Genomic DNA, 54,329 nt, shown 5'->3' with positions numbered 1-54,329 from the left:
GTTTGGGGATGTGAGAGGCTCAGGACAGAGGGTTCCAGTGTATGATAGGCTCAAGTTTGGGGCCTGGGGGGTGCAGGAGTGTTATGATGCTGCGGCCAGATGGGGGCTTGGCCCCAACTGGGGATTTGTTGGCCAGGCTTCATTTTTAAATAAAATATTATGTCAAATACAACATGTTTCAGCATTGTCTTTATTTATGAGAGGGGCGGGGAACCTGTTTTGAGTTAGGAGTCACTGACCCATAGAAATAGTCAGGGCCACACAAGTGAGATGCAAAAAACAACCCCTCCAAAAAAAACCCAAGCCTCACTAATGTGTCCCTAACTGTGGTGGTGGGGGCAGGGGACAGAGTGCTGGGGCAAGGTGCTTGTGGGTGCTGGGGCAGGGGACAGGATGCTGGTGGGGGAGTCTGGCCAGGGGGAGGGGACATGGACCACTCGGCCAGTACCTGGGGATCCTGGGTCTCAGGAAGCGCACAAGCTCCTCCTCCTCTCTTCTCCCTTCTCCCATAAATGGCTGGTGCACTTCCTGAAACACCGGGTCTGTGGCTCTGCCAGGGATTTCCTTCCTCCTGCTGCCTGCCTGTGCAGGGTGTATGTGTGTGTAGGAGTCCTGGGACTGCATGCCAGCTCCAACTTCTCAGGAAGCATGTGTGTTCTTCCTCTGCACCCCATGACAGCCGTGTGCTTCCTGAGAAGTTGGAGCTGGCATGCAGTACCGGGATTCCTACTCCCCCCGCCCTGCTCTAACCCAATCCCCATCCCGCTCCCCTTCCGCAGAGCCAGGCCCCCCTCCCTTCCCTCACCCAATCCCCCTTCCCCCAACCTTATGCCTGGGTCCCAGCGCCAGAGCTGCTATTGCCACTGCTGCTGCCACCATGTGCATCTGAAGTACATGTGCTGAGGCGCTGGAGTACACGTGCTGAGCAGCTAGGTTTGAGCATGTGCTGGCCGGGACACCATGCACACCCCCCACCAACCCAATCCCCCTCGCCTCCCCTTCTCCAGAGCCAGACACCTCCCCTCCCCACTCTAACCCAATCCCCTTCCCTCCCCCCAACATTATGCCTTATGCCTGGGTCCTGGATCCAGAGCTACCACTGCTACTGCCACGTGCATCTCCCTATAGGTGCTGGGTGCGTGTGCTGAGCACCTGGCTTTGAGCATGTGCTGGCCAGGACTCTATGTTCACCCCCCCACCTGTCCCTCTCCCCTCCTCCAGAGCCAAGCATCTCTCCCCAACTCTAACCCAATTCCCCTCCCCCCTCTAACCTTATGCCCAGGTCCTGGAGCCAGAGCTGTCACCGCACCTGGAGTTGGAGCCACCACCGCCGCCACTGCCTGAGCTCAGCAGCTTGCTGCTAGCATATGCAGGCTGGGACGCTGAGTGCGACCAGGCCTGCACAAGCAGGATATGACGCAGTGTGCTGTGGGCCGTGAGTGGAATGGTGCGGCCCATGAGCACGCATGCAGCTCAGAGCAGCCCGGCCGTGAGAGTGGCTGACCTGAGCGGTTCCGGGTTCTGTCCCAGTTCCGTCAGGCGCCGCAATTTTTTGCTTTGTGAGCCGCATGCAGCTCGCGAGCTGCGGGTTGGCCATTGCTGGCCTAGTGCATTAGTCTGGGAGCTGACCTTGTCTGTGAGGACAGAGGCAAAGAAAGCATTGAGTACTTCACCTTTTCCCACGTCATCTGTCACTAGGTTACCTCCCTTATCCGGTAAGGGTCCCACACCTTCTCTGATCACCCTCTTATTGCTAACGTGCCTGTAGAAACCTTTCTTCTTACCCTTCACATTCCTTGCTAGCTGCAATTCCATTTCCACTTTCGTCTTCTTGATAACTGCCCTGCATTCTTGAGCAATATATAGATGACTCCTCCCTAGTCATTTGTCCACGTTTCAATTTCTTGTAAGCTTCCTTTTTGTGTTTAAGCTCACCAAGGATTTCCCTGGTAAGCCAGTCTGATTGACTACCATATTTGGTTTTCTTACTGCCCCTATCCTCCCGGTCTGCACAGCCCTGAATCCAGGAGGGCCAACTGGCCTGAGGACTAGGCCACAAGGCTGTATTTGCCCCCAGAGAGGGGACTTCTAAAGACTATGCCAAGAGGCTGTATTTACCCTAGGAGAGGGGAACTCTAAAGACTGTGCCAAGAGACCAGATTTACCACAGGAGAGGGGGACTTTAAAGACTGAGCCATTGGGCCAATATGGGAAAGATCCCAACCAAGGGGGGGGGGAACCCCTCGACACCCAGTAAGCCAGTCTGATTGCCTACCATATTTGATTTTCTTACTGCGCTTCGGGATGGTTTCTTCCTGTGCCTTCATTAAGGCTTCTTTAAAATTAGCCAATTAGCCCGTCATAAGACGGGATTTTCAGGTCTCTCCTCCACTTTGGTCTTCTCTCCTGGGCCTCCGGTCTCTCGCTCCATCTCTCTCTCTCTCTCTCTCTCTCTCTCCTCCTCCTCCTCCTGCCTCCCCCTCTCTCTGCTTCAGCTCTCCTCCGCCTCCTGCCTCTGTCTCTATCTCTCTCTTTCTCTTCTCCTCCCCCTTCTGCCTCTCACTCAGGCCATTTGGGCGCCGCACTCCCCGTGCTGCATGAGGGGTGTGGAGCCCAAACGGTCACTTGCGCCACTTGCTCCCACGCGGCAGCTCGGCTGAGCAGCGCAGACGTCAGCTGAGCGCCACGGTGGGAGGCAAAGGAGGGGCAAGGCGGTGACATTCACAGCCAGGGGGCAGGGCCTGGAGCCACTGTCACGCCACACGTCACTGCCCCGCCCCTCTTTGCCTCCCACTGTGGCACTCGGCTGACTTCTGCGCCACTCAGCCAGGCTGCCGTGGGGGAGAAAGCGGCACAAGTGGCCGTTTGAGCCCCGCACTCCCCATGCAGCATGGGCCGTCCAGAGGGAACACCCTCCCTCCTGGCCCCACACTGCATCTTCCCTTGCTCTTGCCCCCTTACCTCTGGCCAGATACCCTACTCCCAGCCTGCTCCTGCACCCCACCTCCCACCCAAACCTTTAATCCTCACCCCCATCTGCATCCCGGATCCTGCACCCCCAGGAATGGTACAGGTTTCCTCTCTCCCAGATCCTGCACCCCCATTCCTATTGCACCCACTGGCAGCCTTGTCCCACACATTGCACCCCTGGTTTTTCTCCCCACCCCAGAGCCTTGGGTGAGGGGTCTACAAAATCCACTAATCCTGAAACCCCAGAAAAGTAAATCTGGCCCATGGGAAGCCCTGAACTTCAGTCCTCCCTGTCCCTCCCTCTCCCCCCATGGGGTTGGAATGCCAGAGGAGTGAGGGGTCTCAGTTGGGGGCCACATCAGTGAGGGTTGGGAGTTTTTGGAGAGGTTTTTTTTTTTTTGCTTTTCACCTTTGTGGTCCCCAACTGATTTTTCTGTGGGTCAGTGGCCCCCTATTCCAAAACAATTCCCCACCACTGCCCCCAAATAAAAGAATACATTAAAACCATTCATGTTGGACATAAATTAATATTTTACTTTATTTAAAATGAAGTTTGATAAACGAACATGAGAAAATTAAAACACTTAATGGCTGTGTCCAGACTGGCATGATTTTGCAGAAATGCTTTTAACGGAAAAGTTTTTCTGCTAAAAGTATTTCCGCAAAAGAGCATCTAGATTGGCATGGATGCCTTTGCGCAAAAAATGCTTTTGCGCAAAAGCATCTGTGGCCAGTCTAGATGCGATTTTGCACAAGAAAGCCCCGATCGCCATTTTAGCCATCGGGGCTTCTTTGCGCAAAACAGTTCTTCCCTGTCTACACTGGCCCTCTTGCGCAAGTATTCTTGCGCAAGAGGGCTCTTTTCCAAGTGGGAGCGTGAAAGTATTTGCGCAAGAAGCACTGATTTTGTACATTACAAAGTCAGTGTTCTTGTGCAAATTCAAACGGCCAGTGCAGACAGCTGGCAAGTTTTTGCACAAAAGCATTTGCTTTTGCGCAAAATCTTGCCAGTCTAGATGCACCCAATCTGTTTAATAATTTAATGTTTCCTTTCTTGCTGGTTAAATTAAACCATTCTCTTGTGCTTCACCACTAGCAAAATGGCTACGGTGTAATTATGTAATTAATAGCGAGTTTCCATGAGTAACTGGTGGCCCATGGAAAGGTTTGCATTGAGCCAGGTGGGCCACTGACCAAAAAGTTTGAGAACCACTGCTGGAGTTCTGCAGCCCCATAAGAAAGATTGCAAGGGACCAGACTGAATCACACTCCAGTGCAGAGCTCCACTTCTTACATGCTACACATGCTCTTCAAGCTAAGATGTGATTTCCAGTTTAAGGAGACATACTAATGCTAGTTAAAATTATAATGCAGACAGGGGCAGGGTTCCTTCTAGTTTTTTAAGTTCCTCTGAGAAATGCATTTTGTTCTGTGCACCAATTTGGAGATGAGGCATGACACAGCACGTCCATATTGGTGAACATAGCAACATTTATCCCGCATCTGGATGGTACAGTGTGTTGGGGGTGGGGCTCGGGTTTGAAGTGTGGGAGTGGGCTCAGGGCTGGGGCAGAGGGCTGAGGTACAGAGCATGAGGGTTCTGGTTGGGGGTGAAGGCTCAGGGGTGGGGCCGGGGATGGAGGATTTGGTGTATAGGAGGGAGCTCAGGGATGGGGGCAGAGGGTTGGAGAGGGGGAAGGCCAGGGCTGTGGCTGGGGGTGGGTTGGGCCGGGCCAAGGGAGGGGTGTCTCTCCATGGCTACAATAGCTCAAGCAAAGCTGGGCCAAGGGAAGGTACCTCTTCATGGCCATGGCAGCTCTAGCGGGGCTGGGGTGGGCCAGGGGAGAGGCACCTCTCCCTGCTTGCACAGCCTTCAATAGCCAGCTCTGTGGCCACACAGCTTACTTTTCATCATGCTGTGCTAAGTTCCCTGTAACAGAGAGGTAGCCGTGTTAGTCTGATCTTGGTAAAACAAAAAAAGGGCTTTAAAAAAGTTAGTCTTTAAAGTGCTACATGACTGCTTTTTTTGTTTTAACACAGCAGTGAGAGCAAGGGGAAGGGCTAGCAGCCCCAAGTGTATACCCATCCAAGACCCTAAGCACAGTGAAAGTGGATGGGAACAAGATCCAGGGAATGGTTCCCTGCATAGATTATTGGAAGGGACTTTTGTGACCATCTAGTTTGACTGCTTGTCTAACCGGTAACAGCACTTCCCCGAATTAAATTCCTCTTTGAACTAGCGCAGACCTTTTAGAGAAATATCTAATCTTGATTTTAAAATTTCCAGTGACGCAAAATCTGCCACAATCCTTGCTAAATTGTTCACTGATAAAAATGTGAAATAGTGTAGGCCCAAGCACCAACACCTATGGGTTTGACAAGCAATGCCCCCATCCAGTGGTGATTTCTCATTAACAGTTATGTTCTGAGACCTAGCCATTAGCCAGTTTTTAATCCATTTATTGTGCTGTGTTGATTTTGAATTGGTCTAGTTTCTTAATCAAAATATCCGGCAGTACCAACTCAAATGCTTCATAGACAGTAAAGTATAATACATCTACCTATACCTTTATCAGCCACACTAGTAATCTTAACAAATATCAAGTGAATATGGCAAGATTGATTTCACATAAACCCATGTTGATTAATATTCATTATATTACATTTAATTCTTCACTAATTGAGTCTCATCTCTGCTGCTCCATTAATTTAGCTGGGATGAATGGCAGACTGGCAGGCCTATAATGTCCAAATCATTCCATTTACTTTTTTAAATTATTGGCTTAACATTAGGATTTCTTCCAGTCCTCTGAAACTTTTTCATGGTTCTAAGGCTTATTTAAATTCAACATTAATAGCCCACACATCTTCAACCATCTCATTTAAATTCCTGGACCAGCTAATTTAAAGATGTCTAACTTCTGTACCTACTGTCGAATATCCTTTTGAGTTCCTATTAGAAAGAGAATCTATCGTCTTCATCACACAATATGAATATAGCACCCTGCTGTTCCCTCCAGCCCCGGAAAAACAGAACAGAAATGATCATAGAACACATCTTCCATTTCTGTATTGCTGACAATTCTACCGTTTCTGTCTAGGAATAGTCCTGTACCATTCCTAGGACTCCTTTCACTATTGTAGCAAGGATTCCACAGGATTTCTGCACTGTTCTGAGGATCTGTGAAGAAGGCAGTGAGGGTCTGTGGAAGAGTGGCTGTGAGCGCGTGTAGAGGAAGGTATGTGAGCAAGGTGCAGAGTGGAGAAGGAGGTTTTCTTTTGTATCACTCTGCAGAATAAAATGTTTCTCTAACTATTGTTCTCAAAGTCCAGCGTGATTTTTCCTAGATATGGGTTTCCTGTTTGCCAGAAGTCACTCTCCCTCCCTTTCCTTCCCCTGAAAAACAACCTCACTTCCCAAACTGGCTTGCAGGATTGGTGGGGGTGGGATGCCTCTGCAAGACAGAAAGCACCTTCAGGTTTCCTTTGCTCCCTGGCCGAGAGAGTCTCACTCCACAGCCCTGCTGGGCATACTCCAGCTGAGGACAAGTATAAAGGCCAGTGGAACTGCTCCATCAGGGCTGACCACTGTGGAGGAAGGCGCTGCTGCCAGAGTGCTGCAGGAAGAGCTATGGAGGGACTGATCCGTGGAGGCCGGTCAGCAGGGAATACCCAGAGAAGCTCTCAGCCTGGAAGAAACTGGAGAAGAAGCTGTTGGCCATGAGTCAGGTAGGAAGTAGCCCGGGGTGGGGAGGTAAATCTCTGAGTGTATGTCTACACTACAGCGCTAATTCGAACTAACTTAGTGGCCAACACCAGGGAAACTCTATGCCCCCCTCCTGGCCCCGGACCCCTTAAAGGGGCACGGGCTGGCTACAGTGCCCGTGCCAGGTGCAAGCCTGCCAGCACCCAGCCAGCAGACCCTGCACCTGGCACGGCACAGAGCTACCCACCCGATGTCCCCCAGCCCACCCCCTCTTCCCGGGACCAGGCTGGCGGCTCCCGGGAGCTTACCCTGGATCGCAAGAGGCGGGCACCTTCCTGGGCTAGTGCGGACATCGTGGACCTCGTCCACGATCTCCGCACTAGGCACAGGAAAGTGGCCGTCTAGGGCAGGAGAGCTGCCAGCCTGGCAACCCAGGAGCAGGTGTGCATGAAAATCAAGGTGGTCCACTGAGACCCCCGACTCAGAGCCCTGAGCTTACAATGGCCGTCCTGGGTCAGACCAAAGGTCCATCTAGCCCAGTAGCCTGTCTGCCGACAGCGGCCAACCCTAGGGACTCTGGAGGGGATGAACCGAAGACAGTGACCAAGCCATTTGTCTCGTGCCATCCCTCTCCAGCCTTCCACAAACTTTGGGCAGGGACACCACTCTTACCCCCTGGCTAAGACTACTCCATGGACCCAACCTCCATGACTTGATCTCACTTCCCTTTCAACTCTGTTCTAGTTCCAGCCTTCACAGCCTCCTGCAGCAAGGAGTTCCGCAGGTTAACTATTTGCTTTGGGAAGAACAACAACTTTCTCTTACTAGTTTCAAGCCTGCTACCCATTCCTTTCCTTTGGTGTCCTCTAGTCCTTCTTTATGGGAACTCAGGAAGAACTTTTATGAATGCACCCTCTCCACCCAACCCCTGCTTTTAGAGACCTCTATCCTGTCCCCGCTCCGTCTCCTCGGGTGTGTCTAGACTACATGCCTCCTTCGACGGAGGCATGTAGATTAGCCAGATCGGAAGAGGGAAATGAAGCCGCGATTAAAATAATCGCGGCTTCATTTAAATTTAAATGGCTGCCCCGATCTGCCGATCAGCTGTTTGTCGGCAGATCGGGGCAGTCTGGACGCGACGCGCCGACAAAGAAGCCTTTCTTCATCGGCACAGGTAAACCTGGTTTCGCGAGGCTTACCTGTGCCGATGAAGAAAGGCTTCTTTGTCGGCGCGTCGCGTCCAGACTGCCCCGATCTGCCGACAAACAGCTGATCGGCAGATCGGGGCAGCCATTTAAATTTAAATGAAGCCGCGATTATTTTAATCGCGGCTTCATTTCCCTCTTCCGATCTGGCTAATCTACATGCCTCCGTCGAAGGAGGCATGTAGTCTAGACACACCCCTCTTTTCTAAGCTGAACAGTCCCAGTCTCTGTAGCCTCTCTTCATCTGGGACCTGTTCCCAACCCCTGATCATGTTAGTTGCCCTCCCCTCTCCCAGCCTTTCTCTTCCCCTCTCCCACCTCCTTTTCCCAGTCTCCCCCAGTTTTGTTCAATAAAGACAGAGTCAATGTTGGAAGAAACATTATCTTTATTTTGTACATCAATAAGAAGGAGGGCTAGGGAAGGGTAAGTGGAAGGAGGTGAGGGAGGAATGGGGCACGAGCCCCCGATGGGGAGGACTGGGCTGGCTCTGCGGGCTTCTGGGGGTGGAAGCTCTCCTGCAGCCCCCCGATTGGCCCCTCTCCCCAGATGGCAGCCTGCGGCAAGTGCAGCCGGGCTGATGGCCGAGTGGTGTGATGTGCCCAGTGTGGGTACTCCGGGCAATCCAAGCCAGGACTGCTTTGCAAGCGGGGCACCCCTTAGAACTGTCTGTCCGGGGTGGGGGTCGGGACCCTTTAAGTGCAGCCCTCAGCTAGCCTGAGACAGCATCTCCACGCTCTAAGTCCTCCTCTGATGCCCTGCCGGCACTGCTTCCGGCCATCCTTAAGCCCTGTTCAGGGTCCATTCAATGTGGACTTGCTAGTTCGAATTAGCAAAACGCTAATTCGAACTAGATTTTAGTTCTAGACACGTTAGTTCGAATTAGCTTAGTTCGAATTAACTAATTCAAACTAAGTTAGTTCGAATTAACGTTGTAGTGTAGACGTACCCTCACAGACTATATGAGCCAGCAAGTAACGCCACTGGAAAGAAAAATGAATGTATTAGTAGAAATGTTGCAAGCAAGACACAAGATATAATTCTTCCACTCTCCTCAGCACTGACAATGACTCAACTGGAAGACTGTGTCCAGTTCTGGGCACCACGCTACAGGGAAGATATGGAAAAACTGAGATGGTCCAGAGGAGGGCAACTAACACGAGTTAACATGAGCTGTGGGGAAAGAAGGAAAAAATGGGATTTGTTTCTTCTGGAGAAGAGCAGATTAAGGTCTGTGGTAGGGTGCCAATTGGGAAGTTCTTAATCAGCTCTTACCACTGCAGCTCCAATCAAAGGGGATGGATGGGGGTGGCTGAAAACCTATGACTACCTGGTAACTAGCAACCCCTGCCAGCCTCATTAGCTCAGAGTTATAAAGGCTGGGAGGAAGCCAGAGAAGAGGAGGAGGGGAAATAGAAAGGTCAGGCAATGCACGGCATGGGAGGGGAATTGAGCTAAACTGAGCTTCCTAGTCTATTGCTGGCCAGGCCTGTTGTAGACAAAGTAGATGTGAAGCCTGTACATAGCAGAGAACTGGTGGTGGGAAACTTCTAGAGAATAAAGAGCACAGGTTGCACTCAGAGCCATTCCAACCATTGGTTGGCTCGGAGCAGCCACTCCTGACCCTGCACCTTGGGGGCCCCACAATGCATCTCTTTAAAATTACACATGTAATCTGCATCCTGCCCATTGGTGCAAGCACAGTTCAGTCTATCTCCAATCAGATGATCCTTAGGTTATATACAAATTATGATGCATTTGAAAAATATGGTGGAAACACAAGTAGCCCTTGTTAAGGAGCACAATATATGGCTTTCTGGGAGGAATTTTTTTAAGGGCCCTGCAACTGAAAACCAATGATTGCAAGAATTTTTATAAAAGTGTTTTCTTCCACCCAAACTCCCCATGCTAAAAAAGGCTAAACAGATTTTGCTCAAACTTTCAAAAATGTAATTGACTTCAAGGCAAAGACCAAGCTTTGCAAATTTCAGCCCTCTAAGTGAAAGTTATAGAAGTAACTGAGAAAAGGGAGTTAAAGGTGCATAATAGCTTCCACTGTAAGGGTGCGTCTACACAGCAGGGCTTAACTCAAAATAAGCGACCCAAATTGAGCTATGTCAATTGCGTAGCTCAGAGGTTCTCAAACTTGTGATACCGTGACCCCCCTTTCAGTTGTTTGCGACCCCCTCCCTCCGGGGGTCGGGACCCACAGTTTGAGAAATGCTGGCGTAGCTTATTTCAAAATTGAGAGCATCTTTACAGAACTTATTTCAAAATAGAGCTCTCTTCCTCCAACATCCCTTATTCCTTGTACAATGAGGGTTACAGGAGTCGGGGTAAGAAGTCCTCCAGCTCGACAGAATTTCGCAGTAATTTAGTCCGCGTCTACACAGCAGGCAGTTATTTCTAAGTAAATGCTTGTTTTGAAATAATGTTTCTGTGTAGACATACCCTAACTCTGTCAGGATTTGATATATAAGCAATGTGATGGTGTCATCTGAGGCTGCAAAAGTTGGTTTTAAAAAAAGGAGGAAGTCAGCAACCAGAGAGTGAAGTTTGACCAAGCAATAACGTCATGGAAATGATCAGTCACCACGGGTCCCATTTCCTAAAAGTGGTAAGAGTTACAGAAAGCCATGGGATTTAACACAGTCAGGCGGAACTTTGATAATCTGATTTTTATGCTAGGGACTTTTAAATATTTTGGCCTGGAGAGGACCAGAAGGAAAGTGAAGTTGCACTCTTTGCACAGGAACAATACATTTCCCTTAGTGTTTCCAGGAGAAACCCTGGGTTCTCATCTGGTCCACTGGTAACATTCCCACCCCCCGCCCTCTTTGGACAGCAAGCAAGACATCAAATATATAGTAGCCCAGGGTATGTCTACACTGCATCCCTAGTTCGAACTAGGGATGCAAATGGAGACAACCGAAGTAATTAATGAAGCGGGGATTTAAATATCCCGCGCTCCATTAACATGATCTCGCCGGCGCGCTAGTTTGAATCACGGCTGATTCGAACCAGGAAGTGCGCGCCGGGACGCGTTAGTTCGGACTAAAGCCCTTAGTCCGAACTAATGTTACTCCTCAAAAAATGAGATCATGTTAATGGAGCGCGGGATATTTAAATCCCCGCTTCATTAACTACTTCGAACTAGGGATGCAGTGTAGACGTACCCCCGGTGTCTGTGCGTCTGTAATGCTGACGTCAGCGCCCCACCCCCTTCCCCTTCCCCTTCCTCCGTGGCAGTTCGGCCAGCCCCACGGCCCCCCGGAGACCCCCATCTTGCCAGCGCTGCTTCCCTCCCTCCTTCCTCCGGCCTCCCCTCCAGCCCCACAGCCCCACAGCCCCCTCCCCCGCAGATCTGCTTTCCACCCCCCTTCCGGCCAGCCCCCACCCCCTTCCCCTACCTGTGTTGCGGGGCCAGGATACTTCTCTGCTTCCCCACCCACACACCATGATTGGTCTGAGGGTGGGGGAGCACGTGAAGTTTTTGCCCCCTCCCCCCGAGGTTCCCTGTAGGCACCCATGCCCCTGGTGGTGGGAGGAGACTTCGCATGCTCCCCCTTTTGCCCCCAGGCCAATCAGGGTTTGGGGGTGAGGGACTGTGCTGCCAGGAGCCCGTGAGGCTTCTAAGCACCATGCACTCCTGGCAAGGCGGAGGAAACTTTGGGCGCTTCCCCAGGCCCTGATTGGTCTGGGGACAGGAGAGCAACAGGGCCTCCATGGGCTGGATCAACCCATTTGATGGGCTGAATCCGGCCTGCGGAGGCCCTTTCGCCCACCCCTGAGCTAGCCTGTAGTTGAGCACTGAGGGTATGTCTACACTACCCCCCTAGTTCGAACTAGGCGGGGTAATGTAGTCATACGGAGTTGCAAATGAAGCCCGGGATTTGAATTTCCCGGGCTTCATTTGCATGAAGCCGGCCAGCGCCATTTTTAAATGCCACGAGGCGTACAGCTAGTTCGGATAGGAAGCCTAATCCAAACTAGCTAGTTCGTGCCACGTGTAGCCGCCCGGCACGCAGTCCGAACTAGCCGGCATTTAAAAATGGCGCCAGCCGGCTTCATGCAAATGAAGCCCGGGAAATTCAAATCCCGGGCTTCATTTGCAACTCCGTATGACTACATTACTCCCCCTAGTTCAAACTAGGGGGGTAGTGTAGACATACCCTAAGATCTCAGGAAGGGATTGTCATGGGTTCCCCCTAGGATGCCACCTGGAACTGGGGTATGACTGAGTCCCCCAACCCACCAGCCGGGGCTCCCTCTCACACTGTGTTGCTGTGGCAAGGTGCCGTACAAACAGGCAGGGACACACTCAGCTGCAGTTACATGGGAGGCTATAACTAGGTAACTCCCAACTCCTCTGGTACACACTCCCTCTGGAGTATAAACCCAGAATTATATTGTCTTGTGCCTCACAGGGAACTGCACAGTGTAGGCTCAGAAAATTTGCCCCACCCTAAATGCGGAGGGGAATACGCAGCAGCCTTTTGCCCTAAGCATACACTTCACTCCAACACATTGGTTTAGATAAAACAGAACCACGTTTATTAACTACACAGAGTAGATTAAGTGATTACAAGAGATGGCAAACAGATCAAAGATTATCTAGCAAATAAACAAAAAGGACAAGTTAAGGTTAATGAACAAAATTGATTGGTTATGAATAGATTGGTTATGAGCAAGCCCAACCGATGATATAAGCGGGCTGCAGATTCTTAGGGGGAAGTTGCACTCGCTTTCCAGCTTGGAATCCCAGGTATTTCATTCCCAAGCTAGAAATCCCTTTAGCCTGGGTCCAGCACTTCCTTCAGTTCAGTCTTTGTTGTTTCCAGGAGTCTTCTTGGGTGGGGAGGGAAGAACCCCAGATGATGATGAGATTGGGTCCGGACCCCCTTGAGACTGTTACCTGATGTGCTGAGACCGCACTGAGCCTGTTTTCCCTTCCAGCTTGGGTCCCCAGGACTCTGTCTTGAGTCAGACACACTAGCCTGCTGCAGCATAGATGCAGGGTCTGGGCCACTTTGACATTTTAACTTGATCCTCAAAGTGATACATGTATGGCAGAATCATACCCAATATCTCATGTGATGTATTTTGCATAAAGCATATTCTAGTTATGTTATATTCATGAGCATATTTTCATAAAGTGCATGGAATGCCCCTTCCCAAGTGTCACTCCCTGCCTTAAACAACTTTTGTGTAAGGCGAGAGCTCTTTGTTTCAAAGCATGGTTTCCAGACCACTCTATAGAAAAATACTGACATCCCTAGATAGAGTGCAGCATCATGTGACTCGGTCACATGTTCTTGTAGCGTCATAGCAGCCATTAGGCAGAGTCTGTCTCTAGTGTTCTCGGGAAGGCTCCCCAGGTGGGAGATAATTTCTGCTAAGGCCTCTTGATTGTCCATAATAACCCATTTCCCTGAACAGGCCCTTCCTCGCCCACTTTCTGGACTGAAAGCATCTTTTCTAGTGGGTGTTACCCACGTGTAAATCCATTTAAAACACGGATCCATAATCCATATTTATAACTTCAGATACACAAATGCTACAAGCATACAAAGAGCATAACCATAGTCAGCAAAACATCACTTTTCCAATGCCACTTCACATGACTTACCTTGCATAAAATGAATCCTAATTGTGTCCTAACCAAATCATAATCCTATCCCAGGGAAGAATAGGGGGCACAGTGCCACAGAGATAACACAGAGCCTGCATCCTGGAAGATGCACCTAAGAACCTCGGGGAGTGCAGGTCCCTCCCTCGGCAAGAAGATGCCAAGAGCAATAAGGTACTTGAGCATCCCATCCCACCACATCTGTTAGGAGTGCCATTCTTGAGGAAAAGCCTTAAAACAGGAGACACCTAGCTCAGAAGGAACACAGACCTTTCCCCATTATTTCCCAGAAAGGAACATTGTGGTGGATGAAGCTAATAGAGTCCCTGCAAATAATGCAAAATAGTCCTGAGGATGCTGAGCCAGGCTTATCAGGTAACTCCTAAAAGGAAGAAGGCCAAGGACACACATGGACTTTTTCTGTTGCACTTTCCTTTGTAACTACCTGAGTACACCTGGGGTTCCCTCTAGCCCTGTGCCCCTAGCAGAGACTTTGCATGCTCCCCTGCACCCAGGCTTTGATTGGCCCAGGGGCGGACGGAGTGCGCGAAGTCTCCTCCTGCCGCCAGGGGCATGTGGCACCTAGATAGAACCGCCAGCTGTTTTGAACAAAGGAAAGCACAACACACAAGAGTTGTGAACAGCTGTGGTTCCCTCTAGGTGTCACAAGCCCCTGGCAGGGCAGGGGTGGGGGTAGTAAGTGACTTTGCACACTCCAAGGCCTTGATTGGCTTTGTGCCCTCCTGCTGCCAGCAGCAGGCACCCCCAGCCCTTTCTTGCAACCGTGCAATATTGCTTAAGCCCCCTTTTAGATAGGGTAGCATGAGTGTTCATGACATACAGCATGCATCTAGTCATGTAAACAGGAGTAATCTAATCACATCAGAACAGGAGTTTCCTTCTGCTTTCTGTTGCCTGTGAGGATATGTCTACATTTCACCTCTGATTAGCATATTTCCGCACTTCAGTTGCATAATTAATTAGGGGCCGTTTTTGTGCAAGAGGCTTTTATGCAAAAAGGAGCTGTGTAGACGGCTCCTTTTTGTACAAAGACCCCCTCTTGCACAAGAGCCGTTCTTCCTAATTTTTTCAGGTAGAACGGCTCTTGCACAAGAGGGGGTTTTTGTGCAAAAAGGAGCCATCTACACAGCTCGTTTTTGTGCAAAATCCTCTTGCGCAAAAACAGCCCATAATTAATTATGCAAATGAAGAGTGGCAATATGCTAATCTGTGCTTCATTTGCATAGGCTTTTGCGCAAGAGAGGTGCAGTGTAGACGTATGAGTGTGCTACTCAGGTTGACAAAAGTCTAGATGGTGTTGCAGGGAAGAAGCACAAGTGAAACCCAAATGCCAGGGAAGAGGAAACCTGGAATCCAAACACAGCAGCTATGTCTACACTGGCCCCTTTTTCGGAAGGGGCATGCTAATTTTGAAAGTGGGAATAGGGAAATCCGCAGGGGATTTAAATATCCCCCACGGGATTTAAATAAAAATGTCCGCCGCTTTTTTTCCGGCTTGGGGAAAAGCCGGAAAAAAGCGTCTGGACTGGCCTGATCCTCCGGAATAAAGCCCTACTTCAAAGTAGGAATAAGAGATCCTCCGGAATAGGGCTTTATTCCAGAGGATTGGGCCAGTCTAGACGCTTTTTTCCGGCTTTTCCCCAAGCCGGAAAAAAAGCGGTGGACATTTTTATTTAAATCCCGCGGGGGATATTTAAATCCCCCGCGGATTTCCCTATTCCCACTTCCAAAATTAGCATGCCCCTTCCAAAAAGTGGCCAGTGTAGACGTAGCCAGCCAGAAACTAAGAACCCTGGACATTGGAGATGGAGGCTTAGTCCCTAGCGGGCTAATGTCTTGTGCAATCCGACAGCTCTGTGATCTAGAGCAAGTCTCCCTTCTTGGAGTTCAGCTCCAGTGCACTGATTCCAGGATAGTCACACAGTGCCTGGGGGGAATGAGAAACTCAGGGTTTGCAACTACATCCTGCTTTCCTGTCCTGCTACCACACAGAAAAATAGTTACATACCTGGATCTCACGTTCTTGGCATATACTGGCCATGCAAATCCCTGCTAGTGAGATGCACAGTGACAGCTTGAATCATCAAGAAAGTGTAGATCTGTTTTTATTGGCGGGGGGGAAAAAACCTATTTTCTTACTCTAGGGATAGGAAAAATATCCTCTTGCCCTGAGCGATCCTAACAAGTACATACTACAGTTAAACTGGTGGTTGTGCATGTCAACCACATTTGTGCTCCAGTTGGATATATCGTGATTTTTTTGTTTAAAAAAAAAGGTGCCAGTACTCTAGGGGAAAAGTTGTTTAGCTCTAACTGGAGATGCAGTACTGCATCTGAAGGTGCTGGTACTGCGTACCGGGCAGTACCATCTGTGATGGACCGGGCCGTGTCTGGGCACAGCTGAGGGCATCCGCTCAGGGTGAATTGCTCAAATCCGGGGCTCCTTACAGCCCCCCCTGACTGGTGACCTCTCCAAATAGGCCACAAACCAGTCTCACAAAGCGCTTCAGCTGCCTGCCTGAAGCCTCCCGAGCAAAACCCCTTTGACACCCCCGCAAAATCCGTGCCCCAGATGGCCCCGGGCCTCATACACAGGTGGGGGGTCCTAGCATCCAATCCCACCTACCCCGAACAAGTTCTGTCCGGTTCCAAGAAACCAGCCACAGATCTCTGGTCAATTTACCCTCTGGATCTTACCCACAAATCACGCTGGGCCAATCCTTTAGAATCTATATCTAAAGGTTTATTAACACAAGAAAGAAAAGCCTGAGAGTAAGGTTATTAAAGTACAGTACGTTACATGCACCGAATCTCCCAGTTCTCGATGCAGGCTCTAGCAGAGATGTTACAGCTGCTGGTTTAAAAGTTCTTATTGCACATCCTACAATCAGGATAGGTTCATAGGTCTTCCGGGCTCTTCAATCCCTGCAGTGCTGCCTCTGGGATGAAGTGCTGAGCTGAGAACAAAATGGCATCGACCACATGGCCTCTTTATACTCCTTCCTGGCCTCTTCTAGTATGTAGCAGGTCACCTGGTCCTCAGCCTCTCTGTGTTCCCTGCTGGCTGCTCTCAGGACAACCCCCATTCTTTGGGTGTGTCTTTGGCCCATTGAGAACCATTGTTCCACAGGTAATTAGCATGTCCACAGGCTCCACAGGCTCGGTCCTGCCCAATGCTTAACCACATGCAGGGAAATCTTCAGTTTCCACACAGATTACAGATCTACACACACAGACATTATACACTCACATAAACAGTGTACACAGGATCAGAAAACAACAAGCTCCCATTCAATACCCCACATGGCTCCCTTTCATACAGATTTCTGGGGCCAACACCCCCACCTAGGGGTGCAGCAGCGATCTGGCTGCTTCCCTCCAATTCGGTAATGTGACACCATCACAAAAAAAGCACTGGATATATCTAATTGCAATCTACAACCATGTTTAGTGGGCATGAGTTTAAGTAATTTGAAATAAAGTTGGGGGATTTAGCGGGTGACCCCATCCTTATTGTGACAGGTTGGATCATACATGTTCCCTTGGAATTGTCACCCAGTGCGCTGGTCGTGCCACTGAACCCACCTGTGGCGGATCTCCATATGCTTTATGAAATTGCCTTATAGCTACATATATGCAGAACTCGAAGATGCTTTGGACAAAATACCTCCTGTAACCTGTAATTGTAATGTCTCAATCTGCTGGGTCTGTATTTTGGTGTCTGTATCATTCCTGTGTGTAGAGTTAGAAATATGGGGCATGGAATGCTTTATGGTTTTAAATGTGCAAATTAAATTTAAATGAGGGTGTTTCCCTCAATGTTTGGGTGATCACCTGTAAACAGTCTCCTTTGTTCTTTAGGTCTAAGCAGTAGTTGGTTGTAGGAAGAGATGTGACCTTTCCAATTGGTAGGGTCTGACCAGGTAATTTTCCATTAAAGGGGGGAATATAGAAACAGAATTCCCTCCCAAAAGGAATTTTATTTAAGATGCAAAGATTTCAGATTCTTTGTCTTTGGCTGGCATGTCACGCCCAAGAGAATAAATCAGAGACCCCTGGGAAAAAGATCTTCCCTGGCTTGGAGGTCAGCCGACATAAGAACAATTTTAGGGCAAATTGGCAATAAGCTTCAGTATGTTAGAACTAGCTATATGTTTTTTGTTATTATAAATTTGCAATTTACTTTGCTCTGCCTGGCTTCACTTGTTACCACTTAAATCCTACTTTTGGTGAATAAAAGTAATTGTATTAAGTACAACCAAGCCCAGTGTAAATAATTGTTACCTAGGAGAGCAATAAGTGCATAGAGTCTCCTTTTCTTGTTAAACAGGGCTTCCCTAAATAATTCATTTGGGGTTCTGACCTCATTTGGGGAGTGGGTTTCTGGAAGCTGAGCCCAAAACTGCATTTTCCTTGGAGCTGAAGAGTTTCTGTGTCTGTATTGTTCTCCAGAGGGGTTGTGATCTCAGCTCTGTGCCTTGGCTAGAGGAGACCAGGTGAGCTGGCCGGGTAGGACAGGGTGGTAAGAAACTCCAGAGAGGAAGAGGGCGAGTGTCAATGGCTCAGTTAGCAGTTTGGGAAGCATCCCGAAAGGATCTTCTGTGACCGCACCGTGTCACAGCTGGGACTTTTTTATAGTAAATAAAAGTGATTTTATTAAGTACAAACAGTAGGATTTAAGAGGTTGCAAGTAAACACAAGGATTAATTCAAATGAATTTAATTCGGGGGAAGTGCTGTGACCGGTTAGACAAGCAGTCAAACTAGATGACCACAAAAGTCCCTTCCAATAATCTGTGCAAGGAACCATTTCCCTGGATCTTGTTCCCATCCACTTTGACTGTGCTTAGGGTCTTGGATGGGTATACACTTGGGGCTGCTAGCCCTTCCCCTTGCTCTCACTGCTGTGCTAAGTTCCCTGTACGCTGTGTGGCCACAGAGCTGGCTATTGAAGGCTGCACAAGCAGGGAGAGGTGCCTCTCCCCTGGCCCAGCCCAGCCCTGCTAGAGCTGCCATGGCCATGAAGAGGTACCCTCCTTGGCCCAGTCTTGCTTGAACCATTGTGGCCATGAAATAACACCCCTCCCTTGGCCTGCCCTGGCCCAGCTCAGCCCCACTGGAGCCATCATGGCTGTGGAAATGCTCCTCCCTTGGCCTTGCCCAGCCCACCTCTAACCAAGGCCCTCATCTCCCCGCTCCCCAACCATCTTGTAAGCGGGGGAATGATCCCGCTATTGTGGGGAACTTTCCTGGCTTCTATACACCCCGGTGAAATGAACCAGCGAAAGGATCTGAGTCCCCGCTCCCACTTCCTTTACCCCACGGCTCCCTGATCCTGAGGGCTCCCCCTCCACTCTCTTGAGTAGCAGAGCCCTTGAAACCCCAACAAGGCTGGGCCCAGGTTTCCTGGGGCTTAATCCCTGACCTTGTAGTCACTAGGGCCGTGTCCAGACTCAGGGGTTTTTTCGGGAAAAGTAGCCTTTTCCCGAAAAAACTTCCCCTGCGTCCAGACTCAAGCCGCGTTCTTTCGAAATTATTTCGAAAGAACGTGGCTTTTCTTTCTATGGCGGTAAACCTCATTTCACGAGGAAGAACGCCTTCTTTCGAAAGTTCCTCTTTCGAAAGAAGGCGTTCTTCAATGTAAAGAGGCCGTCTTCGAAAGAGAGCATCCAGACTCGCTGGGTGCTCTCTTTCGAAAAAGCGGATTTCTCTTTCGAAAGATCCGCCTGCAGTCTAGACACGATCTTTCGAAAGAGGCTCTTTCGAAAGAAGCCTACAGTCTAGACATAGCCTAGGGGCAGGAGTTAGGGTGTCCCCACTCCGAGGTGCTCTCTTTACACTGCAGGCCTTCTTGGCCCAGTGATCACTTCATAAGGTTCAAAGCAAATACAATTTATTAAACATCAACTGGTTAAAGAGAAAAGAATAAGAAAAAATGAGAATGGTTAAATGAGAACACACAGCCCTGCTCTGTAGCACAGGGACATCGAAACAGCAGTCTGCAGAGTGTAAGGACAGTCCACAGTCTCTTCCTTAGAGGCCCTGGATATGCTGCAGGGGGGGCTACAGGCTGGACACGCTAGCTCTGGTAGTGACCACACAGTCTCAAGCTCGAAGTGGCCAGACCCCTCTCCCAGTCCAGAGCCTTTTCCCACACTTTGCTGGTCCCAGATGCTCACCACATCCAGCTGCAGGCTGTGCTGCTTGGCCAGTTCCAGCTCCTTGTGTTGCTTCTCTGTTCCTTTTGGCTCTCTGAGCACTGCCAGTCTGCTGCTCAACACAGGATCTGCACTCCTTGAGCTGTGTATGCCTGGCTCTGCTGCTGCAAAAACTGCCCCTCAGCACAGCTTGCTCCTCTTAGCAGTCTCTCAGCTCTCTGTTCCTTTTGCAGGACTTCTTCTGCACACAGCTTGCACTGCTCGGGCTGTCTGTGTCTGGTTCCGTCGCTGCAGGACTTCTTCACAGAGCTTGCACTACTCTTTCAGCTCTCTGTTTGCTAGAGAGAGCCAGAACAATCCCCGCTTACAACCTGTCAGTCAGGCTGAGCTGGAGTGTTGACTGCTTTCCATTGTTTCTCGGGTCTGTCAGTCTCATGAATCCTTCCCCTTCTGAAGCTGGGAGCTGGCAAACCAAAAAACTCCCACAGAGTTTTAGTAAGGGGTAACAGTCCTTACACTCTGCCCCATCTCTGAGCTCCCTCCAGATTCCGAATCCTTCATCACCAGCCCCACCCCAGAGCCTTCACACTCTGCAGCTCAGCCCTCTTTCCCAGACCTGAGCCAACTCCCACACTGCAAACCCCTCAGCCCCACCCCTGACACGTACCGTCCAGCTGCGGGATGAATTTTGTTATGTTCACTAATATGGATGTGAACCAAGCGGGATTCTTGGGTGAGTTATCCTACACCTTTACCCTCTATTTTTCTTCTACCTCCTCTTTATTATTTAAAGCAGGGGTGGGGAACCTTTTTTGGGTTGGAGGCCACTGACCCACAGAAAAATCAGTGGGGGGCCACACACAAGTGAGAAGACAAAAAATCCTCACTGATGTGGCCCCTGACTGAGAAGGAGACAGACACTCCCCATATTCCCCTTGCACACCAGAGTCGAGGAGTGCCCAGGCCGGTAGATTTTGTGTGCTCCAGCCCCATGGCGGGGCAGTGCAGGGTGAGAGCTGGGGCGCCAGCATTGGCTCTCCATTGCAAGGGGGAGGGTCTGAGCCTTGGGGGCTGCAACCGATTCCTGGGCCCAAGATTCTCCACCGCTGATTTAAAGTCACGTACAAAGCTCACAGAAGTCACTGGGAGGCCCAGGGTCTATCTAGTAAAAAGAAGTCCTTGCCCCCACAGATCTACAGTTTAGCTTTTGGGGCGATACAGCCAGTGATGCAGCAAAGGAGGGAACGGAAGGGAGGGAATTGCTTCCCTTTTCCTTCAGTGGTCTTTCCAAGAGTTTGAGCGGGGCAGTGGCAGGAAGGAGATACGGAGCAAGGAGCTGGAAGCATGTTACTACTGATTTCAAGAAAGCAATGTACCTCGCTCGATTCCTGGAACTGGTCAGTCAGAAACACTATAATATAGCAATGAAATGAGAAATACTTCCTCTCCCTTCCCCCCCTTTCCCGCCTCCCCCCCACCCCCCCGCTTCAGATTTTTAGAACAACATCAGTGGGCGCCCTGTGGGTGTGAAACACTCTGAAAGTAGGAAGTTCAGAGTCTCACACTTTAGCTCCACAGAATTCGGGGCTGGGTCTGCTCCCAGAAAGGAAGCACACGCGGGACCCGGATGCAGACTGAGTCCGCGGGCAAGAGGTGCAGGGGACACCTCAGCTTCTTTGCTTCCCCATAGGGATCCATTCCGCTGCTGGGCAGCCGCGCTCATTGCTGATTCCTGCATGTCACAAGACGATCCAGCAGCCAGGGAGTGAGAACCGAGAGGGTCAGCGACCCACCTGCTCGGGGCGGCTGTCCCATCAGCAGCTCTTGGCTCAGGTGAGGAAACTCTGCTTTCGCTGAGAGAAGGGTCCATGGCCAAGAGAGCTCATCCCCAGGTAGACGAGGGCTCATGAGCTCTGGAGCCGCCAGTCCCAGTGGGGTCTCTCTCTGTGGTGAATGGCACTTGTCCAGCTCGCTGTATCCCATCAAAATCAATGGCATTTAGGAAGCTGGGGGCTGTTCTGGGTGGATCCCCTGTTCCACACTCAGCCATTGATCAGACTTCCCCAGAGCACGGCCACTCGGCTTTGGGGCTGTGCCCCCAGCGGGGTGGGTCTGTTCCACTTTTTAGAAAGCAGGAATCCGGGGCCACATTCTCCAGCGGTGCAACCCACTGGACTTCAGCGGCGTTAGGCCAGTGCAGCATTGGGCCATTGTCTCTGCACCGCTCCGTTCAATGCTGGGTCCCACAAAGAGACAATAAAGCTAATCTGGTCTTGTACCTGTGGATCAGGTTCCCCAAGCAGTTCCTGGGCGCTGGCTGCACACTGCCAGGGGGAGTGCAGGGCAGGGCAGCAATTCTCTCCAGGCTCTCGCTGAAGGAGAAAGCCCAGAGCTGAAGGAACATGAAGACTCATCCCAAGAGAGGGGAGATGTACATGCTTGGGGGAGACGGGTGGGGCAGGGTAGGATGCTGTGTCTCCAGAACCTGCATGGGAACCAAGAAGGGAAGGTGGGAGTGTGTGTCTGTGTGTGTCCCTGTGTTCAGGGCAAAATGTGGAGATGAAGGAACATGGAGAATGAAATCCCCTCTCTCCATAGCTGAGGACAGTTTCTTGCTGGGGAGGTCAATAAGGACATTGTGCAACTCAAATCAAGCACAGTTGCTTCTCAGTTCTCTGGGCATTCTGCAGTGGCTCAGGAAGGAGGTGGGGACTTTGCTCTGCAATTAATCGATACTGGAAGTAATTTTTTTTCACCAGCCTGTCTCCTACTACTGGTCTGACTGGGTGGCTTAATGGCCCCTTCTGACTATGATGGATCAAGGCAGAGAGGGGAGGTTTTGTGTCTCACAGAAAGTCCCAACCTCCTCTATGTGATTATCAGAGCTTGGTTTCCACATTCCACAGGTGACAAGGACGGAGTTACCAAGTGAGTGCAAGGACCCCAGGCAGGTGCCCAGCGCAGAGCACAGGGAACAGGACTGAGTTGGCGGGCACAGGCTGGCGTGGACATGCAGACGTTCTGCAGTGCTCTGCTGGCTCTGTGCTGGGCTTTCAGCAGGGGAGAATCACGAGGTGATTTTCAGATTCGTTTCCTCTTCTTTTGTCTTTCCTGCCCTTTTCTTCATCTTCCCTCCCCTCCTTCGAGCCCATTTACCTTCTCCATTCCCCCGCCCCTTCCTCTGCTCCCACCCTCCCTCTGCCATTCCAGATGAGTATCTTGGTGACTGGGCTGACAGGCAAGAGGACAATTGGTTATATGAGTAGAAGGTAAGAGGATGAAAACATGGATGGTCTTACATGGTGGGAGGATGGATGGATGGAAAAGCAGGAGAGCATGGATGGACAAGTGGGTTTTTGGGCAAATGTATGAACAAGGTGGATTCTGAGTAGGTGAATGAACTGGGGGAGGGGGAAGTACAGGGATAGACAGACCCTGAAGGAGAGTGCGGGAATAAAATCACAGAAAGGCGAGAAGTGGAATTGATCACATGGGATTATAAATCACCAAATATCTCTGTTGTAAAGCAAACAAATGGGAAGGCAACTCTGTGTGAGTGTGTGTGTGTGTGTGTGTGTGTGTGTGAGAGAGAGAGAGAGAGCTCAGCACAAACATCAAAGGATCCCTATGAACTACCCCAGTCTTTTCTATACCACAGCAGAGATCAAATGGGATCTTCTGTCATGCCCAGGGACTGTTGCTGTTTTTAGGTTTAACCTCCCAGGGGCGCACGGGCGGAGCTGTTTGTTTGTTGATTAGGTCTAGTTTAGCCTCTGGGGTGTGAGGATCGGGGAGGGGGAGGATTTTATCCCTGACTCAGGAGCTGACTGACATGCCAGGGACTCCCCAGAGAGTTTACCCATTCACGTGGCATTGCCTCTGCCCTTCCCACCATGGCTCTGGTGGGCACTGCCCATTGCTCCTCTCTGCCCATCTCCATGAACCACAGACTGCATTGTGCTTCCCTCCCCTGTCAGAGAGCCTCCCGATGCAGAGCCTGCACTGCTACAACGACTACACCTCCCAGACCACCTGCACGTGGCAGGAGTGCAGAGCGGCACGTCGCTTCCTCAGTGTGACTCTTCACCATAAGGACAATATAAAAGAGTAAGTGCCTGGCCTCTGCTCTGCTGCAGAAGGACACAAGAGGCCTGCGGCTGCTGAACCTGTGAAGTGGGAGTGAGAGGAAGGGAAAGGAGTGGAGCTGACAGTCAGGTTTGAGGAGCACCGGGGCAGGCCCTGATATAGGATGGAACCTGGCAATTCTTTTAGATCTCCTCTGGGAGCCTGAGGAGAAACAGGAGGTTGTACTAGTCAGTTTATTTTCATTACCTTTCCTATACCTCTCCCTTATTTTTCTGGGGATCCCAGGTGTGAGTGATGGCATTTCATTCCAGTGAGTTTCTGGAGTGGAGAAAGAGGCATTACAGTACAGGTGGGTTGGGGTCCATTCATCAACAGAAGAGAGAGGAATGGTTCTTCATTCTTTCAACTTTCCTCTGGGTCTTCTTGGTAGCACGGTTATAAGGAACATAGCTCTAGTGAGATCATGTCCACAAAATAAGGGCGGGTGGAGAGGCTGTGAAAAGAGAGAAGTGGTTATGTCTAAGGCTCTGCAATCAGATTTCCTCCCCGAGTCACTGGGCTTTGCACGTCGGTATTTTGCCTCCGCATCTGTTTCCTTCTGAGAGAGGAACTGAGCCATCATCCGGTCCAGAGAGATAGGGTGGGCAGAGATGGAGAGGGACAGAAAGGGAGCAAGAGATGGGGAGGAGAGGAGAGGGCCAGGGTTTAGGAGTGATGCAAAGTGGGAGGGAATAGGAAGGAATCATCTCTGGTATTTGGGGAAGAGATTATTAGTGGTGTGATCCCACACCTTTTAAAGGAAGGACTGCTGACTTCACTGAGTTTAGATTGGGACCTAAAGGAGGCCACCACATCTGGAAAAACAGCCCGTGCAATGACTTGGCCCTTGAGAGAATGTCCCAGAGCCCAGTGTGAACTTGATCTATGAGGATGGATCCTGGGATGAGCGTGAGCTAGACAGAGGACCTGTACATGAACGCCAGCATTATGCTGATGACACACAACTCGCTACCATCCCTCACCACAGACAAGTGCACCACTTCCACCCAGATGGCCCAGCACTTGGATGAGATCAGCTCGTGTGTGAAGAGCAGCTGGCTGAAGTTGAACCAGAGCAAGGGAGAGGAGATGCGGGTGGGCAGGGGAGACCACTTTGAAGAGTTTGCAGCCAGGGTACAGTCACTTTTGGCTGATGTTGCACAGCCACAATCAATCAGTCCATCGTTGAAGAGTACTCTTGGATTTCTCACTGAGCCTAAGCTCTCATAAGGAAGTGCCACCAAGTAACACTTTTTATCCTCTGTTTGGCTAGGAGACTTAGCCCCATCTAGATGGGTCCAGCTTCAGTTATTCACACCTTGGTCACTTCTTGGCTGCACTTCAGCAACACAATGTACCTGGGCATGAAGGCTTCCAGGTGTAGGAAACTTCAGCTAGTTCAGAATACAGCAATGTGTCTCGTAGAATAATAGGGGTGGAAGAGACCTCAGGAGGTCATCGAGTCCAACCCTCTGCCCAAAGCAGGACCAACCCCAACGAAATCATCCCAGCCAGGGCTTTGTCAAGCTGGGACTTAAAAAACTCTAGGGATGGAGATTCCACCACCTCCCTAGGCAACCCATTCCAATGCTTCACCACTCTCTTAGGGAAATAGTTTTTCCTAATATCCAACCTCGACTGTATCTTGAGGCCATTGCTCCTTGTTCTGCCGTCTGTCACAACTGAGAACAGCCTCTCTCCATCCTCTTGAAACTCCTTTTCAGGTAGTTGAAGGCTGCTATTAACTCCCCCTTCACGCTTTCCTTTTGCAGACTAAATAAGCTGAAATCCCTCAGCCTCTCCTCGTAAGTCATGTGCTCCAGCCTCCTAATCCTTTTTCTTTGTCCTCTGCTGGACTCTCTCCAATGCATGCCACATTCTTTTTGTAATGGAGGGCCCAGAACTGGATGCAATACTCCATATGTGGCCTCACCAGTGCCGAATAAAGGGGAATAATCACTTCCCTAAATCTGTTGGCAGTGCTGCTACTAATGCAGCCCAATGTGCCCTTAGCCTTCTTGGCTACAAGGGCACACTGTTGACTCATATCCAGCTTCTCATCCACTGTAATCCCCAGGTCCTTTTGTTCTGTACTGCTGCTTAGCCATTCGGTCCCCAGCCTGTAACAGTGCTTGGGATTCTTCCGTCTCCTCAGCAACACAAGCTGCCGTGACCTCACTACTGCCCTCTGCTCTCCACACAGGCTTCCTGCAGAATTTCAAATCCAGTTAAAGGGTCTCCTTATCTTCAAGGCTCTCCATGGCCTGGGCCCAAGCCTTCTCATAGGCCATCTAATGTTCTGGAACAAAAATTGTGGTTGACAACACTCCTGCTCCTCTGGCACAATGAACTCTGATGAGCCACTAAGCCTAAAGCTCATCTGTGCTGGAGGCAGAGCTTGTCCAAGGGCCAGTCGGAGGCTGTGGAATCAGTTTTAGTGGGGACTTCTCAACAATCACAACTTCACTGCTTTCCACTCCAAGCACAAGGTGATCTCTCTCACGGGCCTCCTCTAATATAAATACACAGCAATACGCGTATACTTAAAAGCCAATCCCACCAAAGAAGACACTGCATTTCACATGCTTTTCCCACTGGGGAGAGGATGAGACCAAACCACTGATGACTGATGTGAAATCTGTCCCCCTTTGCTTAATAATCTACTTTGACGGTGCCCATATGGTACGGTGATGGGCTCAGTGTAAGAATCTGCATTGAATAGAATGTGGAGAAGGTTTTAGGAGCCTAATTTTAGTTTTTCTACCTGTACTTAAAGCAGCTTCTTCTAGGCCTCTCTTTTTACACACAGGATAAGCACACCGATACCATGTGAGCCTCAGGGAGCCAATGGGTTCCCGGTTTGCCAGGACTCCTGTATCTGCTGGAGCTGCCGCAGGAACAGCACCTCTTTTGCAGTTGGGGTGAACGACTATTACAGTTTCAAACCCAGTCGGTTGCTGCAGGCCAACCTGAGCATCAGCCCCTTCCAGAACGGTAAGGGTGAGACACCACTACTCTCCACTTGCCAGGAATATTTGAGATCCTTTGAAATGAAAACTTCTTCCTCTGCTCTGATCCCCTAACCAAGAATCCCGATCTCTAACTTTTAACCCTACTTCTGCATGCCAGGCTATTATCTTGCCAGGAATAGTTTAATTCCCATTGTGCGGCCTGTGCGTCTCACTTAGAGGATGATGGATGGATGGATTCTTCCTCTCCTGCCTACAGTGGAAAAGCCAGATGTATTCCTCCCTGTTGACCCACTCCCTTGCTCTGGCTGCCTGTCTCTGCCATTAGGGAAAAACTGATGCCAAACAAATCTCTTTGCTAAGAAACACAGTGAAATGTTTTCACCTTTCAATGAAGATAGCACTCATTTCCCCTGTAGCCTTGGTGCCCCTCTCTGTTGCATGGCTTTTTTTTTTTTTTTTTTTTTTTTTTTTTTTACAGTCCCAGAAATCCCACACAAGCCTGATGTTAGGCAGATCTGGGTCCTTCCTTATGGAGATAAGACTTCACTACAGGACCTCTGCCCTGTCCACATCCCCATATACTAATAACCACAGTCTGTCTTATCCCTTCTTATTTTCAGTCCAGCCCCTCCCACCTCAGAAGCTCCAAATTAATGTCACAGAAGAGGGTGACTTCTTCCTGGCCTGGGAAGCAGCTGGAGGAAGAAAAGGAAGCCACTGGCAGCACCATGCACTGGAGTTTGAAGTGGCCTACAAGCGGGAATGGGAATCCTGGGAGGTAGGCATGAGAGATGCTTTGGCATTGGCACATGCTGGTTTTGGGTGCACCTTTTGGAGGGCAGAAGACAGTCCTTTGCAATCCTCTGAACCCTGCTTGGCTGCCACTGAATCCAGACCATCCTCTGAAACCTGGATGACCTAGAGGGTGGCGGGGGGGGGCATGCTGCAGCCAGCTATGTGTGCTGCTTACAAATCCCTTGCTGTCCAGCCATGGCTGGGCATGGAGAGAGATTTAGTAAGTAAAAATCACTCTGTGCACTATGGGAGCAATGAACCCCACACAAGCATCTGTCTCCAACTTCACCCTGGGATCAGAGCGCTGGCAGTGCTTGGCTAAGCAAAATTGCCCAAGAAAAGGGTCCTCCCACAACTCTCTAACCAGTCTCTGTCTCCAGCTCCCCTGACTCCTCACTATCTCTTCCTCACCGACAGAAATCTTCCTCCGTGTCGGTCGCAAGCTCCTGCCACTGCCTGCTAAGGCGTGATGCCCTTGTGCCCGGCAGCACCTATCTTGCTCGTGTGCGAGCCAAGCCGAGCCAAAGTGGTGGCTGGTCTGGGCAGCCTAGCGAATGGAGCACTGCTGTGTCCTGGAAGTCCCAGGAAGGTAAGAGGGAGGGGAGGAATAGGGACCATGATGAGCTGCCAGAAGAGGGATATTGTGCTTCACCGATGGATGATTTGGAAGCTGGGTTGATGACACTGGGGAATTTCTGGAATTTACTGAAAATGGTGCAGTTTCACTGGTGCTCTCTTATACGAAGTGCATTTGGTGTCGGTGACAGGTAGCAGAGCAGTAGTCATGGAGACTGCAGTACTCTGGTTAGTTGCCCAGCACAGTCCCAGTGCAAGCCAGTCTTTCTGTCTGTTGCAATTTATGTATCTTCTGGGTGAATGGACCAGCATAATGCTCTGGGCTCCTCTAGAAAATCCTGAGACTAAGGGCATCTTTACTGTACTAAATGAGGTTGACCTAAGTTACGTTGGAATACAGCCTGCATAGTAATTAAATCACTTTTGTGTGTCCACGCTATGCTTCTTGTGCTGAGGGTACGCATCCTTATTAGCAGCATCTGCATTGATGCAGAGAGCAGTGCACTGTGGGTAGTTCTCTCAGTGTGCAACTCACCACCCTCTAGCATAGGGAGTTTGAGGAAAGTTTTGCAAAGTCTTGTGGGATTGAAATGAGTGGCACAGCTGTGACTGGGATCATGATCTCAACATCCAGAAAGCAGTGTTCTTCATCCCATAATGTTTTGATCATAATCCCCCCCCACACACACACACACCCCAAAAAATCTGTGCTTCCCTTCTCAATGTCCATTATCTGTGTCAGAAGCATGGATCCCCCACAGCTCTGCACTAGTGTGATGAGTGTTGAGCACTGGGGGCTTGATGTTGCAGTATTTGCAGAGCTGCAGGAGAAGCCATGTGGAAACCTAGAACCATGGGGTTAGAAGCGACTGCAAGGATTATCTAGTCTAACCTCCTGCCAAGATGCAGGATTTGCTGTGTCTGAACCACCCAAGAATGATGGCTATCCACACTCCTTTTGAAAACGTGCAGCGAAAGAGCTCCCATTACTTCTTTATGCTGTTTCTTCCACTGTCTGTTACAGTTTTTCCTGAGATTTAATCTAAATCTTCTATGATGTACTTTGAACCTACAGCTTCTTGTCCTCCTGCTCTTTGTGGTAAGAGAGGACAACTTTTTTCCATCTTTTAGGGCAGCCTTTCAAGTATTGAAGATTTCTACCAAGTGCCCCTTCCAAACTAAACCTACTTAAGTCCTTCAGTGTTAGCTCACAGGGTTTGCATTCCACCCCTTTGATCATCTCTGTTGTTCACTGCTGGCTCCTTTTCAGGTTCTCTCCATCCTTTCTATACTTCGGTAACTAAAACTGGACACAGGAATCCTGCTGAGGCCTGAGACAAGTAGAAGAAAATGTTCCCTCCATTATTTGCAAGCTGTGCCTCTGTTAATGCAGCCTAAAATTGCATTAGCTTTTCTTTTGGTAGCTTCATGATGATAAATCATGTTCAGATTGGGGTCTACCACCACTCCCTGCTCCTTCTCATCAATGCTGCTGCCACGCTAGTTATTTCCCAGACAGTATTTGTGCATTTGGTTTTTCTTCCTTACGTGTAGCACTTTACATTTATCTTCATTGAATTACATTTTGTGTTCAATAGCCTAATTCTCCAAATTACCAGGATTCATCTGCATCTGAACTGTTTGCTTGCAATCCCCCTCCAAAGTTTTGTGACATCCGCAAATTTGATCTATATGCTCTCTATTCCTACATCCAAGTCATATAGAGAAATATGTTAAGTAACGCTAGACCCAGAACACATCTCTGTGGAAGCCCACTTGAGACTACTTTGCAAATGGATATAATTCCATTAATGGTTACTCTTTCTTTGTGGTTGTTTAACGAATTAAAGCTATCATTAAGTGGATACCTGAGTCCACATTTCTCTAGCTTCCTTACCAGGTTGTCATATGGGACTGGCTATAGCCTTGCTAAAGTATAGGTATGTCCACCATATTCCCTCTATCCACCTGTCGTGGGGTGGTCCTCTCTTATTTCTCCCAGGGGGTAGGTCCTCTCTTATTTCTCCCTGGGGCTGTCTGAGGCTATGTCTAGACTGCAGGCTTCTTCTGGAAGATGCTTTTCTGGAACAGTTGACTTCTGAGTGGGGTGAGAAGTGTCCTACCATAGTGGAAGAAATATACCTTCAGCAGAGGATTGCAGATCTACCTCCAGGAAAGTTTCCTCAAGATTTCTATGGATACTTCCTTGGATATCCCAGTGCACATAAACTGGGTGTTCCACAGCGCACATTCCTTCCCATGTCAAATTAGGCAGAACAGCGGATAGCAACTCTACTTGTATTGGTTATTTCACTACCTCTTGAGTAAAGAGTAAATCAACACACTTCTTCTGTTCCTCCTCTACCTCCTCTTCACTGTTCGTGACACGGACCTGTTCAGTTGGGCTCCTCTGAAGTATCCACTGAGCTACTGGAGATGGTAGTAGCAGTGGAGTCTCCATCAAGGATGGCACAGAACTCTTTGTAAAAGTGACAGATCTGTGACTCCACACCAGAGTGATTTTTAGCCTTCCTTGCGTTCTTATACAGTGCCTTGGCTTTCACATGGCATTGCTGCTGGTCCTTTCTGTAGCCCTTCTCTGTGCCCCGAGTGATCTTCACCTAGTTGTTGACATTTCTACAGCTGAATTGAAGCTGTGCCTGCACTACCTCTTCTTCCCATAGACCCAGGAGATACCTTCTCCCCTCCCCCCGGAAGCACATCTGTGGCATATAGCCAGCACGGTCAGCTGGAGAGTAGTTAGGCATGCTCTAGAATTGCTACGTGTGGTTTCCAGAGTGAGCAAATAGGAAATGGAATTTCAAAAATGCACAGTTTTGACTTCTTGTGCACCTGGCTGCTGAAGAATGGAGCTAAAAGTTGTGATCAAAGTGGTCAAAACTGGGGCATTGTGGAACAACTCCGGAGTCTAACAGCCAATGTAAGTAATGCAGTGCCTTCCCGGACACCTTGTCTAGGTTAAGTCAGAAGAGAGTGAAATTTTAGTGTAGAAATTTACACGTCAACCTTCCATCAACACGATTTTGTGTATAGACAAGGTCTAAAAGGATTCCCTTCCTCCCTCAATCCACAGTCAGTCCCTACTTCATCCACTGTCCTCCCACCCTGCCCCTCCCAGATGTACACTAACCACTGGCTCCTCACTAGGGGATGAGGCTCAGCCCAAGAACCTTCGCTGCCTTTTCAATGGGGTGGATCAGCTAACGTGCAGCTGGGAAGTGAGGAGAGAGGTCGCCAGCTCTGTCTTGTTCACGCTCTTCTACAGAGCCACGCCAGCATCACAGTAAGTGACCTTCCCTTGGCAGCGTGTGTCTGTCCCCCTGTGTCTGACCATCCCTCCTGCTCGCTCAGGCCTCGCTGCTCTCTCCCCCAGGGAGACGGAATGCTCTCCAGTGCACAAGGAGGAATTGCCTCACAGCCCCTACCTCTTCCAGAGCTGTGAGATCAACGTCACCGACGCCAGCATCCTGAGCCAGTACCTCATAACTGTCCGGCCCAAGGAGGAGGAGAAACTGATTGCAGCCTACAAAAACAGTGAGACCCCATCTGCATACTCTGCCCCGGCTCACCTGGGGCTCTCTCATCTGGCCTAGGAAACGCTTGGGTTGGCAGAGAGGTGCAATGGTTAACAGAACAGCTAGAGTGTGATGTGTGGGGTGGGGTGGACAGGCGGCTGGTAAAGGAAGCTCCTAGCACTGGAGCTCCCCACCGGCACAGCACTGCTGTGAGGAGGTACAGAATGGGGGTGTGAGGGCAGATATGTCAGATGGAGCCACAGGCTCTTAGCAATCCTTGGTGCTAATCTGCTCAGGCAGCAAGTTGTGCACCAGCGTATCTGTAGTCCTGCCAACGGCCCGCAGTGGGAAAGGGAAAGGGAAAGGGCAGGGAGACAGGCTGGGGGATGGATGCATGTTCCAAAGTGTTGTTTGTGTTCTAGTCAAGCCGCTTGCGCCTGTCAACGTGACAGTGAAAAATATGAAAGACGAGGACTATGTGCTGAGGTGGACCAAACAGGCTCTAAGCTTTGACCATATAATCCAGATATATGAATTCCAGTACTGGAAGATTGGAGACTCTGAGGAGGTAGGTGATGGTATTGCTGGGAGTCCAGGATTCCTGGAAGGTGGGTGGATGGGACAGAAAGTTTCTCACTCCTCTTCCATCTCTTCTCCTCTCTTCCCAGAATGTACGGTGGGCAAACATCAGCAATGAATCTCCCATCATCTTCACCCTGCCGATGCTGGAGCCCTCAACATACTATAAGGGAAAAATGCGAGCGAGGGTGCATGCATACTCATCCTATAAGGGGCCCTGGAGCGAGTGGAGTGAGGAGTGCACCTGGAAAACTGAAAGTGGTACATCCCAGTTGTGCTGCTGTGTTGGTGTTTGGCGGTGGGGGTCAGGTCCTTCCCTAGAGAGACAGGTCCTTGGCTAGTGTTTCAGAGGAACTGGGGTTTCATATACTCAATTAAGCAAACAGTCTGACCAGTTTCTCTTGGTGCCTGGCTACTCATTTCAGTTCACAGGAAAGGGTATAACTATTGTATCTGAATCGAAGCCTGTTCTCCATAGGAATGAGGAAATTATGAAAACCAGAGGTTGGAAGTGAATGAAGTAGGCGAGCAGGGAAGGGGGTCTCCACAAGGAAGCTTAGAAACATGAACCACCTACATTTTCAGAGTGTCTTACAGAGACTTAATTTCCATGATTCCCAGGAAAATTAGGAAGGTCACTTGACTCTAAGTTTCTGCTACACATTGTAGCTCTGCACTGCAGCCTTTGAGCTGTCCAGGTTACAACTTTTAAGGGGCACTAGGCAGACTTTATCCCACTGGATATGGTCAGACTGGAAATGGTTCTGGGCTAGTGAGAGAAATTCATGAATCTAAGCAAAGGGTTGGAAAAGGGAAGGAATGATCCATGGTAGAAGGTGGAAAAAGAAGAAAGGGATCAATTAGCAGAGCTAGTTGTACTGTTCATTCTGGAACCACTTTCATATTTCTGAAACAGCTCATTCTTTTCTTTATAACTAATTTTAAGCAAACCTGTTGGAGCCTACAGAGGTTTCTCTGGTCATTTAGAGACGCATTCTGTCTTGGGAGTGATATTCAGCATTTGGAATTCAATCCATGTCACTAGGTCTCATCTGTGATCCATGCTCTCTGTTCGATTTTCCTGAACCTGTTTACAAACAGGAGATGTGGCTGAACAATCTATTAATTGTGAATTTCTACACTATCAAATGTTTTGTGTTACAAGTGCAAATCTCTTGGCATTTATACTAGGTTGTTTGTTTTGTTTTTGTTTTTTGTTTTTTGTTTGATATCTGCAATATTCTTGTAAGGATATTCACCTTGAAGTGACTGATCTGTTCTCAGAGGACTGGTCTACACGAATGCTATTAGTTGACATCAGTTATACTACTTTAGTTATATAAATTCCATGAATGAAGTTGATATAACTTAGATCAACTTACAGCAATGATCAACCACGCTGTTTTGACAGGGGATGTTCTCTTGCTGACTTACCTTCTACCTCTTGCAGAGGTGGTAGAGTAGAGATGTCAATGGGAGAGCGTTCTCTCATTGACTTAGCAGGTCTTCACCAGACCCGCTAAATCAACATTGCTGCATTGATCACAAATATACTGATAGACGTAAGTATAGACAAGCCGCATTCTGATCTTCACTTTAACAAAGCTCTTTGCTCTGGGAATTTCTTTAGGTTGTTTTTGGCTTTTTTTTTCAATTCCTAACATGGGACTGGGGAGAACATGGACTTGAGAAACATCCACTTCGGGACTGACCTAATGAGATCTGCAGAGAGGCACTTCACTTTCCCTGCACCCCTTGAGACTCTGTCCTTTGGAATTGAGTAGCAGAGTGAATTCTTTCTTGGGAAAGCATGACATATGTGAGCATACTGGACTCACAGAAATACAAGCTCATCCCCAGATAGTTTCTCAAACATAAACTGAGTGTCCAGATGTTCATGGAAAAGCCAAATGAAGGGGCTCAGATCAAATCAAATACATTGCCCTGATACTTTTGCCCAGGTCTGCTGATAAGGTCACATCTACTCTATCCCATGCAGATGAGGAGTCTTCCATAGTCTAACTGATTTGCCAGTTAGGATACGTAACTTGCTAGGCAACCTACATTTCCTTAACCTCAGTGTCATCCCTCAAGAGCAACCAGAATGTGAAATGTGGTACAGAACGGAGCCATTTTTGTTTCTGCATTTTTATCTCTTTCTCATTTATCTGCTCAGTCCCCTCACAGCTGATTCTCCCACTGTTGATCCCAGTCATCACCATCATGCTGATCGTATTTGCCTGGTGTGGCTATAGAAGCCTACTCCGGTAAGTCTGCGCTGGGAGTGGGGGACACATTGGTAGAGCGAGTGCAGGGAGGGGCAGAAAACAGGTGCTGCATGGGCATATGCCTGTCCTTCATCTAGTCCAGCTGGGGATATGCCTGGGGTGCCAAGCAGAGCTCTCTCCATGTCGAGTTGCAGCTTGAGTATAGGGCTTTCAGGACCTTTGTGTTGACAAGGAGCCTAAGGTAAGACTATGTCTAGTGTAGCCTCCCTGCAGGAGAAATGACCCTGCAAACTCTGTCTTGTTGCAGTGTGAAGAACAAGTGGGAGGAAAAGATTCCGAATCCCAGTAAGAGTCAGCTGTTCCAGAGCTTCCTGAAGGTAGGAAAGAACGGAACTTTCCCCTTTCATTTGGCCTATTCTAGCCATAAAAGTACCCAAGCCTTATGGTCAGACCACGAGAGAGAGAGTCCTGCTCTTTCTGGCCAACAGAGACACTTACCAAAGTCCAACAGGGCTGTCCACAAAATCAAACCCTCAGCCTGACTGGGTTCAGCTGGCCACCTTGTCCTCACAGCTTGCCTCATACGCTCCTCTTGTCTCTGGGTTCTGGGCTTCCTAAAGCCTTGATGTCCAGGGGCTGGCACACTCCTCCCCTTCCTCAGGGCTTCAGGCTGGTTACTGCTTTTCAGGGTCCCTGTTTCCAGTCAGGCTTCCTGTTCAGCCCTGGAGTAGCTGGTGTTCTGCCTCCCCCATCTCAGCCTCCTCTCAGGCTACTTCCCTCCTACCCTTCCCTGGGTCTCCTTCTTCCAGTTAGCCTCACCCCGCTCTTTATAGTCACCAGCTCTTCTCTTCCCCACCTAGTCTCTATTTCTATTGAGGCCTGGCTCATCCTCCAGATTCAAGCAGGCAGATGAATTGGCCTCTCAAGCCTTTACTCCAGGCATGGGGAATTTGGCCCCCAGCTTGCTTTGATCCTACCCACAAGGCTAGTCCGCCCCGCCACACACTGCAGCGCGTCTCCGAGCCAGAGAACAGCAGCGCAAATAAATACTTGCCTGTAGACTCCTTCCTCATCACTCCCATTGGCTGGGAAGGGATGGGGAGAAGGGAATAGTCCTCTAGGTTGCCTGGACGACTTCTCCTCTGCTCTTTTCTGGGGCAAAGTGAGGCCCATTCCAGACCTATTCAACCTCATCCTGCCACCAGTCCCCAGGAGCAAAGTCATCCCCAGGAGGGGTTAAAGTGTTACCACACACTGTGGCATCCCCACTGCAGGACTCCTGGATCCCTATTGCCCTCTGGGAATTGCCTCTCTCTTTGGAGAGTGCTGTTATCAGCTCTTGTCTTTCTACAGAAAGCACCACTCGTGATGGGGGGCTTTGGCAAGCAGAGCCATTCCGAGAAGACAGACCAGGCCAGCAGCATCCAGGTGCTAGAAGGGTGAGTGGTCAGTGCACAGCTCGGTGGTGTGACTCCCCAAGAGATTATGTGGTGATAGGGGCATCTCAGTTCCTGCGGTGGCTGATCCCTGTCGGGGCAGGGGAGGACAAATATAAGTGGCATAATTGATAAACCTTGGCGCATCCCTCCCACCACATGCCTATCTGGAAATGTCAATAGATGGACTTGCAGCCCCTCGTCTCCTTGGCTGGAAATACCAGTTCCAAACCCTGCCCCTTCCTCCCTGACCTCTGGAAATGGGCTTATCTCACTGCCCTTGATTTCCCAAGCTGGAAATGCAGGTGAATAAGCACCCCCAGCACGCATGCATTTAGCCCCCCATATCCCTGTCATCTGGCAGTGAGGTCTATGCCACACTTGTGGCCAGTTCTGTCCCTGGCAGCTTAAAAGAGCCAGAGAGCAGCTGCAGTAGGGCAGAGGATAATTCCTCCACTGCAAGAGAAGTGTGGGGCCAATGTAAGGAGCCCAAGACTGCCCTTCTTGTAGCTCCCAGTATAGGAAGGTTGTAGGGTACCCCCCTCTCCCAGGGTATGTCTACACTACCCCGCTAGGTCGAACTAGCGGGGTAATGTATGCATACCGCACTTGCTAATGAAGCCCGGGATTTGAATTTCCCGGGCTTCATTAGCATAAGCGGGGAGCCGCCATTTTTAAATCCCCGCTGCTTCGAACCCCGTGTAGCGCGGCTACACGGGGCTCGAACTAGGTAGTTCGGACTAGGGTCCTATTCCGAACTACCGGTACTCCTCGTGAAACGAGGTGTACCGGTAGTTCGGAATAGGCACCCTAGTCCGAACTACCTAGTTCGAGCCCCGTGTAGCCGCGCTACACGGGGTTCGAAGCAGCGGGGATTTAAAAATGGCGGCTCCCCGCTTATGCTAATGAAGCCCGGGAAATTCAAATCCCGGGCTTCATTAGCAAGTGCGGTATGCATACATTACCCTCCTAGTTCGAACTAGGAGGGTAGTGTAGACATACCCCCAGGGCTTAGAGGTCTGCAGCCAGGTATCCTATCCCCTTCCAGGCTGGAAAAATGGTTCCAGGGGCTCTTCACATCCTCTGTCCCTTCCCAGACCAGGTGCTGCAGAGATGAGTGGAGGAGCTGCCCCCTCAGAGGGGCTTCCCTGAGCTGCTGGGGTCTTTCTGCTCCTTCCTTCCCATCCCTTCCTGTGAGAATGATGTCTGCTCCTGAGGGGAAGGGCAGGGAGCTCTGTCTGACTTCTGCAGCGGCCTTGGCTGGATGCTTTTCCCCAGGAAGCAGGCAAATGAGGGAGGGGTTTATCTCAGACAGAGTTGAAATGTGTGTCCCAAGCCACGGCTGCTTTAGACGTGCTATATCCCAACTCTGCATTCTAGCACATTGTAAGCGCTGGGTGCAGCTGTTAACGACCATCGGCTCTTTCAGGTGTCTCAGGGTGGGTGCCCGGCCACCACTGGCGACTTTTGAAAAGTTCAGGACATTATTTGTATATATCTGAGCCCCCACCTCTCCTTGCCTGCCCCCTCCTTTCTCCAGCTTCTACCTCAGTGGCTGTAAGATCCTTGGGGCAAGGACCACGTCTTTTTATAAGCTCAGCCAAGTGCCGTGCAAAGTCTGGTGCTATATAAGTGGGTCAACGTGGTCTCTGAAGAGTGATGTGCTGCTTGGGCCCCCTGCACTCCAGAAACTGCCAGACTGGGTCCAGCCCAAAGGTTCATTCCAGTATCCTGCCAGGAACAGACGCAGGTTTCAGGGGCTTGCCGGGCTTCTGTCCGAAGTGGGAGGAGGCCAAGGTCTGTGCCCTTCCGTGGGGCAGTAACCAGAAGGGGCAGGGATGGGGCTAGCCTCCCATAGCCAGCTCTTCAGGGGCGCCTGGAGCGTGTTGTACAGGGCTTCGGTGACGATTTAAAGATCTGGGGCTCCAGCCCCTGCCATTGGTGCTGTAGCAGCGACCTGGAGACCCAGGCCCTTAAAAATCACCAGGCCCAAATGTAGCTTCTCCCTTTGTGTTTCCCTGCTCCCCATTGGCAGCCCTGGCTGGTGCTAGCTGCTTCAGAGGGAGGTGCAAGAACTTTACCATAGGCACTTATGGGATAATCTGCCTCAGGGAAAGATTCCTGCTAATCCCAGGAGACCTTTCTCCCAGGGGGCCCTCAGCTCTACTCACTGTCTGTATTGTGCTCTCTGCTGGGTGACTCCTCTGTCTCCTCTTGTTCTCCACCCCACCCCCTTGCAGATTGATGAAGGTCAGCTCAGCAGAGCTCCCTGGAGCCATGGATGAGAGGATGAAGTGCTTCCTCAGTGCGCTGGACTCAGAGAACCCGTATCAAACACTGGAAACGGCAGCTCCTGCTCCACCTCCCTCAGCCCCGGCTGGCTGCCGTTCGAGTCAGGCCACCAGTCAGCCAGTGATGCCTGCCATGCTCCCCTGCAGGAGCAGTGCTGAGATCCCTGCGTCTCAGGCCCCCATGTCCTGCTTTGACTTCAATGGTCCCTACTTGCACCTCCCCCACGAGTGTTCCCCGCCTGACGTTCCTCAGCACTCGGACGCTGCTCCATTCCTCAGCAGGGGGAGGCCAGTGTCGCTGGAGTATGTGTCCCTGCCCGAGGGGTCCAATTCCCAGACCCCGCTAGCAGGGGAGGCGAGAGGAGCAGCTCAGCTCCGCCCCGTCTCGCGGCCTGCTCAGGAAGAGATAAAGCAGCCACCTGCTGGAGGGCAAGAAGGGCCACAAGGCCAGTGCAGGGGGACTGGGGAAGCGGTGCAAGGGGACGCCGAAGGTCAGAGGTCACTAACTGCTGCCACCCCAAACAACTCCTGTCAGAAATGGCCAATGGGATACGTCACCACAGAAGGTCTGTCACTGATGCCAGCAAGTGACTCTGCTCATCTCTCCCCTGCACAGGCCCCGCCAGAGGGGATGCTCAGTGCTATTGGAGTGTTGATGTCCAGCCCATGCCTGCCCCATGCTACAGAGCACACCCCTAGCCCTGAGCGAGCTCCTGAGCACCCTGTTGCCATCCAAGTCCCCCCTCCAGCATCAGCCACTCCTGAATTTGGCAGCTATGTTATGTTCCCCAAGGCTCCACATGGCATACCAGAACCCAGCAATGTTTCCTCACCCATCCTCTTGGAGGAGGTTGATTTTCCAAAAGAAGAGTCTGTACAAGAGGGTCATGTGGTCATGTTCAACCCTGATGGCACTGAGCCAGTTTTTCTACGCCAGGTAGGGGAGTACTGCTTCTTTCCTGGTTGTAAACCCGAGGAGAAGACCTCCATGGGTGAGAAAAGCCTCCTAGCTGATCAGACATCAGAAGCCAAACAGGCATTTGGAAAATTACCCTGTGATGGAGAATCTGTCAGTGGGAAGAGGGAGCCTGCACTTCAAATGCAGGCCATTCAGCTCTTCAAAACCCGGAAGTTTGGCGATTACATTGCTTTGCCTTAATGAGCAGGACAGGAACTAGCTGCCAGGACCAGAGAGCTATCAGAGCACTGCGAGAGAAGTGGCAAAGACAAGAAAGCAGGTGAATGGATGGAAATTTCACCGGTTGAAACATGTCTCTTGTTGTCCCCACTGTTTGCTCTCCCGATCCCAGGCAGGAAAAACACAGAGGACCATTCTTCTTCCCAGAATGGCAGATGTGAATTAGCACTGTCCTCCTCAGCTGTATCAATATATTGGAATAGAGAAATCAGGAAACTAAGCTCCCTTGGAGAGATCTGTTCATTACAAAGCTCTAATCCCCCGTCATTATTATGTTAGCTTTGCCTTGGTCCTGCTGTAATGTTATGTTGAGTTGAATGCAGACGTCACAGAGTGAACAATTAAAGTTCGTATTATGGATAAGTCTTTGGCACAAATACCAGGAATGAAATGCCTCACATTCTAAAAACAGTTCTAGTTTATCTAGAAAGATAATACTCATCCAGAAGTATTAAGTGTTGGAAGAATGTAGATACCTAGGAAAGATTGGAACGGTTAATGACGGGACAAGGTGGGTGGGAGGAAAGGGATGAAAGAAATGGAAAAACTTGGCTGCAACTGGAGAAAACTTTCTTAATTGTGACTCTGTCCTGCAGAATAATGTTTCTAGGAAGCCTTATCACCAGGACACAAACCCAGAGTGGACAAATATCAGAGAATATGGATTAATACAGGGAAAACTGGAGTTGGGGTAGGGGGGAAAGTTGTGCAGGTGGACAAACTATGGTTAATGGATCGCTTATCTCTAATTGCTCAAATACTATCATGTACTGGATTCCTAGTGAACTGGCTGTTTGTAGAAGATGGTAGCAGCTAATGAGAGGTAAATGTGCTAGAGAAAGAACTTCACAAGCCACATACACAGGTTTATTCACAAGTTTATTTTGTATGCCAACGATTTGAATCCTGGATGGCTGGGACATTATCTACCAACCAACCAACAAAGGTGCCAATGGTTCTTTGTGTAGATTCTGAGGTTAATATGCTTCCTCTCTAATTGCTAACTAATGGTCCTTATCTGCTCCTTTTAACTATCCAGTATTTAGGTGTCTGTTACATACCAGCTCCGTTTTCCCTTTGATATTTATATACCCACTTCCTCCTTTTGTCCCCCACGCCCCTATTTATTTTGGTTTTGGACATACAACACACCAGTCATCTGAAGAAGTGGGCTGTGCCCACGAAAGCTCATGATACCATCTACATGTTTTGTTAGTCTATGAGGGTATGTCTACACTACAAAGTTAGTTCGAACTAACGGACGTTAGTTCGAATTAACTTTCATAGGCGCTACACATGCAAACCGCTAGTTTGAACGTAATTCGAACTAGCGGAGCGCTTAATTCGAACTAGGGAAACCTCATTCTATGAGGACTAACACTTAGTTTGAATTAAGTAGTTCAAATTAAGGCCTGTGTAGCCACTTAATTCAAACTAGTGGGAGGCTAGCCCTTCCCAGCTTCCCCTGGTGGCAACTCTGGGCACCACCAGGGAAACTTGTCTGTCCTCCTCCCAGCCCTGGAGCCCTTAAAGGGGCATGGTCTGGCTACGGTGCCCGTGCCAGGTGAAAGCCTGCCAGCACCCAGCCAGCAGACCCTGCACCTGGCACGGCATGAGCCAGCCACCTGCTGCCACCCAGCCCTCTGCCTCTTCCCGGGACCAGGCTGGCGGCTCCCAGGAGCCTGCCCGGGGCTGCAAGAGGTGGGCACCCGCCTGGTCTAGTGCGGAGATTGTGGACCTCATCCAGGTCCAACATCCACAGCCTCTGCACTAGGCACAGGAAAGTGGCCATCTAGGGCAGGAGAGCTGCCAGCCTGGACACCCAGGAGCAGGTGTGCATGAAAATCAAGGTGGTCCACTGAGACCCCCGACTCTGAGCCCTGAGCTTACAATGGCCGTACTGGGTCAGACCAAAGGTCCATCTAGCCCACTAGCCTGTCTGCCAACAGCGGCCAACATCAGCTACCCCGGAGGGGATGGACTGAAGACAATGACCAAGCCATTTGTCTCGTGCCATCTCTCTCCAGCCTTCCACAAACAGAGGCCAGGAACACCATTCCTACGCCTTGGCTAATACCACTCCATGGACCCAACCTCCATGACTTTATCTAACTTCTCTTTAAACTCTGTGGGTATGTCTACACTACAAAGTTAGTTCGAACTAATGGCCGTTAGTTCGAACTAACTTTGATAGGCGCTACACTAGCGCTCCGTTAGTTCGAACTTAATTCGAACTAACAGAGCGCTTAGTTCGAACTAGGTAAACCTCATTTTACGAGGATTAAGTCTAGTTCGAACTAGCTAGTTGGAATTAAGGGCTGTGTAGACCCTTAATTCAAACTAATGGGAGGCTAAGGCTTCCCAGGTTTCCCTGGTGGCCACTCTGGCCACACCAGGGAAACTCTATTGCCCCCCTCCCGGCCCCGGAGCCCTTAAAGGGCCACGGGCTGGCTACACAGTTTGTGCCAGTTGCAAGGCTGCCAGCACCCGTGCCAGCAGACCCTGCACCTGCCACACCATGAGCCAGCCACCCGATGACACCCAGCCCTCCACTGCTCCCCAGGACCAGCCTGGCAGCTCCCAGGAGCCTGCCCGGGGCTGCAAAAGGCGGGTGCCCGCTTGGTCAAGTGCGGAGATCGTGGACCTCATCGAGGTTTGGGGGGAAGCCTCCAATGTCCACGATCTCCGCACTAGCCACAGGAACGCGGCCGTCTACGGACGCATGGCTGCCAGCCTGGCCACCAGGGGCCACCAGCGCAGCCGGGAGCAGGTCCGGTGCAAAATTAAGGACCTGCGGCAGTCCTACTCCCGGGCCTGCCAGCCAGGGGCTGACCCAGAGGTCTGCCCCCACTTCCACGCCCTGGACCGCCTCCTGGAGGCTCATGCCGTCCCTGCCCCCTGGGACGTGATAGACCCCGGGGCAGAGGGCCCGCTCCTGGAGACGGAGGTGGAGGAGGAGGGCTCTGAGAGCCAGGAGCCTGCCGCCAGCCTGCCCAGGACCCGGGACCCCTGAGGCACCCCACAGCTGCAGTGGGTAGGCGGCATCCCCCACCAGGCACACAGGCATGTCCACGTCCCCGACCCTGATGTGGCGGTCGGGGAAGAAGGTCCCGGCCTGCAGCCGCTGGCACACGGAGGAGTTGCGGTACACCCGGGCGTCGTGTGCTTTGCCGGACCAGCCCACATTAATGTCCGTGAACTGTCCCCGGTGGTCACACACGGCCTGCAGGATCACGGAGAAGTACCCCTTGCGGTTGACATACCAGGACGCCTGGTGTTCCGGGGCACGGATGGGGATGTGCGTCCCGTCGATGGCCCCCCCGCAGTTGGGGAAGCCGAGGGCGCCGAATCCCCGGATGACGGCGTCCGGGTCGGCGAGGCGGACCACTCTGCAGAGCAGCACCCGGTTGATGGCCTTGACCACCTGCGGAGAGAGACACCGCAAAGCGCCAATCAGTGGGGCGCCCAGGTGGCTGGGAGCGTTCGTGCCCTGGCAGTGCCCCGCGCCCCACTCCCGGTAGCAACCCCCCTGGCGGCGTGTAGTACGGCCGGGACAGCCCGACCCCTCCGGTGTGGGGCGCCTTCGCCTCTTTCCGCCCCCCCTTTGTCCCTGGGGCGGCCCATCCCCTTCTCGCAGCCCCCCCCCCCGGCTCGGTGGCCGACGAGCACCGTACCTGCATGAGCACCGCTCCAACGGTGGATCTCCCCATGCCGAACTGGTTCCCGACGGACCGGTAGCTGTCCGGTGTGGAGAGCTTCCAGAGGGCGATGGCCACCCGCTTCTGGAGGGGGATGGCGGGCCTCATGCGAGTGTCCCTTCTGCGCAGGGCAGGGGCGAGCCACTCGCAGAGCTCCAGGAAGGTGTCCCTCCTCATCCTGAAGTTCTGGGTCCACTGTCGGTCCTCCCAGCGCTCCAGAATGATGCGGTCCCACCAGTCGCTGCTGGTGTCCAGACGCCAGACGCGGCGGGGCACGCCGGTGCCGGGGCGCCGCCGCGGCTCCTCCACGGCCCCCAGGGCGGCCAGGCGGAGAGGCAGGGGGCTGACGTGCACCAGGTGGTGCCAGGCAGCCTCAAGCCATTGGTGGCAGGCTTGCAGCAGCAAGTCCAGAAAGTGCACCAGAAGGTGCAGGGCGAGCTGTGGCTCCATGTTGCCACCTGCGGCGGCCCCCCCGAAGGGAAGCACTGACACAGACGGGCACAGAGACCAACGCTTTGCTGTCCCTCGGCGAGGTTGGCAAGCAAGCAGGAAAAGCTGAGAACCGGCTGTCCGGGGGGGTCCCTTTAAGCTCGAGCCTCAGATAGCCTCAGACAGCAGCCACACAAAGCAACTACTGACCTGATGCCCTTCCAGAACCGGTTTCAGCTGCCCTTAAATGCCCCCCTGCATCCAATCAGTGTGGACGCGCTAGTTCGAATTAGCAAAATGCTAATTCGAACTAGTTTTTAGTTCTAGACGCATTAGTTCGAATTAGCTTAGTTCGAATTAACTAATTCGAACTAAGTTAGTTCGAATTAGCGCTGTAGTGTAGACGTACCCTGTTATAGTTCTTCATAGCCTCCTGTGGCAAGGAGTTCCACAGGTTGACTATTTGCTTTGTGAAGAAGAACTTTCGCTTATTAGTTTGAAGCCTGCTACCCATTCATTTCATTTGGTGTCCTCTAGTTCTTCTATTATGGGAACTAATGAAGAACTTTTCTTTATACACCTTCTCCACACCACTCATGATTTTATAGACCTCTATCATATCCCCCCTCAATCTCTTTTCCAAACTGAAAAGTCCCAGTCACTTTAGCCTCTCCTCATATGGGACCTGTTCCAAACCCCTGATCATCTTAGTTGCCCTTTTCGGAACCCTTTCCAAGGCCAAAATATCTTTTCTGGGGTGAGGAGATCACATCTGTACACAGTACTGAAGATGTGGGCGTACCATAGTTTGATACTTCCCCTCCTCCTTCTTCCCCTGGCTTCCCCCTTCCAGCTCCCTCCTGCCAGGTTTCCCCCTCCCCTCTCCCACCCTCTCTCTTCCCTTCTCCCACCTCCTTTTCCCAGTCTCCCCAGAGGTTAATCCCCACCACCACCCGCAGTTTTGTTAAATAAAGAGAGTTTCTATTTTTGAACACACGTGTCCTTTATTTTTTACATCAGGAAGGGGGGCTAGGGAGGGGTAAGTGGAAGGAGGTGAGGGAGGAATGGTGTACAAGCCCCCGATGGGGAGGACTGGGGTGGCTCTGCGGGCTCCTTGGGGTGGAAGCTCTCCTGCAGGGTCTCCTGGATCCTGACAGCCCCCGATTGACCCCCCCTCTCCCGGATGGCAGCCTGCGGCAAGTGCAGCCGGGCTGATGGCAGAGTGCTGTGATGTGCTGAGTGTGGGCACTCAGGGCACTCCAAGACAGGACTGCTTTGCTGTCCCTCATCGAGGTAGACAAGCAAGCAGGGAACCCTGAGAACTGTCTGTCCGGGGTGGGGGTTGGGTCCCTTTAAGCACAGCCCTTGGCTAGCCTGAGACAGCAGCTCTACACTCTACATTCTAACCTGATGCCCTGCCGGCACTGCTTCCGGCCAGCCTTAACTTTGGTTCAGGGTCCACTCAGTGTGGACATGCTATTTTGAATTAGCAAACCACTAATTCAAATTAGTTTTTAGGTCTAGATGCACTAGTTCGAATTAGCTTAGTTCAAATTAACTAATTCGAATTAAGTTAGTTCAAATTAATACTGTAGTGTAGACATACCCTAAAGTGCTACCAGACTATTTGCTGTTTTTTTAAGTTTATCCTGTATAGACTACGTGGGCTACCCTTCTGAAACCTTAGTTCTTGCTTGTTCCTTTCTACAAGGGAACACTGGCTCTGAACTGCCACCCAGTGATCAGACCTAGCAAAATCACCTCTCAATCCATGGGTGGATGTGTCAAGTCGGCTTATTGAGTCTGTGTGACTGGCTGACGAAGTGAAGAAAGGGCTGTTCTGAGTGTATGGTTGTGTTTTTTCTGTGATGGTAATTGGATGCTGCTAGGCCTGCATTGAGCAGTGTCATTCCTCCTTTAGATAATGTGAGCTCCGATAAACGTGTTTGTTTTTAAATGGGGAGATAAGTGAATTCATTGCTTTTGAAAGCCAGGGGCTGACAGCACTGCCTCAGGCCGACCAGAGTGGAGAGAGACGCTCTCCAAAGCATTTCCAGCCCAACTCATTCCTGACTTATTACACACCTTGCTATGCCAATCCTGAGCTTGTTGTGACTAGCGTAGGCCACATGTGCCAGTCTGTGCTTTGGTTTTGTTATTGTGTCTATGTAAGCAGTAGAATGAGACTGTAAAACCCCCATGTATGAGCAGCCCATGTACACAGGTGCCTGGATGCTTATCTACTCACTGTGCACCTCCAGCTTCCCTGCTTTCTGCTTTCCAGCTCATCTCTGTAGGCCTGGGTACTGTACACACACATAAGGTGACACCGCCTGGGCTATGAAGTGCTTCCAATGTAATTTAAGGCAAGGTTGTACAAATGTGAGACTAATTAAAGGCAGGAGGGAGGAACAGACCAATAGTAATATAAGTAAGCAGTTACCTAGACCAATGACGGGGGGCCAACAGAATTGCTGGGCCCATAGGAAAGGTGGGGGGCTGGTTCCATGGTCCTAGAAGAGGTGAGGCCCCCGGCAAAACGGCTGGAGCTAGCCTCCCTCTGCCAGCCCTTCGGTGCTGCCCGGGCTTTGGTGGTGAGGTTAAAGGCTTGGGGCTCTGGCTGCCACAGGCCCTTTTGAATCACTGGGCTGCAGGGCAGTAGTCCCCTTAACCTTCCTCCTCCCTGGGGACAGGCCTGGCCAGTGGTGCACATAACTAATCATTGGACCTTTTCCTTATTTATATGAATGAATAATTAACAGCAATTCTCACTGCGGCTCCAGCCGGCTCTCAGGCATGGGCAATTTCCTGTAGGCTGCCCCGAAGAGAGAGGTTTTATTGTGCACATCTCCTGGCCTCAAGCTACCAGAAATGCCCAGCCTCTATCTGCATAAAGCACAGGGCAGCATCCTTGGCTGGCAGCAGGCTCCGTTCTGACGGTGGTGGGTGCTCGTTGGAGGTTCTGCTTGCACCGCCCGGGCTCACATTGTGTGGCGCCAAACCCAAGGTGCTGTTCAAAGGCACTGAATGGCAGGCTCAGGCGCTGAGGCTTTCCAGTCAGAATGCTGAGGCACCAACACAAGCTCCATCACTAACTGGGCGCCTTGAGGGCTGCACTGAACTGGCACGTGGAGCCTCTTTGTGCATCAGCCCAGGCACGCAGTGTGAATGGTGGTGCTTTGCTACTTGGAAGCATGCTGGGTCTTGTGCCGCTCCATGTGGAAGCAGAAGGAAGCCTAATAGGAGACCTCTGTGACCTGCATTTTGGTCTCCCTTTTTAGTCAGTAAGCAGTTTTTGCCCCCCCACACACGGTGCCTTGGAACAGCCCAACCCCTGTAATGGTTAATGATTGAGGGTGGGAGAGTCCCACAGGTATTGCTAGTTATATTTTAACCTCTCCTTGCAAAACCCTGGAATTCTGCTGCAGTCCGCTCCCTCTGACCTAGTCCCACAGGCAAACAGCCCAACTTTGTGCCCAGAGTCAGAGGGCAAAATAATCAGCAGTTCCAAGCTTGTGGGTGTGGAGTGAGGCTGAGGCCAGGGGTGCTGGAATAATTTGTACATGGGGGTGCTGAGAGCCACTGAACCAAACTGTAAATCCTGGATATGATGGAAACCATTTCAATCTAGGGGGTGTGGCGGCCCCGTAGGACCCTTAGTTCCAGTATCTATGGTGGGACAGCTGGGGAAAGAGCGGGCGCCTCTCTCCTTGCAGACTCTTTGTGGCAAGTAGGCGTTCTGTGAGAAGCCAGCAGGAAGGTGCGAGCACTAGAAGCCCCTGGGTTCTCTGAGGAACTGTGTCAGACAGGACAGCCCTGAGCAGATCCCAAACTACCCCTGCCCCCCAAGCCTGGGATATGTGTTACTGTGTGACACCCCCTTGCCCACCACATTTCTTCAACAGAAATCAACAGATTCAGAATTACGAGAGGGAAGGAAATTGCCTCCCACTCTCAGCCCCTGATGGGGACCAGAGTTGCACCCTGATGCCGTATGGAGAGCGACTGGCCCCTTACAAATACCTGCAAGAGAGCCTTCCCACAAAGTGCCCACAGACAGATAGCTTTCTGCCTGGTTTGCATCTCACCAAGCCAGGTCCCCACGGAGCTTCCTGCTGTTCAGAACGGTGTACAGAATCCAGGGGGAGAGACAGACAAAGAGGCTGGCAGCCTTCAAAGTGCCGTCCATGATCATTCAGTCATGGGGGTGGGGGGTTTTCCTCTGCGCGCATGTGCATACATTCTCTCTCCACAGTGGAAACCCCATCCAGCCCTGCTATTTCCTAAATGCTAGCCCCAGTCTGCTGGACAGTCAGTCTCCTTGTTCATTCGGTCCCAGATTTCCTTTCTGCACCCCCACACGGCACACTTCAGTGGGCCTCTCCGCCCCCCACTCTCACCCCACGGGGATTCTGTGAGAACTGCTTCCATGGCTACTAAAGTCCCCTCACAGGCTGCTGCCCCCAAAGACTCTCCCTCCCTTTTCCTGGGAGAAGAGGCTTTGCCATTGTGTTTCTGCCGGCTGACTGCCCAGTTCTCTTCCTGCCACTGGTATCACTGACGCTCAGCCAGCACACCCATCGAGCCTGCACAGAGGTTTATTCTAAGCCGAGGCAGAGAAGGATTCCAGCTGGAGTGTGCTTCGCTTCTTTACCCTGGGCCTTCTAGGATTTGGTACCTTTGTTCTTCTCTCCATATTTCTGCTCCAAAGCTTTTTGCAGGTTAAGGTTTAGGGCATTTTTCTGATGCCATCGCCCTAGAAAGAAGACAAACTACAGTTCATTCACTGCTTCGTTCCTAATGATACCGCTCTCCCTGTGGGCCTGAAGGATTTCCACCTGCCTGTGGGAGTGCTCAGCCCTGGCTCAATGGCTCTTCTCCTGTGACAATACCCACCTTTAACCCATCAGCTCCCTTTCTTAATCTCTGAAGTGCATCAGTTGCCTGCTCACGTGACTGAAGACTTACCTAGCTCATCGGTTTTCCTTCCATGCCAATGCTTGGGGTCTCTGACTGCCCTTTGAATCACATCTGGTGTATAGGAATCCTTCATCAGGCTCTTACTCTCTAATGGGCCACCTGTAAGAAACAGGATGTGCAGGAATTGTTACCCTGAGCCACTCTGCTGCTGGCACCTGTGATGCATCCCCACCATCACAAAGGACAGAGAAAAGGGCTCTGAATGTGAAATTAGCATTTTCATTCAGATTTGACTTAGCCCTGTGTTCTGCTGGGGTCTGTGATCACTTGGGCTCTGTCCAGCGAATTCTTGCCCATTGTCTGCTAGGACTTCCTGTCCTTAGGTAGTGCAGGCCCATGGTGGGGCATCATTTTTAGTCATGGCCCAAGGCCTACTTTTCCCTCAAGCACCTATGTGTGGTCTCCCCACCTGCTCTGATGCCTGGGTGTAACTCACAAAGCCACCGATTCACCCTCTTAAATCCCTCCCTAAAAAATATCTGAGCCACCTCCAGACCACTCCCATCCAGCCCTTGCTAGGCAATAGCAAGTTGTGACTTCAGACTTGCTCAGCTCTTCTTGGCTTCATTGTTACCTCATTCTCCCAAGTCACCCGGGCTTGCTTTTGGTCACTGGCTGAGGCCAAGTCTGAGCTTCCTGTTGGGGATGGACTATTTTCATTGTTACCCGCCTATACAAAAGTCCTAACTCTCCACTGAGGTTCCTGCATGCTACGCCAGGCACATCACACAATAACCCCAATCCAACTCCTGGGGGCTTGTAGAGCCAGGGCCATAACAAGGGGAGGGAAAGCAGGGCACTCACTCTGGGAGCATCATAATGAGGGATGCAGAGGCGCAGTAAGTAAAAATAATCAGCTACAAAAGTAAAAAGAGTGACGCGTGCTAATCTAAGGACAGGGGGCACATAATTAATATTTTGCCCTGGGTGCAAAAAAACCTAGTTATGGCGCTACATAGAGCAGCAGGGGGAGGGGTGCCTGCAGAAAAGGCTCTCGGATACCAAGCTGGCAAGAGCAGTGTGAACACCTAGCTCACCAATCGGATTAGATCAGCAATCAGTTTAGACCAGCTAGAGGGATCGCGGAAGACTTGAGGCACGGAGGCTTGGGGAAGAGGCTTCAGACCAGAGTATCTGCAAAGGCCTCAAAGAGGAACAGGAATTACGATTTGAACTGGGGCTTTTAATGTGGGATGTTTGGTTGCAAAAGCTACCCGCTAGGCAGCTCTTGGATGGTGGAAAGATGGGTGGCTGCACTGGACCCTCATGTCTCACTGTTGCTGGTTGGAAAGAAGGAAGAGGGGAAGATAAAGAAAAGGAGGAATGGGCAAAAAAGGGACCCACCGCCATGCCTCATTTAACCCCCAGTTTTAACACTGTATCCTGCTAAAGGAGCATTCTGAATCCGAGGGGTGAGCAGAGGAGGAGTGGGAGGGAGGAGGTGTAGTTAAAGAGACACAAACACCATTGCAGGAGCCCAGGGCAGTGCAAATAGTACAGGGACAGCTGGAGGTAGAAATGAAGGGCCCCTCACCTTGGAAGATGTTTGACCTCAGATTGTAACCCAGTTCAAAATAATCAGCAAAGGGTGTGGTGGCCATGGGGTTCTCTGGTATTTTAGGTGTCAGGTTGCTGAGTCGTTTCTGCCCTTCAATCAAACCAGCCTCACACAGAGCTCGGCGTGCCTGGCAAGCACAAACATCATGGAGTCAGTCTTGCCCCATAAGCCCCATGTGCACCCAACTCCCTGGAGGCACCTCCAGCCCTCATTGCAGGCCCAAGATGTACCCTAATCCCCCCCGGCAAGCCCTGTTCCTGTATACCTCTGCCACCAGCATGAAACCTGATGATTCGGTGCACCCTAAATACACAGGCTAATTCACACCTGCTGTAAATGAGTGTAGCTTAGCTGAAATCAATAGAGTGTCATCTTCTTGCAACAAGTCTGAATACGGCCTGTGGGTGGGTGCTGCCCACCCACCCCAGCCTCAAGCCATCTAGCACTACAACACTATTGTTGTCTCTAATAGTCTTCACTTTCTGCTTCTTCGTTGTGAGTGTAAGGAGAGAGAGGGAATTTTCCCCTGGAGTAACTTCACCTGCCTCCAGTTGCAAAGTCCACATGCCTCCCCCTAAAAAACCCTCCTCCAGATGCCGTATTTGTAATCACTGAACCCTCCCCCAAAAGTTCCCTCTCCCTGCCTCCTGCACCACTTTTTCCACAACCTGCTCCTCGGTGACAAGATCCTCCACGATGCTGCTCCCGAACTTGTGTTTGATGTTAACTGGGATTATGCTGCTTTCCTTCTCCTGAAAGAGCTTCCCCTCGGCTTTCACGTCTTGCCCTATGGATGCTAAGGACTCCTTAGCACGTAAGCCATTCCGGAATTCCCTGGCTTCCTTATGGCTGGTGTTGGAGGTCTTTCGGAGAGATCCAGGCACCCTGAGTCCCAGCGGTCGATGTTGCCCTGCTCCTGGTTCTTTGCCACCTGAGTAGGCTTGGACATTTTCTGCCTCCTTCTGGGTGGACTTTGCAAGATGTAAGAGACTTCCTGTCCTCCCTCTTTGATGTTGCCCCACTGCCAGTTCCTTAGAACTTGAGACATCCCGGGCTGCTTCTCCTTCTCCGGTGAGATGATACCGTGCAGGAGTTTTGGGTCGGAGATTCTGTTTGCTATAACTTCTGGTGTAGAGATGCTGTGCAGAGGGGGACGCCTGGGATTTGACTTGAGGAGAACTTGTGGGTGTTCCACTCTCTATAGGGCTCTTGGAGACCTTCCAGGAGGTTCTACTGGAACTTTTCAAGGAGGTTCTCTTGCTGCTGGCCCTTGCCCCTGCCAGGATATGTTCCTTGTTGCCATCTTCAGGTTCCACTAAAAAAAGAAAGAAGGAAAAGCTCCACAGATTTGCCATCCTTTTGATAGAGGATGGTATTTTAAATGCAGCTGCCTATGCCTAAGGATGGCCCTGCTTGCATACACACACACGCCTGCAGCATAGGCATGTCTGTGAGTAGGGATATCAAAACGGTTAATCAGTTACATGCTAGAGCGTAAGTGGTTAACCATTTTAAATTAGTGCCTGCTTCATGGCCCACCACCTGGCCCTATCACAGCTGCAGTATTGGGATTCTGCTGACCCCATGAGCTCCCACCTACTCTCGGTCCTGCCTTAGCCACAAGGTCCCACCACGGCAGTGAGGTCCCACTGCCCAGCCCACTGGTCTCTCCATGGCCACAGCTGCTCTGGCTCAGCGCATCTAGCTGCCACTGGAGTTCACTGGCAAGGTAGCTAATCAGTTCACAAACCCATGTGGTCATCCTTTCGTACACATGTATATCTAATCAACACGTACTCATGCAAACAAGCAATCACACAGGAACCCAAATAGCGTGTAAAAGGATGGAGGAAAACTCCCATGGAATTTGGGAATTACGTCAGCAAGATTGAGTGCAAAGTTGTGGCTAGTGAACAAAGCAGCCATTCCATTGTGTCTCATACCTGATGAGCCATTGGCTAGTATAGACTCATGTTTTCCTGCAGCAGGTGAAAGGGAGGCTGAGGTCATAGGCACCTCCTTGAAAAAGAAACAAAGGCTGTATTAGGTAGGCAGAGAGCAGGAGCTCGGAATTTGGGTTGGGCCAGATGTTTATCAGAAGTTAGACAGAGCCCAACCAAACTGAGGGGATGCCACACCAGCTTAATATAGAATTTGCTGCACCTGATCAGTCTAGGAATTACCATGCCAGAGCAGCCGTTTGGTCCATCAATCCTCTGTCATAAAAAAAAAGCACTAGAGTATTCCACGGGAATGGTCCAAAAAGCTGCAGCCTGGAGTGTTGCATAATCAATCCCTATAGAATACTATTTGCCATGGAGAGAGGGCATTAACATTTTATTATTGCGTATATTAAAGTGGCACTTCAAGGACTCACCCAAGATTAGGACTGCGTTGTGGCAGATGCTGCACAAACACAGTGCGAGACTGCCCTTACTCCAAAGGGCTTAAGGTCTAACTAGACAAGACCGACAAAGATGGGGAGGGGACGTGACTAGGACTCCTTGCAATGCTGCACATAGGGAGGGAAATCCTTCTTGCACAGCGCAGTGATCATTATATGCTTTGTTCTGACCACCCTCACCCAAATTGTACTAGCTAATGCTATTTAGCCAGCCCTTTTGTTTAAAAAAACAGCTAGGCTACGTCTACACTGAAGGCTTCTTGCTCAAGAACTGTTTGGCGCAAGAGTTCTTGTGCAAAAGGTCTTCCACAAAAGCATGTCCACACTACCATGTACTTTTGCGCAAGAGATGTGCTTTTGTGCAAGAGGGTCCATGGCAGTGTGGATGCTCTTTTGTGCAAGAAAGCTCTGATGGCCATTTTAGCCATAGGGGTTTCTTGCTCAAGAAAATCATGTTGCCTGTTTACACTGCCTTCTTGCGCAAGAGCTCTTGCGCAAGGGGGCTTATTCCTCATGGGGAAAGGAATAACTCTGTTATTCCTGTTTTCTGATGCTGTACTGTAAATTTACTTGTGCAAGAACGCACATGCAGTGTAGACACACGGCAAGTTTTTGCGCAAGACAAGCTGTTCCTGCGTGAAAAGCCTGCAGTGTAGACATAGCCCTAGTGTATTTTACTCTGAGCCCTGCAATGGCAGCACACTCCCCAGTCTGACTGCCTTCTGCAGGGAGAGTGTCTAGGTAGCTGCCGAAGTCAGATCCCACCCACACATTTTAACTTGTGTCCTTGCTCTTCTCTGCCTGCTACTAATCTTACACCTTGGATAGCCAAACCTGAATGCGGGTTCATGGGGCACTGTTCCAACTCTCGTGAAGTCCCTGCCTGGACTGGTTGCAATTGACTTTCTGGCCATTAGATCAGGCCCTGAGTGAAGGCACATGATCACCCCATAGCACAGAATTACATTCTTTTCTGAATTATTTTCAATCCCTTTTAAGAACAGCCAAGCATTTTAATTGTATTTTTAACAGACTGCAGGACTTTACATTACCAAATGGATCTGCCCCACTTGGTACCAATGTTAACTCCTGCCTCCCACCTAGGACTAAATCAAGCTACCACCATTATTGTTTCCATGTTTATGGGCTGAAGATGGTTTGTTTCCCAGCTCTGCAGGTCTCCCAGTTGTGGGTCACCCTTTGACTCAGAAGGCTTGAAGTATTGCCTCCCTTGCTTTCCTTTGGTCACAAAGCAATTAACTTAGTCACTCGGAGGGTACGTCTAAACTACATGCCTCCGTCGACGGAGGCATGTAGATTAGCCAGATCGGCAGAGGGAAATGAAGCCGCGATTAAAATAATCGCAGCTTCATTTAAATTTAAATGGCTGCCCGGCTCTGCCGATCAGCTGTTTGTCGGCAGATCGGGGCAGTCTGGACGCGACACGCCGACAAAGAAGCCTTTCTTGATCGGCACAGGTATGCCTCGTGAAACCAGGTTTACCTGTGCCGATCAAGAAAGGCTTCTTTGTCAGCGCGTCGCGTCAAGACTGCCCCAATCTGCCGACAAACAGCTGATCGGCAGAGCGGGGCAGCCATTTAAATTTAAATGAAGCCGCAATTATTTTAATCGCGACTTCATTTCCCTCTGCCGATCTGGCTAATCTACATGCCTCCGTCGACGGAGGCATGTAGTCTAGACACGCCCTGATTGCTCCAGCTTCTGATAAGCTGAGTGACTTTACAGTTCACAGGCAGATCCTCTTTTCTGGGATGTGGACTAATTGCATTATCATTATTGCTACTTAGTATTTTTCTTACAGCAGCTCCTAGAGGTTA

At 50.6% G+C, this 54,329-nt stretch overlaps 2 protein-coding genes across 4 annotated transcripts in view; one reads left to right on the top strand and one right to left on the bottom strand.

Moving 5' to 3' along the window:
- Positions 1 to 6,399: 6,399 nt before the first annotated feature.
- Positions 6,400 to 41,963, top strand: CSF2RB (colony stimulating factor 2 receptor subunit beta). The gene is made up of 15 exons (XM_075937689.2): positions 6,400 to 6,699; positions 21,377 to 21,519; positions 22,593 to 22,760; positions 23,664 to 23,793; positions 26,621 to 26,805; positions 27,404 to 27,561; positions 27,996 to 28,167; positions 31,323 to 31,458; positions 31,549 to 31,709; positions 32,113 to 32,258; positions 32,359 to 32,530; positions 34,446 to 34,536; positions 34,805 to 34,874; positions 35,851 to 35,936; positions 38,174 to 41,963. The coding sequence occupies exons 3-15, from the start codon at positions 22,697 to 22,699 to the stop codon at positions 39,381 to 39,383; spliced, it is 2,781 nt and encodes a 926-aa protein (XP_075793804.2). The 5' UTR covers positions 6,400 to 6,699; positions 21,377 to 21,519; positions 22,593 to 22,696; the 3' UTR covers positions 39,384 to 41,963.
- Positions 41,964 to 48,131: 6,168 nt separating this feature from the next.
- Positions 48,132 to 54,329, bottom strand: part of CIMIP4 (ciliary microtubule inner protein 4) — a 7,595-nt gene continuing 1,397 nt past the window's right edge. For all 3 annotated transcript variants that reach the window (XM_006133798.5, XM_025189995.3, XM_025189996.3), the window contains exons 2-6: positions 52,031 to 52,106; positions 50,756 to 51,402; positions 50,064 to 50,214; positions 48,518 to 48,628; positions 48,132 to 48,305 (exon numbers count right to left, since the gene is read on the bottom strand). In XM_006133798.5, coding sequence (XP_006133860.3) covers positions 48,214 to 48,305; positions 48,518 to 48,628; positions 50,064 to 50,214; positions 50,756 to 51,402; positions 52,031 to 52,106 — 1,077 coding nt within the window. In that variant the 3' untranslated portion in view covers positions 48,132 to 48,213. The remainder of the gene's footprint in view (positions 48,306 to 48,517; positions 48,629 to 50,063; positions 50,215 to 50,755; positions 51,403 to 52,030; positions 52,107 to 54,329) is intronic.

This window comes from Pelodiscus sinensis, chromosome 1 (genome assembly GCF_052426305.1).
Source record: "Pelodiscus sinensis isolate ZL-2025 chromosome 1, ASM5242630v1, whole genome shotgun sequence".
Lineage (NCBI taxonomy): Eukaryota > Metazoa > Chordata > Testudines > Trionychidae > Pelodiscus > Pelodiscus sinensis.
Note: the sequence above shows the minus strand (reverse complement) of the source record. Positions and strands in the feature narration are given on the sequence as shown.

What these genes read in the sequence shown, in the direction of transcription:
- CSF2RB (XM_075937689.2), top strand. Translation starts at nt 22,697, where the DNA reads ATGCAGACGTTCTGCAGTGCTCTGCTGGCTCTGTGCTGGGCTTTCAGC. An exon ending in CATAAGGACAATATAAAAGA is followed by an intron (nt 23,794 to 26,620) that starts GTAAGTGCCTGG and finishes TTTTACACACAG; the next exon opens with GATAAGCACACCGATACCAT. An exon ending in AGAGCCACGCCAGCATCACA is followed by an intron (nt 31,459 to 31,548) that starts GTAAGTGACCTT and finishes TCTCTCCCCCAG; the next exon opens with GGAGACGGAATGCTCTCCAG.